We start from the raw sequence: 72,089 nt of genomic DNA, 5'->3' as shown, positions 1-72,089 counted from the left end.
GCTCTCAGAGCAAGAAGGTTCTTGAAGCAGCCTTCTCATTTAGAAAGAATGGGCAAATTCATAAACTTATTGTTAAAAGAATGCCAGAAGCTTATGAAAAGGATAGTATGGTGTGGTGCTTTCTGCAGCAGAATTCTGAAACCAGTAACACAGAAGCTCTGCCATTATTAAATTAATGTTCTTAGATGTGATAACTACACAGGATCTGGAACCACTCAAAGCAAGTGGGTGACTGGTGCAGGTTAGCTCCAGTGGGGACCTCCCAGCATGCACTGACTGTTTCCCCCAGGTCTACACTGCTCCCTGCCTTGCCAGGGCTGTCCTGTGAGACCGGGATGGGTTGAAGGTCCGTCGCAGTTTTGGGTCTGCTGGATGGATGCAACTTTGTGCTGAAACTGGAAGGTGAAGGAGCAAACTGCAGCTCATGCACAGCAGTAAGCAGGGGCTTTACTTTCTTTCTGTGTAGATAGTGGAAAAATAGAGCAATTGTCACACGCTGGCTGTGGGGTAGCTGGTGCACTATCAGACCCAGATGCAACTGTTCTGTGTGAAAAGGTTGGATCAGTCCAAAAGAAAAATGGAGATATGAAAAAAATTGTTGAAAGCAGGGCTGTTGCCTGTCTGCCAGGTGTATTTATTTCTATCTCTAATATTTGACTATTTTCAGGTTCAAATGAATATGAATTTTATAAAGCCTTGAATTATTGAATTATTTGCTACAGAACTATAACACAAGGAAAGATGTTTTTCTTTCCTTTAAATATAGTCATAGTAAAAATTCTCATTGGGTGTCTGGTAAGAGCCCAAACATGTATCTCAAAGCCAAGACTAAGGGTTATGTCCTGGGCTGTGCTGCTGCTATTTATGCACTCTGCGGTGTATTGCTTAATTTCTTATGCCTCCACTTTGCCTTGTAGAGATCAGTACTGATCCATTTCACAGTAGTGCAAGACTATGTTCACACAGACTCAAATGTGTTCCAAGATCCTCAAACATCAAGGACTATTGGATGCATTATTATTTTATTTTTATTTTTATTTTTATTTTTGCTAACAGGAATGCTTTGACTAGATGAATATTAGTGAATATGATGATTGTCAGTGTATTTCTGAGTGGTAAGAGATCCATGATCCAGTGCAGGAAATTTTGTAAATGCAGATGAGGCAAGCCATGAGGATGGGAATCCCAAGGCTGACTTGGCCATGAAAAAATGTCATTGAAAGGGAGACATGCCATTTCTGTCATTTTGTCACCTAAGAAACAAGCATATGAAGAACTGAAAGGACAGTCAGAAATGCTTATGCACCCTGTGGAGGATAAATTGGGTCTGATTCCCAGGACTAGCCTAGGAGACATTTCACCACACTAACCAAGTATAGCCTCTATGCATGAGACTATTTTTCTTGTGTGGGAGATACTTGAAGTTTAAATTCCATAGATAAGAAATCAATTCCTTCAGTACCCTGTCATGCCTTTCTGCTGAGAGCATTAGGTCAATCCACCCATAAAGGAATATGTATTTCCTTGGCTTTTCTTTCCAGGTTTTTTTTCTGAGAAACATTTGAAGCTATAGCTGTATTTTTTAATTAACATAGTCATGAATGTTCTTGAAGGCTGTCAATCAGCTACAGTTAAAGCAGTAAATTTTGCAGGCACTTGAAGGAAGTGTTTATGTATACACAGAGAGGGGTCACCCCTGTTGCTCAGTCTCAGCTTACTGCTCTCTAAATCTGCGACACATGCATGTGTTGCTGTGTTTCACAAACAAGTTGGAAGGCAACGGTGCTCAGGTTTCATGTGCTCTTGAACACTTCTGCCAAATTCCAGCTCTTTGTTTTCCCATGCATCAAGCATGCCCTGAGCGTGGCAGGTCAGTCTCAGTTGTGTAGGGTGGGCAGGTACAGGCAAACTCTGCCCGCACTGCGAGAGGTGACACACGCACCAGCACCAGCCCAGAAAGTGTATGACTGCACAGGAAGCACTCAGACAGGGCAGATATTCCTGTCTTTCGTCCCATTTTAGCATGGGTTTGGGTGTGCCACTAGCCCTTGTTACAAGACTTATGTCATCCCATGCCAGGATTATCTTCTGTCTAGCCAGTCATGAGCTAAACTTTTCAGTCTCTGCTACAGTTTAAAGTGACCAAAAACAGTTTTAGAACTGATCACTCCAAAGATACCAATAGCTGGATTTTAGGTGCAGCTGTAGGACAAATTTGCAGCTCTGGATGAGCACTGCTGTGGTCCCAGTTGCCCCTTCATGTTTGCCTGTCCATGCCTTGCCTGCCTCCTCTCTCATGCCACATCTGCATTCAGTCAGTTCAGGGAGGTAGCACCCAAAAAAGAGAAAAGAAAAAGAAAACCAACCAAAAAAAAGGGAAGATTGTTATGGTTTGCTTCCCTAGACCTCCTACTGCAGGTTTCAGAGCTGTGTTGCTGGTGCAAAGGAGATGGTGGGAACCTCTGGCCAGGAAGAGAGGGAGGACAGCATCAGACAGCATGGCTTTAGCTTAGTTTAAATTATTCTGGATTGGTACCCTAAGATCTTTGTGACAACAGAACCACAGATGTTGATATTGACAGCCCAGCACAGCTGAGCAGCCTGCAAAACCCCACCGTGCCACTGGCTCCCACTCTCAAATTCCCACTGCAAAGAATCCCACAGGTCACATGGAGAACTAAGCTCACAGCTGGGTGTCAGACAATCCTGAGCTCTAATCCTGCTCTGCCAGCTCCATGCTATGAGACATCCTGTTACCTCAAGGGCACTGAGCAAGTTTTGTCAGCTTCCTATCTCTGTAGAGCATAAAAATTAGTTATAGAAAGCTCCTCTTATTTGGTGCTCTGTCATCTTCTCCTGTGAAAAGTAAGGTCATTACTTTTTCTATCAACCATGCTGGATGCGGAGGACCACTCACGCTGGATCCTCATCATTTGGCTATGTCAGAGTGGCAATGCATGGCCTTATCTCTGGATGACTGCACACTATATCAATATTACAACATGCTGTATTTCATTCTAATGCCTAATTAAAAGCAGGGTGAGCAGACCTGTTCAATGCTGAGGGCACTGGGGCCTCTGACAGTCATCCATTGGAAAGCTAATAGGGCCCTCAGCTCCTTGTCCACGTTAGCTGGCTGTGATCCCACCAATCCCATGATTAATTCTGAAGCAGTCAACTATCCCCCCTGCAGTGTGCTGCTCTGCAGCTCCCCAGCTATATTCCCCACCAGAGGAGACACAGTGGTGAGTAACAGAGAGCATAGGATCCTTACCACATTTGGGGGTCTGCAAGATTGCCTGTTGGTTTTCTGATACCGTCTCACAGTTGACACTAGCAGTGCCAGCTGGGATAAAGTGGCAATGGGGTGATGGGTGCAGAGGTTCTGTCATCAGAGGTGGGTCAATTACTCACTTCCAGGGTGGAATTTCTGTGTCTCCAGTGCTACTGTTGTGGTGGGACTCACATGCCTGAGATGGCTCAAAGCAAAGACCCGAACTTCACTCTGTCATATTTCAATGAACATTTAAATACCTGCTTTCCAAATCAGCCTCTTTCCAAGCTGCTCCAAATGGAGCAGTGGTCTCAATAGATTTTCAATTTGACTATAGTTTTCTTTATAGGCTATTTTCTTCTTTGAAATTCAAGGTTAATGCATCTCTTGGGCAGATTCATTTGCTTTTCATTAAGAAGTCTGGAGAGTTCATTACTTCTGGGGCAAATAGTGAAACTGTTCAGTTCTTTAACAAGCCATGGGATGGAAAACCTCTGTAGGGCCATTCAGTTCTGTTGCTGGAGCTGGGAGAGCTGCAACGATCTGTGAAAAGAAAGATTCAAATGTATCCACCTTGTTCCAGTCTTTGTCAGCAAAAGTTGCTGCCTGCTGCCCTGATGTCACTGGAGGTCTCCAGGGCCATTGCTGGCATTTAAAAGCAAGCAGTGGCCTTAAGTAGTTATTTATGACACAGAATATCATACTTTAAAAGCAGCACATCTGTTTTAGTTGAAATCAGCTGGGAATGACCTGAAGGCAGATCGGGAGTTAGCTTTTAAGTGAAATCAGGGATTTAGTCTGGAAATGCTGTTGAAGCTGTAGTTCTGCTCTGATCTCCTGCCTCTTGCACCAGATATACCATAATTCTTCAAAATGCAAATGCTGAGCTAACGAGTGCAGGTACAATTTCCTTTACAGTAGCTATATGGCTGCTTTAGAGCAGGACCCACACTATGGTGCAGAGGGGAAGGATGCATTAAAATATATGGGGAATATATGGTACACCCCAGCACAGGAAGGACATCTACCTTGTAGTGAGTCCAGAGGAGGATCACCAAGTTGATTAGAGGGATGGAACACCTCTCCTACGAGAAAAGTCTAAGAGAATTGCCACGGTCCAAAGGGGGATGGGGCCGTGACACAGCACGGATGGGTCCGGAGACAAGGTAGAGGTGCAGATGGAATACTTTATTGAGGTGTCCAGAGGTTTTATGGGTTTAGGCGGGGAAAGAACACGGGGTGGAGCATGAGACAGACAAACGGGGGAACAAATTGGGGTAGGAACACAGGCAAAGGGGGAGGAACGTGGGAGGAACCGGGGAAGGAAGGGGAGAATGGTAACTGTCTCCTCTCTGCAGCTTCTGCAGTCTATCAGAGAGGGGAGCGGGGAAGCAGGGAGCAGGCAAACTCATGGCAAGCCCGAGCATGCCCAGGCTGTGCACCGTGCAGTGTGGATACAATGAAACCACATAATAACAGTAAAGTCCATATAATAACTGTAAGGTCCATATAATAAAGTCCTGTCAATTGCTGTATGTTTTTCTCCACGCCTGGAACCTCTCCCATCCTGAATCTTGTTCCTTCACAGAGAATTGTGATTATTCAGCCTGGAAAAGGCTTTGGGGTGACCTAATTGCAGCCTTCCAGTACCTGAAGGGAGCCTACAAGAAGATTGGAGAGGGACTTTTGTAGAGCATGTAGTGACACGACAAGGGAGAATTGGCTTCAAACTGAAAGAGAGGAGGTTTAGATTAGATATTAGGAAGAGATTCTCTACTGTGAGGGTAGTAAGGCACTGGAACAGGTTGTCCAGAGAAGGTGTGGACACCTCCATCCCTGGAAGTGTTTAAGGCCAGGTTGGATGGGACTCTGAGCAACCTTCTAGTGGAAGGTGTCCCTGTCCATGGTAGAAGGGCTGGGATTAGATGATTTTTAAGGTTCCTTCCAACTCAGGCCATTCTATGAGTATGTGATTCCATTTGCCTTTCCACCAAGTCGTGTGTGAGGATCACCTTGCTGTGAGATGGAGGTGAGCACCATGCTGCCAGTGAGCAGACTTCTCACTTGAAGGGCTTTTTCACCAGCTTGGCCTCCACGCTGCACAGCACCAAGAAAAGCTTAACTATGATCAGGTTTTCATTTTTCTTTCCATATCTCTTCCCATTCCTCCAATTACCACTTCTAAAATTATGGAGGAAGCATGCTCCATCACTTCCATTTTCTCTTTCCTTCATTTCAGTGTTCTGCATAGAAGAGGCTTGCTTTTTTCCATGTTTGCTTTGAGACATTTATTTGTTTAGTAACTCTCTCAGAGGAATAATCAGTATGATCCAAGTGTTATCAGCTTGGGCTCAGGGAGATTTCATCAGTGTCAATCCTTTCCTCACAGGTCTCTCTCTGCTGGGGTCCAAGTTGGTATACCAAAAGACACCCTGTAACCTTTTCTTTCTTCTTTAATCCTCATCTGGCATTGCTCAGGTAATGGGAGATGTAAGTACAGGAGGTAAGGAAAAGCCAAGCCTAATCCATGAAGACAGTCTAAATCAAAGCTTTATCAAGCTGCTTTTTCTTTTCCACTGGTTCTGAACCAAAACAAAGAATAAGACATCTTTTCATCTTATGTTTCAATACCGATGAAGAATGTACACTTCTAGAAGACATCACATAGGTTTTTAAATCCCTCAAAGTGTTTCAGGTAAAGGGTCCTGTCCTGGTGGTTGTGATATCAAGCCCCTCAGGATCTGAGCCCCTCACGATTTCAATAAACTTTGCATTTTTTTTGTTGTTAATCAGTAAGTATAGCTGGACAGTTATGATTTAGTGGTTGCATTGTGAACATTGTAGGCTTGGCTTATCTTTTGTTTTAAGGAAAAGGGAAAACAATCCCAAGATGAATGGGCAGTCTGGGTGACAGCCACCAGGAGTGAAGTCGGCAGGACTGAGCAGTAACTGGGGGAAAGGTAATTCTGACAGTGGGAGATTGTGACCACTGACTTACTGACCACCTACTCAAAACAGACCCCAGACACAGAGGGAAGAACTGCACACGTGGCCTATTTAGCAGGAGGAGCAAGAGATATAAGTAGCAAATAGGGGTTTGAATACTAGTTAATGGAAAAGTTATGTCATCTATAACCAATGAATGCTGATGCCTTTAATAAAATGTATAAATAGTGTCAAGTTTTGATGATGGAGAGCTTTTTGTGGGTTACCAGCTGGCTCCCTACTTTGCACAAACTAGAATAAAAAATAGAAGTACCTGGCCTTGGTGTGTGAATTGGTGCTGCACACTGGGTAAGGAGCCCATAGTCTGGACAGCACTTGGAAATGTGATCAACATAAAAGAGAGGGTCTTTGATACACAAAGGTAAAACTGAAACTTCCATTATGAATCTAAATAAATGTTCTTCAGCATTAATTTCTCAAAAGCAAAAAATCCAGAAAGTATTTTTAATATAGATTTGCTGCTGTTCTGTATTCTAAAAATCTTTTAAACAGATTTTATAGGAAGGAAGTTACATAATCACCTGCACCACATATAAAATATGTAATTGCAACTTGGAGGAGAAAATAGGTTTGTTCTGGTATTAAAAATTCTCTGTCAGAAGAATTTGATAAATACAGTGCAGAATACAGAATCAGCCTCTTTTTTTAAATGCCTTTATGCAGTACCACAAGGGTATGTCCTTTATGCAGATCCAGCCTCTGCTCAGCCAAACAATGACCCCCATTAAAAAAGCCAAATGTTTTGCCAGTTTGCAAGAATCACCAAAACTGTAAAATGAATCTGTAGATCTCTTGATAACCTTGTACAAACTGATATCTTTCTGTGTCATGGGGCACTGCATCAGAGAGCCTAACACATCCCTTCCGAACTCTGTAATTCCATCTTTGTTTCTGCTCTATGAATTCTGCCAAACCCTCATGTGCCCCAGAGAGAGAAGGGGGCTTTGATTGTACATACTGTGCAGATTGTTTCAGATGTTCCCATCTGCCGTGTAACCTTATATTTTGTATATCAGCTACGTGCTTCTCTGAACTAGAATACGCTTCTGAGTAAACAGTGATAAAATGCAGAGACGACCTCATGGCCCATGTCCCCAGCAGGTAGCTGTGGTACACGAGAGCTGCTCAGTGATCATTATGAAAACTAATCATACAGGGACTCACTCTCTACAAACCAATAAATCTGTTCCTGTGGATGAAGTATCATACCGATTAAGTACATACTCTTTTCTAGGACTGAGACTATTGCTAGAGAAGTACCCCTTATACTTCTGCACTTGCTGCTGCAGAGCTCCCATCCCATGTTTTCAGAACATCCCAACAGCATGGACATGCATGCAGAGAACAGCCAATATTTGACTGAAAAAAATTGGGGTTAGTACATCTATGAGCTTCTGCTCAGTAAGACCTTAAGAAGTTGCGTGGGGCAGAAACATTTTGCCAGTTTCAATCAAATTAGCAACACAAACCACAAAGGTTTTCTTTCTTTTTTCCTTTAATGCAACAAAATAGATGCTGCTAAATAAGCACCCAACTGTCTTCATAGCAATAAAACAGGAGGTCAGATTTAAAGTGCTACACTTGCCCTTGTGTTTCTTGGAAGACCTCTAAGCTGACAGTGCAGCTGTTCAATGAAAATTATGCAGAAATATTAATAAAATCTTAGTCGGATCTTAAAATATACGGCGAGTCCAACAGTTTTTTAGGTAAGCATGGATCGCATCATTCAGACGAAACAACTGACACATTTTTGGCCTGTCGCTGGAGTATTTATCAAGTTCAAATAGTAAAAAGAGAAATTTATTAGAGGTTTAAAGTAAATCAATCTGATTTCAGCCACATCCAATCACAAGTTATCCTAATGTCCCATGATGATCCAAGAAGCTGGGGAATATACTGTGACTGTCATCCAGCAGCAAAAATATTATCACACGCTTCAAAGATATTGGCTGCCTTTCCTCTGACAAAGTCAGAGCTCTAATGTGCACTCTGATGAAAACAGGATGGCCCCTTTCAAACTGAGATGATAGAGACAGATGAGGCAGTAAGACGAAACCAGCAGGAGCCAGCACACACAGAGCTGCAGTAAATCCAAGTCATAAACAGAATGCCTCCTGTACTCAAAACCTTCCAAGGCCCCTGCACTTTCTGAAAGTGTGGCAGCAGCACTGCTGTGCCTTTGGCCTTACAGACCTACAGGGCACCAGAGAAGCAGCAATTTCAGCAATTTTATAATGACTTACAACCGTGAAACAAATGTTCTTTATATATGTTCAGGGAGGACTGTGTGACTGCCAGCGGGCAGCCAGCGAGGCAGTCGGTACCTCGAACAGGCCATTCGATAGGGCTGCCCACACGCGGCTGCTGCCCCTCGTCCCAACACTGCTGCAGTGACCAGCACTCGGGCTCTGGACAGGACTCCCTGTTCAGGATCAGTTAAGCTTCTGACAACATCAAACACAGCGCAGTGCTCCTGATGGGCACTGTCGTGAGAAGCTGTGCTGCAAACCTGGCATGTAAACCAGGGGATTAGGAACTACTCAGTAGGTCCCAAAACTCATGTCTTTCACATAGTGTATTAAAACATTTTTAGTTTATTAAAGCTAAATCCATGGGGAACTAAATGCTGTGTCTGGGTTTCCAGAGTTCTGATCACACAGGAGATATTAAATCCAAAATCACAGTTTAAGGCAACACTAGAGCATGACCCAGTATTTTCACACACAGGTAATTAAATGCTCACATTAGCTCTGCTCTTCAGATAGGATTCAAGTGTTGTTTTCTTTTTTGAGAGCTTAAAAATGATTCTAAAAACCAGGCCTAGGAGAAATAAAGAAGCCTTCCCTAGTGGTTGTGTTCTGAGAACTAAGGTAACTAAATCTGAACAAGGAAAATGGCATTTAAAAGTTTTTTAAGTGTCACATGTCTAGACTGCAGTACCATGGACTAGATGTATTTATATGCATTACTTTTGATGTGCTGTTACCACCATTACAAAAATGAGCAACTGAGACACAAGGCAATACAGATTTGGTTTCAGTTAAAACACCTGCATCTAAGTGTCTGAAGTGTAGATGGCAACTGCTCTCAGTGTCTACACTCTCATTACAGCCAATGGAGATAAATAGGGGTCTGAAGAACAACTGAGTCGGACAAATGTAGGATCCTACTTTGTGCTGCATTCCTCCCTGATTGCTCAGTAACACTTCATCTGTTCCTGAGAGAGAACACAGCTAAATCTCTTGAATGCTGACCTATGGGGCCTGTTGCACAGGCCATGATCCCCACAATGTTCTCTACTGGTTTCTGTACACACTGCCGTGATACCCCCTGCTGACAATCTGCCCTGATTGTCACCTCCAAAAGAGCACCAAGAGATAATCTGCTTCAGGTTAGACAAGATGCTTCTGTCACACACAGCAGCAGTTTCATTCAGGGCTCTCTCCTCCTGCTAACAAACTGAATTCGTTTTATGGCAAAGAATGGACAAGATGGTAAATGTTCAAAGAGCTTGATTTTCTACTGTCTTTTAGAAGGCACTAGTTCTGTCAAGGCAGAGAGGGAACATCTGAAGAACGGGCCAGAGGTAAGAGGTTTAGCGCTGAAAATGGCTTGGGGAAGGACAGAAGGAAATATATAACCTAGTTTTGTTGCAAAATCAGGAACCATGAAGATCTGTAATGATTTCATATTGCATCACACTTCTGGAGGATTTCAGACCAAGAGAAAGGCTGTTCTGACAGTGAAAACACAAGGAATGCAAGTAACAACTTCAACTACCACAGTACTTGATTTCAATCAGGAGGTTGCAACTACAGCCTTTCAAGAAACAGAGACACCTTGTGTCTACAGGTAACAGAGTGTGACAATTTCTACTTGGCAGAATACACAGGTCTCACTCAACTCCCAACATGGCAGTGTAGCTGATGGTAACTCAGTTAGAAGCTAGCATCCACAGCAAAAGTACAAGGAATGCTGCTCTAAACTCATTCCAGGTATCCTCTCCAGACTGCACAGGCAGCTTGACTGAATACGCATATTCTGTATTTAAAATGTTGGGATGATGATGATCAGCCTGACTGGTCACTGCCCCTGGTGTGCATGATTTCCTGAGGTCCATAGCCATGATGAACCAGGCAATGTGCCAAGCAGCAAAGAAAGATTCCAGTCTTTTTTTGTTTCCTATGCCCACAGTGATCAATGCTGGGTTGATTCCTTGAAGAATGCATCTAGGATTACAGCTACCATTTGACCAACCAGCCCACCTCTCACATTGCTCACGAGAGCAACCAGCAGTTTTCTCTACTGGTCATTTGGTATCTCCAGGTGTTCTTCAGCTTAGTATGCAGGCAAGATCATTTTTTTCTTTAAAGAGGAATCCACATCAGGATGACTTCTGTTCCCTTTGAAATGTCTCATATGCTACACAACAGCTGCTGAAGGTTATTTGTTAGGCAATTGTGCTAATGGTATTTCTATCATGAGGTTTGGAGAGCCGTCCAGAATTGGGACATTGTTAGTGAAGACCAGAATGGCTTAGTAAGGGCTGAGATTTGGTAATGTATCTGAGAAAGTCAGTTATCTGGGCAGGATACTAGTTTAGTATGATTCAGAAGATTATCCCAGCTCCTGTAAAGCAAGCACAAAGGATGTCAAAGCTCTAAAGGGACCCTTTAAACATTACAGAACTATTTCATACTCTTTTTCTTTTACCAGTTGCAGGCCTGAGCACTGTGCTTGCTTTCCAAAATCACTACTCTTCTTACCGGTCTTGGAGGCAGCAGGTGAGTTTCAGTAACATATTCTCTAAAGATTAGGTACTGAAAGCTACTACATCTGAAAACTTGTAATTCCTGATGTCCTTGAAAAAGAATACTACTAGCTAGCAGATTTCAGCTTTAGCCACGGGCCTTTCTCATTCACACACATTACCCTCAGGAGACAAACCACAGAAAACATGTTTTACGTTAACTGGGTCTAGACTGGTTTTTCCGTTTCATTTTAAAAATAAGCCAAATTATCTGCTGACAGTTGAACAGGCATAACGCTGAAGGACTATATGCTGAGGATTTCTTCTCTTGATTATTAAATAAGCACTGTTTTGGTCCAAAAGACTATCCAAACCATAAAATTCCTGTAGTACTATCTAGAAAAAAAAACAAACGTGTAAGCTTCTCAAGTTTGTCAGTCTGTGTTCCTTATATCCTGAGCATCTGGGAAAGACCCATACACCAATAAAGCCCTCCGAATCCAGCTCAGCTGCTCCAGCAGTTGCCTCGTTTTTGGTATCAACATCCAGAAGAGCCAATTTCCAATTTTGTGTGCCTGCCCATGTCATTTAAGCAAATATTCAGTGTTGGATATATGATACAAGCATTATCAAATTTCTTAAGCTTTAAACATGAGATTTCATTGTGTTCCCCAAGTGGTACATACAAAAATATAATGCTGGTGGGATAGCTGTTTTTTAAGCTAACCTTGGACTCCCTCATCTAGTCCTCAAGCAACAAATTTAAAATTCATACTGCTCAAGTCACCACACTCATAAAAGATGATTAAGCTTCAGGGAGGAAGAAACACACACATGAAGTAATGGCTCAAGAATTTCACTCCAGAGAGACTCCAAAAACCCTTCAGAGCACAAGCAAAAAGGCCTTTAAATACATTTGTCGATACCAATAGATTAAAAAAACCACAATAGGTGTAACATATCAAGCTTCCTAATTCCAGGTGTGTATTAAGCTGCTTATAGATGGGTAAGTCTGCAGTTATTACCCAAAACTATATTAGAGAAAAAATTTGACTAACTGATAACTCATTTTAGCAGGTTACTTCTGCAAATACCGCAAAATTCAGCATGAAATAAAATTTGTCAGAAAAAAATCCCACTGATTATATTTGGACAATGATTCTACTTCTCAATGTTTATCTGAATTATTTTCAAATCTGTAATTTCAAACTTCTAATGCTTTATTTTTTCCAAACGCAAAATAGCAGACATATCAAAGCAGTTTAGCAATTAAAAAAACTAAAAAGACTCCTTCACAACTGTATAAACATCCTCAAATTTTTTGAGTATCATAAAGAGAAATGTCAGGCTAGAGTCACTGACAAACCAGTTAAAACATGGGCATTAAACCTCCCCAAGCTCACATTCTAGTTCATACTATCCCATCCATTCCATCTTCTCACTCACAAGAAAACTCCAGGCAGTAAACAAATACATAGCAACAGGAGTCCTTACTGCAGTGCTAGAGGATAACAGGGGTCTTTTGAGAGACAAAGGTTAGTATCTTCTAAGCTTCCCTAAACCATTTTCACTTTTCTATAAATAAAGCTGCTTATCACTGTAGTTAAGCTTCAGGAACTTTAATTAGACCAAGAATTCCTCTAATGATTAGATAAAGGCTATTGCAGCTAACAATCTTAAAAATGGTCTTAAAACCAAAAGGATCTTTCCTCCTTTTTCCTCTTTTCATACATCTTACTTGGGAAAATAACCACTGCCAAATGAAAAAAAAAAAAAAAAAAGGAAAAGCATCCTTTTGAAAGCATTTTTTAACATTTTGCTTACTAAGTGGAGAGGAAATAATTATACACCTCAGCTCATCCTGTAAGTAACAACTTTGCCTTGTAGTTAAGGCCTAAAAATCAGATAAGCACTAAATTTCAAAAGAAAATGTATACCAGATAACAGTTTGAAATGCTGGACTCTCCAGATGCTTTAGAGGAGAGAAGCAGACTTCTGAAGTGTCCTGAGCTCAAACTCTACCACGTGCAAGACAAAGATTTACATCTGTAATAACCTGGAAAGTTAGAGCATTCACTGACAAGAGTTAACTACTTGGTACTCCTTCTAGAATGTTTATTAATGAACTCATGTTTGTTTGACCTTGAAATGTTGGTAGTTTATTGCACTTGCCCGGAGCAGTAGCTGTTTCCAAGGAAGCTGCTCAGCAGCCACGAGATCTGCCAGGAGGACCGGGTGTCACATTCTTACTCATTGTGTTTACTCAATAGCACAGTCCAACTTTCCAGAGACACGGAACTACTGTGATTCAACAGCAACTATTTACTGCTTTGTGAACTTGGTCAGGTGACCAAAGTTACTTTTAAAGTGTGTAATCAATCTGCACATCTATTTAAAACCTGTGCCACAATTAGCACTTAAAAACCACACAGTTTTACGTTATTTGGGTCAAATTAATTTTATTATGCTCCATGATGAATTGCCACCAGTGCAACATCCTATTCACTGTACATTTCAAAAATTCACATACTAAAAATTTCATTTTGATAAATGGAAAATTGAATGATTGAGAAATTCTTACGGATTTCATACGTACAAGTGGCTAGCTGATATTGTCTATGCACACAGAGTGTTGAGATACAAAAGCCTCATGCTAGTTCATTAATTGCTAAGGCTATCTGGACAGTCATTTAACCAGAATATATAAGAGGCCTTCATTACAATGTTTAGCAACAATGCACCAGTATCATGAAATGCTATCTTCTGCTTGGAGTGCAAGTGGCAGAGTGCTGAAGCATGCAGTTATGACTAACTTAACTGCCATCGCAGTCTTTATGCCTGAAATTTATCATGAACAAACACTACTTTAAAGTAAATATTAACCTGGTCACCACAGATCGTGAGTGTACTTTTTGTATGAAGAAGCAGAAAAACCAAAAACTTTCTTTGGTCAGTATCTACAAAACAAAGTTTTATTCAATAATGTAACTTCAGAGCTCCCAAAACCTGGAATAGAAGTTTGATTAATGAATTGTGATGCTTAATTATTAACTATATTACAGAAATTCCAATTCTGGGAACATAACAGCTAAACATATCTAGTAAGTAGCATGTTAGGAAAACCTCTAGGTCTCATCTGCTTCATTTTAAAATGCCCTATATGCAATAAAAATAAGGGAGCAGTGCCAGAAGTTATATGAAAGCCATACAAATATTTTCCTTATACACAAGTTGTTAACTCCACTGCCATTAGCTATCCCAGGCTGCACTTGCACTTGATACAAAGCTCAAGCCATTACAACAGCAAAGCTAGTAGGAAGTGTTTCCAGCAGCAGAGGCCAATGAGAAAGTTACCGCAAGAAAGTGAGACCACTTGGCAATTTTTTTCCTCAAGTTATGTGCTTAAATTACTCTTCGAAGGAAGTTAGCATCCTCTGAATAATTTAACTACAACCTTACCTCTCCCACTACTTTTCAGCAACTTTCTTTTCTTCTCATACGACTAAATTAATTTGCTAAAGACTAGGATATAACTGGGTTAGAAATCCAAGCCGTATCATGCAGGTCCAGCCTGTCAAGATCAGGTCAACACTGGGTTTCAGTCAACACAATTCTGATAACTTAAATTTCCTTTGACACTCTGACTACAGTCAAAGACCCAGGACACTACGCATTAACTACGCTCCAAATATGACTGACTTAACTAAACGTTCTGTGTCAGATAACGTGGTTTTTAAAAAGATTTTCTACCTGAAAATTACAGTAAGTACAGTAATTAACTCTGTAGATATTAAATACCCATGTAGCATAGATTAGTATTTCGTAATAGGCAGATGTGCCAATGTTTACTGCACTACAAAGTACACATTATATAAATGTGCAAGCTGTGAAATGAAAATCCCATTTTCTGTCCACTTATTCAAATACTATTCTTGTGAATCAGGTTCTTGATCTTCATCACAACCCTTGGTCTTAAAGCCAACATATGAAGACAGAATACTGCCATAAAATTCAGTACTTATTCGAAGTGTATAATTCTGAGTTAATGACTTTCCAACCTAAAGAATGTAGGACTGGTGCTTCAGCATCTGTTGTGTACCATAATGCAAAGACTGCAAAGTAATACCACTTGTGTTTATTAGTACACCAATGTCCTACAAATTTTACGAAGTAATTAAACACTATTGAAGCAAGCCTTAAATGCAGCCCTTCAGTCTGAAAACCATAAAAAAACTGATTTTAAAAATATATCAAACTGTAGCGATTGCTAGCCTCCAGTACAGCCCCCAGTAATTTAGATGTCTTCATTCTGAAAGTAAGAGCTGGGAAGGAAGAAAAAAAAATAAAAACCAACCAAAAAACCCCAAAATCCCCAAACAAACAAAAAAAAACCCCAAACCAAAACCAAAACCACCCTCCCCCAAAAAAACCCAAAGAAAAGATGGAACTTCTCTGCATTCAAAGTTGTCTTTACTGCTATGACAATGTAAAGCCACCCTGTTTAACTTCAGATAGAGGTCCCTAATTGAAGAATTTAATTACTCCTGCTATTCAATAGCAGTCAGTACTGCTACAGTTAGGGCAAGGTAATTTTCACAACTAGCTGTGCATTTCTGAAGTACTTTTGTGTTATGTGAAGCATACTGCTAAGATTTGAACTGCAATGTTGTGATGTATTTGAAACCATGCAATAGTATAAACCAGCCTCAACATTCATATAGCATTGCATTTGAAATGAAGGGGCTAAATAAACTAAGAGCTGCATCACTTAAAGAACATAGTGCTATACTAGGTTTTAATAAGAAAATTTAGATACAGAAAAAGTAGGGTATGAAAATAGTGTTTTCCTTCTTGCATTATAACTAAATTACATTAAGGTTTTTGTCAGTCTCACATATTACATTTAAACTCCCTTATTGATGGAATGGAAAGTATTCACATGTACATGATCATCCAGGTGTAAACTTGCACACATTAACAGGGAGTAGCTTTGTCGAGGATTATGACAAACCTTTACAGATTAAATGAGGTATTGCACAGATTAATAAAAAAGCAAAAGGCAACAAAAATATACAGCAAATTGGTAGAACATTTACATGATAATTTTACAGAATCCATAGACAGAAAGTAGTGTTTAGTATATCATTCACCTTAAAAAATATATATATAATAATATATGATCAATCATCCCATTCATCATCATCCTCAAAGTCTTCTTCATCATCTTCATCCTCATCTTCATCTGTAAGACAAGAAAAGCGAGTCACTTGAATGCACAGAATTAACACGACAAAAGTGTTACTGACTTCTCTCACAACTTTCTGAAAACAGAACAATCAGTTCAAGGTTGTCATGACAATACATTTGGTAATACTCTATTTTAAGATTGCTAGACATGACATTCGGTTTAGATAGTTACTAGCTGGAAGTTAAATCTAATTTGTTTCTCTTCTCACTTCTTCCCCCAGGTGGGAAAAATGTATCTTGTTTTGTGCTAGGAGAAAAAGAATCAGAAACTCTCGATTAACAGTTACTACTTATTACTCTTTCTTAGAGTAATGTGGCCAGCTTGTTTCAGACTGCATTTTAAACTTCAAGGACAGATTAATTTCTGAAATGTAAGAACTGCCTCCCCAGGTTTTCTACATAATGGAATTTCTGTTTACTTTACAACAGATTTAAAAAAAAATGTTGTGAGCTAAACATCATTGTGGATACTGGAATAACTGGAATATTCTAAGCTGTGTAATACACATCAACTTCAAAATCAATGTTTAACTTTATTCACCCTTCTATTTTTTTATATACATCATACTTAAAAAACTGTAGCCTGCTAAACTAAAACTACTTATTTGTTAGGTAAAAGCATTTTCTTTCCCAGGAAAACACTGCATTTAGCTCCCTTCTGGTATTTAATTTATGTAAAGTACCAAAACTGAAGATTATTACATAGGGCAGCAAATCAACAAACTATACTGCACTTGGTCAAATGCTCTGCAGACTGCATACTCAGTTCTGGAATCAAGGCAAGCTATGGAAGAAAAATATATCAAAGCCTCAATGGAAGAGATGTACCCAAACAGCTGCATTGCAGCTACAGAACTACATTTATTACAAGCTGGTATTTGAGAAATGCAAATCCTCTTGCAGCCCTAATTTTTCCAAGCACTCAAGTTGATTCAGTACTGGTAGGAGACTAGTCAACTAACACTAGATATCCAACCCTTATCCAGTAGGTGGCAGCCAAAGCCCACTGGGAGCTACAGCACAATAGCTGAATCTTTGCCTTCAAGAAACAAAGTGTTAAAAACCTTCCTTCCAAAATATTTTGACAACTTATTTCATCAGACAGCTAGTGGATAAAAATAAGTCAGTTGTAAAAGAAAAAAGAAATCTTTCTTGTAAAAGAAAAAAGAAATATTAACCTAATATTACCTAATGGTAACTTTTAATCCAGGATTCCTGCAAATTACTACACTCCAGTAATTCAGAAGCCCCTCCCCAAGGGTATGCTGAGAGCATTCTGTACTGTACTATATGCTGAAATCCCTGCTTTTCTCCAACAGTATTTTATGATGAATAGAAATGGTAATGCTTGAAAACCTGACACCGTGAGGTCAGAAAAATGCCATCAGACGCACCTGAAGAATGAATGGCTTTGCTCCTTTTCTGCATAACTTCCATTAATGCACCCACAATTCCTGAGGTGGGTGCAGGTGTAGGTGGTGCACTCTCCTGACCATCAGATACCTTGGAAAAAAGGTTAGAATAGAAAGATGCAATTAGCAAAACGGAACTTGTGTATTTCGAGAGAAACCTCCTTATAAGGTTAATGAGAAAGTGTAAACCAGCTTGTTCCTTTAGCTCTAACTTCAAAGTCTTTATTTATAAAAAAAACCCAACTTTTTCTTTTTTACCATATAACACAACTGTAGTTAGCCATACTCAAGGTTTAATATTTCAGCTCTGACTATCACAAAGTGAGTGCTCATCTAAAGGAAAGCTTCTTAATATGGTTGTTTAGGCATGATTTGTGTGGCTGGGTAATCCTTATTTATTTTATCTTTGGTATATACCACAAAATATCTTTTCTTGTTTGGGTTTGTTTACTGAGACTGCTTCAGGCTGATAATCCCTTCTGAAAGTAATCAATACTGCATACCTCTAATAGCAAATAAATATGAACACATCCTCATGCTTTTTAAATCAGAAGTCTCAAGTGCGGAAGAATGGCAAAAAAAAGAAAGCACTAACAGGCAAATTATTTTTAAGATATTCAATGACACCGGTAAGAAATAGTAACAATAAAAGCCTATGCTGCAGCAGGAACAGCAGAGGCATCTCTCATGGGCAGCATTTTTCCAGACACAGACACCTTCTTAGAAGCTTCAACATTTGCAGAGCACAGGTCCATTTTAAGATGGAAATAAACATTATCCTAAACTCATCCCCTGCAGCTGTTTAGATGATTGTACTGAAGTATTCAGAAGAGCATCTATCGTTCATAATTCTTGCAAAAGTTCTGTACAGCTGTGATACTGTGGTATCATTGTTTTAGAATTTATGTTTGAAGCTTTACACAAAAGTGAGAAATGAGTTTGAAACAAGGATAACTTCATGTACTAATACTCATCTACAGGAACTGTGAGTTCTCTGCATTTTGTCAGTACTCCTGCTTAAGTCATCATTTCAGAAACTCTACAATGTACAATCCACCTCAAAGCAGAACCACAATTTACTGTTTACACTGCAGTACTGCAGCCATTTGCAAGTCCCAAAGGGACCTGGATGATAAACAGTTTTTACTCACAGATTTCAGCTGTATACCCTGTCGTATCTGGTCTAGCAGTGCATCTCTTCCTGAGCAGGACACTGGTCGACTGTTCTGTTCTACCTTCTTTAACTGAGCTCCTTCTCTGATTTGATCCAAGAGTGCTGCTTTGTTTCCCGCAGGAACTGGAAGCTGGTGATCAACCTCTGAAGGAAGGCCTGGTGGTGGTGGAGGGCCGGGAGGGGGAGGAGGAGGTGGAGGGGGTGGAGGAACAGATGACCCACTTGCTGGTGGCGGTGGTGGAGGAGGAGGGCCAGACGGTGCAGATGATGAATGCACTGGCGGTGGTGGAGGATACATCCGGTTTGGAGGAGGTGGGGGCACTGTTGCACCAGGTCTCGATGGAGGCGGAGGTGGAGGTGCTGCTGTGGGAGCTCTTGAAGGAGGTGGAGGTGGTGCCCCTCTGCCCCTGGCAGGGGGAGGAGGAGGGCCGGAGCTATGGGGAGGTGGTGGTGGAGGTGGAGGGGGTCCTCCTCTGCATGGTGGTGGCGGAGGTGGAGCTGAAATGAAACAAAGCAACTTCAAATTACCTGCTACTCAAGACCCATGAGTCTTTCAGAGACTAGCAGAAAAAGAAAACAGGCTGTGCCTTGCCTTTTGCAAGGATCTCTGTGCCTGTGCAAATTTCACCAATTCTGGACTAAACTGAATACAGCTGAATAAAAGATATGCCTCTACGGCAAACCAAGCTGTATATGTTTCTAGGTCTGCTGTGAATTTTGTAAGAGTCAAACACTGCAGGAAGCAAGTCTAATACATAAAAAGACTGATTAAAATTCAAAAGAAACCTGTAAAGTTTTGTTTAGCTAGAAGAGAATGAAAAAGGTTTTAGACAATAAAGTAAAAGATACAATCTCCACTTTATAATCTATCCATTATTTTATTAGGTAGCTACAAAAGCAAATATTTTTTGAAGCAGTATCTTCTAGTAACAAAAAAACCCCCTACTAATGTATTTCAATGCAGCATAAGCTGACTCTTAGTCCCTTTTACTGAAAATTACTTCCAACAATATCTTTATGGCAGGGACCATGGAAAGGAAACAACTTCAGAGCTACACACAGGATCATTTCTCTGTGAAGTGGCCTTGAAATGTACTTGTTTTGATAATGGCATTTTAAATAGCACTGTTTCATTTCCTCTTTCATTAGGCATCTAATGACTTATGGTACTTTAGATCATGTGGTTGTTACATGTAACTAATTAATAATCCAGGTGCTGTCATATAACTAAGAGAATTCATATTTTATATCATATGCTTTTATAACAGAAAGGGTGTTACACTGAAGAAGATACTTTTTTTACTCTTCTGTTATCCCCTTCATTTTACTTGCAGAGAAAGCAGGCTGGCTACACTGGAATAGAGAGGGAACATCCCTAAAAATGGGATTTTGAGGAAGCAGGAGACACTAGTATCTCAGTGCCTCCATCCCTGATCATCTTTAAATATTGCTTCTAAAATCACGTGCTATGTTCTTAAGTTCCACAAACTGCTCTGGTTTTTTCTATCCCTTCAAAAGAACAACACAGGGAGAATCATCTCAAACTTCATCTATTTTCCAAGAGACATACTGCCAACATTCTTGATTTTAAAAACTCCCACCACTTTTTGGCTGGCATGGCTGTAGTTTCCTTTCCGGCCACTGGAGGCCGGTATTATCAAATGTAACAACTCGGCAAGCACTACAGACAGCTGGGTTTTTTGCATTACTTAGAAGATATTCAATACTGTCGTGCCCCAAAGTCTGTACTGTCTGTAGATTTTAAAAACAAAGCTTAAGTTTTCCTGCGGGGAAGGGGTTTATTTGCATCATATCTAGAGAGATATTCCACGTCCAATCTATGGAAACAGAGTTCAGCCTGTCTGCACTCAACTGAAGTGCAATGAAGGAGGAGCAGCAGGAAGGGAGTATCATTACCTCATCCTCTCTCCCTTCCCCCTCAAACAGATGGTACAAGCAAAGCAAGCAAATAATTTGGTTTTTTATAAATGCACATTAATCTGTGCAGTATATTAACAAAAAAGTTTGTACAATCTTTTATTGATAGTACTGTCACCAAAAAAAACCAACCACCAGTACCAGAACTAGGGAAAGGGTAGGGGAAACAGGATCTCAGAAGAATGACTTGCCTGCAACTCTCTAGTCAGCAGCCTAGTAGAAATGAAAGCACAGAAATTCTTGCAATAAACACAAAAATATGTTTCAGTTGAGAAAGAACACTTCAAACAGCAGTCAAGCCTACACATTAAATAACATAATTGTGGATAAGTGCACCGAAATACTGCAGTATTTTATCTACCTCTATCAAAAAGCGCAGAGGTAGATTATCATCATGCATGTCAAAGAAGAGGCAGTTTTCCTTTTAATTGCATACATGCAAGTGGCCATAATGTGAAGTTAACACATATGAAATAGAAAAATAGGCATTTTTTAAAGATTTTAAGCTAGTCATAAGACTCCAAGGGAAGTATTCTCAATCCAATTTTATGGTTAGCAGTCTGGGATCAACAACTCTGTAAACATTTACACAGAGTTAATATTATATAAAGAAGCTGAGAGATTTACTATGGAGAAAAAATCAAAATTGAAGTTTTGTTTGCAATTCAACTAAGAAGTTTGACTGCAATACTAAAAATTATAGTCAAACAGATGCAGACTAAGGTTTCTCATCTAGGAAAGAAATCACACAACAGCATGAATACTTTGAAGCATATGCTTAGATGCCAGCTCAAATACATACCGCTCCACCGTGGGGGACCTAAGGAATAAATGTAACAAGTCATTGTATCCTGAATCTGTATCTCTTCAGTCTATTGAGCTATTTACTCAGTGGTTTCAAACTGCTATAATTTCAATGGCATCTACATTAGATTTCTCTTGAGAAGTGTTCTAAGCAAATTTTTGAAAGTTTGACACTAGCAGTGTAACGTAACACTGACTTGCTGTGTTCCACTAGATAATGCACTGGCTGAGATCATATTTAAAGGTTAGGCAGGCAACAGCTTATTTGAGAATTTTCCTGCAGCAAAAGCATGCTCAAAACTATTATTTTTAACTTTAAATTAGGAAAAAAAAAAACCTTTAAAAATAATACAGAATTTTCAAGTCTGAACTGTTGCAAGGCCCACTACATAGTCCTGCCAGGGTAAATGGGCACCACACATACAACCTGCCAGCCAAGGTACTACCGCTATAGCTGACAACAGCATTATGGTGTCCAAGATTTTAATTTATTTGTAAGATTGAAATTACAAATAAATACGTAACATATACATTCTGAAAAATCTATATCAAACATACTGTGTAGCTTTGCAGTCAGACTAAGTGCTACCAGAAATTACTTAACTGACATAAATACCCTTATTCCTGAGGGACAGGTACTCTCATGGGTGATGCATGAACATTTTTACATAGTGTATAGTGTAAGGAAACGTGAAATCCAGTGCAACTGCAGCGACATGAAGTCCAGAGAAGAGGATCAAAAACTGCTCACCATCAACAGTTTCTACTTTAATCCATAAGGCAAAAAATGCCCTGCTAATTTTTATGTGGAAATAAGAGGAATCCCACCTTGTCTGCGCAGTTCATTTTTAACAGCTTCCACACCTCCTGTTTTTTCAATGAAATCATATATGACCTTTGAAGTTTCTTTGTCTTTTAGTTGAGCCTCTGAAATTCCACATAGATCAAACAGATTTTTCAGTTCTGGGTCTAAGTTGTTCACCTGCAAGTCAGATACATTAGTTTTAAGTAACTTGAAATGTGAGGATATTTTTAAAATATCATTTGTATTGGGGGGGAAAAAACCCCACAAACCACAGAGCTGAATAGCAAAGCCAAGTACATGCCTCTGGGTTGACTTTTCAAGTCAAAAAGTACTATTGTAGGAGATGTAAGTACCCTGCACAAAACCCAAAGTTTTGCATCTTTTCCCTCTTAGTCCCAGATCCCTCCTACTCCCTTCTACTTGAACATCTGTTTACATCACATTATAAATCACAATTTATAACTACTTTGATGTACAGTTAACTGTTGATTTAATGCCAATCTTTATAATTTACATTAAAAAGTCTCTAAAGTTTTAATCACTCAGTGTCTTGAATAACTTATTCAATTACTTACATCAAAACCTGTGTTTGGATCCCAACCAACATGTCCAATGTGTCTAAAAAAGCAGAAAAGCCCATTTAATCAGCATAAAAAGGACCTTGTTAGCCAAAATAACAGGAAACCAAGATAACTGGAGATTACGACCAGCTTCTACCTCCAGTCTCATTGAGACATTAAGCAATTCTTACTCCTCAATGCCTCACTTGAGAATGGAATAGTAAAACATCCTTTACTCCTGCTTTTTGTCTTGTGTCCAGAAGACCAGGGGGAGAATTCATTTCTCCCCTTAGGTTATGGTCTGTAGCAAAACATGAAGGCTCCATGCACCCTGTGATGCATACAGACAATGATGGAAGAACTGCAAAGAGATCAATGATAAGTTTAGCCTTTATACAGCAACTGGACTTTGAGCTACTGCCAGTCTTCACTGCTATGTAGCTGGGAAATCTCCTCCTCCCTGTCATCACTGTATGTTCTCTTATCACCTTTCTCCCACTCACTTCTTTCAAAGAGAAGTCTGGACTGTTTTCAATTGCCATTTTGTGTGGCAAATAAGGTATTACTTTATGTGATGCTATAATCAACTAAAAAGGCAGACCAGTTTTGTGCCCCTCCAAGCTACTTCATGCTACTGCTACTGGAAGACAGAACCATAATGTTACCAGAACTCCACATTTTGTGTTTCTTTTTGTCTACGGTTCTGTGTAAGCGAAGGCATTTAAAAATTTTATCGACTGATATTTATCTATTGATAAACAGTGACTGTGTTGGTCTTCACCAGCATCACAGCCCAAGTTATATACAAGTTATAAGTTATCCTACTGGCATATTTGCCTAACAATAGCAAATGCCAGTTTCTGTATGTCTGTACAAACCCAGCAATTACAGTATCTTACATAGTAAGATGACACAGTCGCACTCGTCAGGAAAATTAAGTAGACCTTTAACCAAACAAAACAAAGTTTTAATAGACTTCTTTTGGAAAGATTCACTATTTCCACCTTAACGTTACATTTAATGATATTGGAACCTATCTTTTGTTTGAACTTCATTAAATATTTTATCACCTTACTCTCAGCTTTTCTACATCAGAACCTGATAGACATCATAAACAAAGCCTCAAAGTCATTTTATATCTATGCTGCTGCACAACTCCCTCCACAAATTCCTAACAGAGGTATGACACACCAATGCAAATTTTGGCCACGAATGCTGAAGTCGGCATCAGTAGAGCCACAAGAGTGACCAGCTACCAAGTACTCCTCACTCTTCATTTCTCTTTTCCTTCTTTTTCTGTATTTTTAAGTGACACTAACAGATGCAGCACTTCACTGATACTCAGATCAGTAGCAACAAGGTTGATGCCTGAATTGTCCAAGCACAGTCTGGATAGAGAAGTGTTTTAGCCTGCCTCCTGTTCCATTCTTCTGTCCACTATCCCATTCTACAGAGCACTCTCTCAAAACACTGTGCAGTAACATTACTGTAACTGGTAATGTCAGCATTACAAAGTTTTATTCTGGGAAAGCACATCAGTGCAAGTGATGCAATATAATGGTTCAAAAGAACAAGACAGAGACTTGGCATGTAAACCTCACACCGGTTTTCTAATGCTTCACAGAAACCAATCTTTTCCTGTAACTAACTCAAGCTCTTTAAATTGCTGTTGCTTTAGCAAATAAAGTACACTTACTTTAAAAGGCAGAAGATTATGACATCAATTATTTTTCAGGAATACAACAATTAGTTCAGCAAAGTGACCAAAACCAAGTTTCATGAAAGTGAAGTTTAAAATTATATATCATTACTCCAAAAGATTAAAGATACATATGAAATGACATTAGGAAAAATCCAACCCATTCCTCAAAGATGTATACATGCATGCTGTACTTCCATCACAAGATACGGGTCCTAGACCACACATCAGAATAAGTTTGTAAACCGAAAGCCAAAGATAAAAATATGGCAAGTTATTTCTGCTGTTATGACAAGTCAGGATCTGCATGTGAATTCTGCATGACAAAACACAGCTAAGCAAGCACAGCTGTAAGAATAACAGTGTTAGAGTTGACCATTGAGGTTCAATATGAGTCTCCATTGAGCTGACAACTTCAATATGGCATCTCTATGCAGCTAAATTGTTTCCTAAATTAATTTTGGATAGCAAGTTACTTTTTGTTTACAGTTGCAGTAAACTCCTCACCTGTGTATAAGCCAACCTGCTTTTAAACACCATTCCAGCTAGCATTCGCTGCAGTTCAGGTTACACAGAACAGTCACGCATTCAAGCCTTGAGCATTTGCAATGTAATTGACACAAAAAAAAAACAAGACCAAAAGCCAAAACTCCCCTAAAGAAGAAAAAAATCCATCAATCAAAAACCCAACTCAAACTCAGAGAAGTACTTACTGAAAATTAGATGGTGTTCCAATATCTGCCTTTGTCAATCTTCTCTTTTTAGTTTTTCCTTTCTTCTTTTCTTTGGTATATGAAATATTGTTGACTTGTGGAGTATAAAATCTGTTAGTTGTAATTTCTGGGTTTTTGATATCAACAGTTGCCATTGGTAGATTTGGGCCTGTGAAGGTAAAGTACAGAATTTTTACTATTGTGTTTCAACAAAGCCATATTTAATCTACAAACTTTGGGAGGTTTTTCTGAGCTGTAGAGTACTTGTAATGGAGCCATAGATCTACAAACATGCATCCAGCTGTTTTCCAGATGTCAGATGCAGAAACTAAGTTATCTGATGAAGAAAAGTGTTGCTAGAATAAAGCAACAGAAAAATTTTCTAAACTAGAATTTTTTTTTTTTGCCATCTGCACAGAATACATGAAATGAGACACACTAAGATACAACACAGCTACAATCCTAGACAAGATCAAAGAAGTGACTTGGATAAACAGTAACACTGAAACACCCAGGCAGCCATTACCTGGGCAGCACACTAACCTGACCCAAAAGGAGACAGAACCTTTGCTTAATAAGCCCCAAGTGAAAATGCCTTCACATACAGAAACTGAACATCACAACAACTTCAGAATGCTGCTCTGGACACAGTACTGCCTTCAAATATAGGACAATATCTACAGAACTATTTAGGATTTCTTATGTCTTACTCCTTGACAGGTTTTCAAAATAATGAAGTCCCAGATAAGAAACAGCTTGAAGAGATAGTAAAAAAAGCACCAGAAATACAATTCATAATCAGCATGCTTAATTTATGTTCTCAAACCTTGTTCATTATAAACAATTCTGAATTATTACTCTAGTTATTTAATATGCATATGAATTATACTCCTGCCAATTTCAGCATTTTAATATTACGTTATTTATGCAGTACTAGCAAATAAACATACCTAGCACATGTTCCACTCAGGTTTTTTAGCTTTGACAGAAGATAACTCTTAACATAAGCAACTAATAGCAGTATTTAAATACTAAGAGATAATTATGCATTTACAATATACATTGAGGGCAGAGCAGAATCACAGAATATTCAGAGTTGGAAGGAACCCACAAGGATCATTGAGTCCAACTCTTAAATATGTATACGTACACATAGGCATATTTTTAAAGAAATCTGCAAAAAGGGTAAGTAATTTCAGTTTTGGAAGAATGAGATTAAACAGTTAATTTAAGACTAGTTTGGCCAGAAATAGTTTGAAAATGTTCTCTACTATCCTGTAAGTTAAGACCCAGTGGTTTGAAAATTAACTAAATTAAGACTCATGCACCCAGTCTTATTGGGAAGATGATAAAAAAAGTCTAATTAGACTTCAATAAATCTGAACCTTATTTTGACACTATTTTTTCATAACTGCATTTTGTATGGATAATTCAAAAGCTCTCTAAGCATTTTGAAAGGACCAACAAGCCTTATGTTCACAGTCTAAAGTAAAAAATCAGAAAGGAGAAGTAAACAATACAATGGATAACATATTTGTAGTTAAATACCTCAGTGGAAAGCATCTACTACTAGCCAGGACAAGAAACAGAAACACGACACTGGGCTAGACAAAACTCATCTAAAACATGACAACTCCTTCATTCCTGTAGGAGTCCTAAGGGACAAGATTTAAAACTGCATTGAAACTGCAGAAAAAAGAATTTCTAAAATGTTTTCTGCTAAGCACAAATACTTTGGTCTAGAAATATTATGATATAGACAACTGTCCTTTGAGAATACCACAATATAAACTGACCCCATATCATTACGCAAAACAATTTGCATTGTTAAAATTAGTACTGAATTGACTAATCATCAAATATTATTAAATCAACAAATGAAGTTCAGTAAAATCTTCAGGATGAGTTGAAAACTATAGTTGTAATTTCATTAGGTACAAAACTAAAAACAGTAGGAGTTAATTTTCACTTTAATCACCTATTATATTTTCTCTGTTATATGTTCTGTTTTCACCTATTATATTGATATTTACAGTTTCAATAGCTGTACTTACATTCAAAAAGAAACTGGTACCTTTACAATGCTAGTAAATTTGTCATATTCTTACATGCAAAAAGGTGTATTTTTAAAATCCTGAACTAACCACACATGGTTTTAACCATGTAAAGCAGCAGCCATCTGCAAACTGATGTTTTAATCAGTTGAGCTCAAATCAAGGATTAATAGCCTGATTCCTTGATACTGATAATATTCATACAAGAGGTCACAGTAAACTTAAGGATGAAAATTTTTCTTACCGTCAGGTTTAGACCTTAGATGTCCACGAGGGATAAAAGTATCTTGGAAAGAATTGCACTCTTCTAGAACTGCCATATTTATATCCAGTAAAATTTTTCCCATCATAAGACATGCACCTTCCCCATCAGGTGCAGAAAGCTCAATAAGTGAAGATGAGAGAGGCATATAGAGCTCATCATTAGGAAGCACCTGACAGTACAGTGGCGTTAAGCATCCACTGTTATCAATATCTGTGACATCTTCAGAAGGGGCTCCAGAAAATGTTGTACAGAACATTATGAAATGTTAACTCTAGGAAATTCTCTGTATTTTATGTAGAACCTCTCTAGGCATCTGTCCCAGACTACAGACAGCCCTACAAAATATGCAAACTGTTCTAGTTAACAGCTGAAACAAAATTCTGCCACACGGTTCTTCAATATTCTCTCAAAACCTAATACTCTGACAAATCCTTATTTCATCCAGAATTTCACCGAGGTCAGTTCAATCACAATAACTCTTCTTTATTTGCATAAAGAGACCTAGCTGTTACACATGAGTAGAACATAAATCCCAGGAAATTACAGACTAATACATTTTACATAACTGTTAATGCCAATTTGAGTTTAATCCTGCAATTCTACAAAAAAAATCTTAAATCCGTATCATTGAAAACGTCACACAAAAAGACAGCAAGCTTTTTCCATGCAGCTTCAATGTATGCAGAAAATCCAGACTAACAAGCCCCACTAAAACAAAATTCCCCACAGTATTTCAAGCAAGAATCATGTGAGTACAGAAATGTGACTGTTCTCGTTTTTCGTTTTAGAGGTAATCATGCATTAATACCCAGCACAAAAAAAAAACAGGTGTTACATCTTTTTTTCCCCAATAGGATTTCACTGCATGTAGAGTAAAACAAAATCTAACTGATACTACAACAGGTATGAGAGTTTTTTTTCCAGTTACATGCTGATAGTACATATCTGTTCTAGTATTAATTCCAAATACTGAAATGCAAAGTCTGTATAGAATATAACCATCTGAGGCCTGTGACTACTGAGGCCATGGTCACACAACTCCTTGCCAGCAGAGAAGTCAGGCACTACAGAATTTGACAGAATCAGAAAAGGCAAATGGACAGATTGTGAAAGACTATGTGGATGTCCCAGGGGAAGTTTATTAAAAAGCAGATATACTGAAATCTTTGAAGTGACTGAGCATAAACCCTATGCCTTCCACAGAATGTTCAGGATAAAGGCATAGGGACAATGACTTCAAGTTTTGACAAACAAATTGTTTGTGTTACAATAGAGACAAAGGCTTAATTTTTTGTGGTAGGTAGTACTACACGGTCACCACTGCTGTTTTAATTCTCATCTGCTCTGCAGACGCTGCTATCAGGGATGAGCAAAACACTAGTTAAAACTTTCTGAAAGCTCAGAAAAGCTGGCAAGGCAATCACAGATTGTATTATTACAAGTGTTTCAAAACTTACCAACCCAGTCACAGTTGAAGGAATCTACACTAAACTGCCTGGTCTAAACTGATGATTGCCGGAACATTGTCAAAACTTAATGTTTATGAAAAAGAAAAAGCAATTTTTTGAGATGTATGAGGGAGGCTTTATTTGGGTATATAAAAGGTAATCAGTAGTTCCCATAATGCAGGATTAGTTTAGCACTATGTATTTTGGTGACCTACAGGGATGCTTGAATGACTTGGTTAGTACAAATGTTAAGACTACTACTTCAGGCCTTAAGGGGACCTCAGAAGATCAGCTGACTGCACCCTTGCTCAAGCAGCAAACTCACAGTGATATGACCTGTGATCTGGATCACAAACAGAAATGACAGGAGAAATCACTTTTTAACTTCAGTGTGAATTCAGAAATCAAAGACACCAAACTTATTCACTGATGTGCATTTTTCACTTGATTTTAGAACAGACGGTAAAAAAATTCTGGATGAAACTGATACATAATTTGACTCCTTCCATTAATTTAATGACAGGATCTCCTGAGGAACCTTTATCTTTATGCTAGGGAGACATATGCCTGAAGGCAAATAGATTCGAATAATTCTTCATTCAAAAAAAAGTTTAATATTGACAAGCATGTGACATACAACTAAATTACTGTGTTACATGGTTAGCCAGATCCACTGAAATTGAAATTTTATGTATGTTCTACGAAATCCATTATCATTATGCCTGCCTTTAAGACAAAAAGACTAACTTTGTGTATAGTGATCCTATACATATATATTCTGGAGACCAAGCAGCAAATGCAAGGTACAAAGATTTCTTCTCGGTTTAAGATGAAGGGCCCTCTATCCTATTTGCAACAAAACATGTTCCTCCAAAAACATTCCTTACAAATGCCAGCTAAGCCACAAATCTTTCAAGCCACAACTAAATACCAAAGAACAGAAACAAAAGAAATAAAGTAACGTGCAGAACAAGAGTTTACTGCTTTTCCCACTACATGACTGTCCTAATCAAGCCTGAAACAAATCTATACATAACAGTAAATGACAGCAGTAAGAAAAAATAAAATGCAGTGATTCATGCAAAAAGCTTACCATTTGGTGGGTCTCGTCTTTTTTCTGTTGAAAAAGAAAAAGAGCTATTTAATCATAGGTATCACAGAAAAAATTAATTCTAAATTTTACTTTCTAGTGAAGCTTTCAATGACCTTAACCACAAACTTAGGAATCTATTAATATCCCTAAAGTCTACTTTTGCAGTTGAAAAAAAAGCATTACAGAAGAATAAAACCCCAATTTTAGATAATAAACACTGATTTCAAGTGTGTAAACTGAGCAGAACCATAAGGTAATAGCTACGGAGCTATTTCAGGCATTCCAACTATGAACTAAAGCGAAATATTCAAAGAGCATCTGTTTTAGTACAACCTATTGAAGTAAGTTTTTTTAAGCATTATTCTTTCCAATGTCCACTGAATGAAACTGTTCTTTCATTTTTGCTTGAAATATAATTAGCACTTTATATTACAGAGTACTGTTCTCCCACAGAAACTAAAATTTAATTACTTTTTGCTGTATGCAAAGAAAACAGGATACAGAGGGGCAAGACACTTCACCTATGTTATCCAACAGGTATAACAATAGGAACAATATGGAAAAGAACTAGAATCTCCTTAGTCCTAATATGATATTCTATTCACAGCACCACACTGTTTCACAGACCACGAATAATCTGGCTTGATGATTTAAAATGTAAACATTTCACACCTCAATATTCTCAGCGTATAATGGTAAATTTGCCTTTAAAGGAGATTTCTTTCACTTACTATTAATTCCTACACCCCCAGTACACATTTACACCATTTTTGTATCTAGACCACACTCTTAAGAATTTTGGATTTAGCAGTGCCCATAAAGGCAATCAGTTTATCATGTCACCACATCAAAAACCACATGTACATCCCTCCCTTTCAGACCTAGAGTATCCATAAACTAACAGGGGCTCCCAAAAGTTCTGTAATAAGAACTTGTAACAGGCATTTCACTTTTCAGCAAGGCCCAGAAAAACTGTTAACTTCTATTTTTCCAGACTCATAAACATAATAAAAGAGAGAAGATGCCTCCACAGATGGTGCTGACCTTGTCCTAGGAATACTTAAAAAACTCAAAAAATATACAATCCTAAGTGTGCAAGGCAAGTCAGCCTCATATGAATCTGATCTTCAGGGAATAAAAGAATCTGTCAGGATCATGAAACTTTCATGGGAAGGAGACCAAAACCCACAGGGAATCAGCTTTTGATGAACAAGCCCTTCTAAAGACAGACAGTTTACTCTTAGGTCACAGCAGGTAAGTTTCAGACATAGATAGGGAGAACCTCTGTAAGGATGTCTCAGCATAAGGTATCAGGTCTGAGGGGAAGAAAAGAAAAAAGAAAAAAAAAGAGAAGAAAAAAAAGGAAAGAGAAAAAAAGGCCTTTTGGACAAATAATGTGCTTTCTCTTCCTAGAATATTCAGTTTAAGAAACCACATCTCATACTGTCTCAAAAACAAGCAAAGAACAAACCACCCAAACTCAACCTTTAGACCATAATTAGAGTTTTATTTAACAATTCAGAGACAACAAAGAAGAGTGCAGAACTCATTGCAAGTCATCTGGCACAGGATGGGAAGCTGGCAAAAGCAGGAGATATTCCTAGGAAGCACTAAGTGTCTTGTGTCAAATCATGGGAATCCACTGCAATTTTCATTAGAAGAAATAGTTCAAGAGAAAAAACAGTGGGAAACAGAGCAAGACATTTTAAAGACTTCTGTAATTTTTGCTGGATAGATTAATTTGTGGCCCCAGAGAGACCAGATCTCTTATGTGGTTCCTACCGCTGACAAGAAACTACGAACTCTTGTTCCTGAAGTGCAGATGACCACCCTGTTGAGTGGTGGATTTCTCTGTTTTGAAAAACGAAGATGCCTACTGATTGAAAATAGATCAACATCAGCAGATGCTTATGGCCAAAAAACACAGCTCCCTTCCACAAGCATTCCTGGAAATGAGAATAATCTCTGCTGAGACTTCAATCCAATGCAAGCTGAGCACTTTAGAGATGCCCTTGTCACCCAGGCAGCAAAACCAAAAGTTGTAGACAAAGATGAAAGAAAAAAACTGAACCCAAACCAATAAATCCCTGTCCATATTAAGTATGCAGCCTGAAACTTATGAAGTGTCTTATGAAGGGACTCAGGAGTTAAAGCTTGTGGAGGAAAAAGGCAGTTTCAGAGAGGGTTAACAGAACTTCCACACATGAGCTACAAGCAGTCCATAAAAATTAGTTAAGAAGTCCCCCTACTTTAGAAAGTACTTGCAGTTAAGAACAAGTGTCTTTTAGGGCTGAGTGCTCAGCATGCAGAGAAGGCACTTGTGTGTGTGTCCACATATTAACATTTCTTAGGCAAGATAATAAAAAGACAAACTAATGGTATCTATGTGCAAGAATACCCAAAGTAAGACTGTACTACAGTGATATGCACTGAGAAGAGAAACATTGTTCACCCTGCTTACTGGGGGAACTGTTTGGGATTGGTTTAATAAGTAAATGGAGAGACTATTTAGGTAAATCTACCAAGAAATTAACAAATTATAGTAATTTTTTCCTAACTTAAGGCTAAGAATTTGACTAAAAAAAACCCCAAAACCAGAAAAAAAACCACTACCACCAAAACCCCCAAAACAAAAACCCCAATCCACACCAGAATTTAGCTAGATGAAAACCAGCATAATATTACAAAGATTAGGAAAACAGATCAAGAATTCTTTCTCTGCCTTTCTCCCTCATTCTGTTCTCTACTCGATATTTTGTACTTTTGCAAGCTTTTGTAAATTGTCTACTTGAAGCCAAACTTTCACCTCTCTGGAACTCCAGACACACTTACTCGGGGGTTGTCTGTATACTGGAGTGCATTTCATGCAGAGTGTGGAAGAGCAGAACCCTGTTGCCTTGTCTCTCAGCTGTTAGTATTTTTGTCTACTAGCCTCAGCACCAAGTCATAGCTCTGTGAGTGAGAACTGCTGTTCCTGCTACCTTCCAACAACATAATCTTTCCATAAGACTCCTGGAAAAGTCTCTTAGCAAGCCCTGAATGGTATAACAGGCAGCTAAATGATCACGTGGAGTATTCATCTGAGCTGAAAGCATCTCAGGTGCACTGCTATGAAATGAAACATATTTTGGAAGGCATGGGACTAAAAATCCCATTAAAATAGAAAAGCAGCAAAACTACCACACTATTACCTTGGTGATTGAGAAGGTAAGATGCATTAGAATATATATACAATGTATATATACCCATTATAAATAATATACAACTTTTATACCATTTGTGTTATATATAAATCTATATAAAAATGTTTTATATAAGCATGTATATATAAACAAATAAAAACATAAACACCGAGAACAAAACAGCTTTGATGTGAGCAAGTGCAAAGCCTGTTATTTTAAAAGCACAATTAAACAGTCACAATGACAAATACAGAACTCCATCTGGTGGTTTGACTAAGGAATCTCATGAGTATTTTAAATTCTTGAAGTGTTTTGTTTCGAGAGTTTTTTGTTTGTTTTTGTTTTTAAATAAAGTTGTCTTGAAATTGTAAGTATTTGGGGAGGGGGAGTTGTTTGTTTGTTATGACAATAGATGGAGTAAACTCATCCTGTAACGTGAGCTTGAGCACAGAAACCAAGATATTAGTTCAAAGAGTAAATGAGAAAAATGTATGTGGTCCTATGGAAAAAAAATCTCTATGTGGAAGGAAAACTGTGAACAGGAGGTTTGACCGAACCACTATTTTCAGAAAAAGTTTGCTGTGGCCAATAATATAAACATTCTTCCTCCCAAATCATGTCTGTGCACTGTAGCACTGTGTTTCAGACATATAACAAAACTTCGGGAACAGTAGATGCAAAATTACTTTTACACCATGAATATGAGAAATATTATTAATGATCCCACCTCTCCTCATGAAACCTTATGAACTTATTCTGAGCAGAGGGAATCTTAAAGAAGTCATTTAAGCTCCTGGAACAAGTGCTCTGCTACTGAGTCACCATACCTTAATGAAAGCCAAGTGAATACATACAGATGATGCATGTTCCCAAGAACACTTTGCAAGGATGGCTCTCCACGACGAGGGCTTCCTCCTTTTACAGTACACTGCATTGCTAGTGCAATTGAATTCCAGAATGGACTAAAAAAACACATCCTGTAGCTCGAACACAAGTCCACACTACAGCTTACAGAAAGCCTGAACACATCCATGTGTTCCCAGCCTATGTTTTGTACCACTTTATCCTTCATGGACATATGGCTGTCAGACAGATAAGTTGTTTATGGGTTCCCTGGAAAATGACCAAGACAAGATCTGTAGGAAGCCTGAGCTCCCTTTAAAAGCACTGACCACATTCCCAAGGCATCTTACAGCTGGCAAAAAGCATGCTGTGCTTCACCGTCCTGAGCTGCTAAGGACAGTATAGGCATATTATGTCTTCCGTTCGTGGCCTGAGCCAAGATCACTAGTTCTGAATAAAAGATATTTCTCTACTAACTGCTGGATCAGTGCCAAACATTCATTCACATGAACTACTGAACATACCAGATGGTAAAATCTTTGTTACAACCCACTCTGGCTGAATTTAAACAAATCAGTTATAAACAGCCCAGAGCTAAAAGAGGGTTTAGTTGAATGTGAAAACAGCTTAGAGAGATATTCTAGTTTTCCCATTGTCATTTTTGTTTCCCCTTGATCTATATTTTCAGTCACCACAACCTTGGGGTCTCAGTTTACATGGAAACTCATAGCACAGAACACCAAGTTAAGTTATTTCAGCAAAATACTAATTTTCGCACAATAGAGAAAGCAGTACGGTTTAATAGCACAATCAGTTCAAAATATAAATATGGGAGTACTGCCTCCAGTAGCTTTCAGACATAGCAGTAGCTTTCTGCCTCCCCCCAAGATCAACATAAACAAGCCTAAATTTAAGATTAATTTGAATATTTACCAGATTTTCTCTGCCGTCGTCCAAGTAAATCTGTTACTGTTTTGCGGAATAGTTTAGCTTCTTCTTCATTAGCAAAATTAAGACCAACTTGACAAGTCTGAAAAACATTAATATTCCCCCACCCATCACTAAGAAAATGTTTCAAAGGCTTTCTTAAATGTTGTCTTACACCTTCTAAAGGTGTAACAAGAAAACAGCATCACTGCAAATTTGGAACCAAGTCTTGGTGAAACATTCCATCTTGGGAACATCTATCTACTACTCAAGTTTCTAGAAATCATGGCTAACAGATTTGAACAAAATTTTGTAGCTTGAAATCAAAGGGGGGGAGAGGAAAATTTGTGTTCTAAGAATATACGATACTTCACAAACATCATCTGCAAGTCAAAATGTAATTTCATTAAAGAGAGTTGAAAATAAAGAACCATATTTTATGCTTCTGTACTATGAATTGAATTTTCTAGTCGAGGTACCAAAAAAAATTCCTTTTATAAATAATCTTAAAAAGCTTCAAGGAGCACAGGTAATATTGTACTTTTATAAACAATTTACGGAATGAATTAATAACCTCAGTTACATTAAAAAAAGGTACTGTTAAAACCAAAGGCATTTTAAAGTAGGTATTCAAAGACATTCAGACTCACATCTCCAGCAAAGGTATGAAAATATCCTCTAGGACTATTATATACAAAGTTATTGTACAGCTCCTGCTCCCACAATAATTTCCCATCCTGAAAAGAAGAAGAAGAAAAAAAAACTGAAAACCTTCAGATGAAATTGCAGAGTTTAACTTCTTTCACAACAGAACCTATTATGAATTGGATGCAGCACGGTGTTAATCATCTTCCTTGATATTAACTCAAAGAATGAGCTCAATCAAAATCAAAATGCAATAGAGTTTGTGGAAAAGTTGTGAAAGCTTATTCCATTGGGTCACTGTATTCTGTTGAAATTCCTGGGTGTTTTCAAAAACATCCTTCAGATTCTATAATCCTGCAATAGTGATACTGGGAGCAGTAAAAGCAACCAGTCATAGGAAGCTCAGTTGGTTAGAGAATGGTGCTAGTAACACCAAGGTCATGGTTTTGATCCCCATATGGGCCATTCACTTAAGAGTTGTGGGTCTCTCTCAACTGAGAATATTCTGCAATTCTGTGAACACAGGGACAAAACAGCAGCAGCAATAAAGGAGGCTTCCAGTTTCCTGTTCTTATCTGAGGCTTGACTTGAAGACAGTTAACTTAAAAATCTCACCTTTCTAAGAAGTTTCATGTATTTAAATGACATCATAGTTCAGCACCCAAGGAAGAGGCTTCTCACTAAGTCTTAACAGTCAAGTGACCAAATCACAAAGTCAAATGCAAGTAGCAACTGGCAATCCTGAACAAATCTGAGACTTCAAGCACTGAAGGTTGACAGTTAATGAGCTGTTCCTGGCTGTAGAGATAATGGGAATCTTTCCAAAGTCTCAATACTGTCACTAGGACTTATGTTTCTCAGCACCATTTTTATGATGAAAACACTTTTTGGACACTTCATCTCTCAGTTCCCACTGCCTTGCGTGAAATATTATAATGGGACAATGACCTTTGAGTGTATGACTGTATATATCATGAAAGGGGGAACAAAAAAAAAAGCCACCAAAAAACCCCAAAAAAGTCAAAACATGTAACTTGTTTGTACTGCAGTTTTCACATGCACCAGCACACTGATCAAAAAGATTGTTTCCACCCATACAGAAGACAGCATATCCTTTGTTAAACCATTTAAAGTAGTGACACCTGCTAGAATTGTGACAGTTATCCATCAGTGACACTATACAAACTTTCACTAATTTGACTAATCAGATCTGTAGAGGACAGCTTCTGAGAGCTGTAAGAAAACTGAATCTGATATTTATTTCATCCATAGAAGATGACACCTAGGAAATTGCTTGAATTTCGAATACCTGAACGTTGCACTTCCCTATTAATAAGCACTGTAATTGCACTGCTTAAAGCACAACTATTTACTTGAGAATTTCTATGAGTTTGTAGCTACGACAACCTACACTCATTGAATTCAAAACAGAGAATGAATACAACCAAGTTTAAGGAGTCTGGGGAAAAAAAAGGATGCTTACCTTAATGTCAAATATTCTGATAAAATACGACCTCTGCGGATTGTCCTTTACAAGGCAAGCTACGCCACAGCACTTCTTTGACCACATGGCATTGCGATCTGCTGCATATATTTGAACAACTGCTGAAGACATCGTCTAGAAGAAAAAGGTAGCTATTACTTTTAAGGTAAAAATCATAAATTTTACAATTGATCCTTTACCAAAACATCTCTTAATTTTGTTCCTTGTTCTAGGCAGCAACTTTGCTGACTTCCCATGTGGTAAGACAGTAAAGTTCAAATGACTCCCATGCTTTAGATTTTCACTTCTATGAAAGAACCTAATTGAACTTTTTGTTCTTGTTTTTGAAATCAGCAAAGGGATTTTGCCTATAAGAAGCAAATCAGTAACTATGGCGGTCACACAGAGAATGCAAGGAAATTTCTTTCTATTCAGTACTTCAAACTGGATAGAAACACAATACTCAAGCTGGAACTGTAAATGACACGGTGCCTGGAGACACTCCTGGGTACTGGAATGCAACTGCCTACATTGCTTAATTGTTCAAATGGTCTCTGGCACAATTTTAACCTATGACAACTAGCAAACTCCTAAAATTCTTGGGCATGGTTTGAGAATTCACAGGAGCTAGGATCATTCCCAGCTGGCAACTTGAAATTGTCCTGTTTTCAAACTGAGAGATTTTAATAAGAGAGGAAGATTATTCCACACCAGATTGCTGCACTCACTGGGAATATTCCTCAGCATATTTTCTATGTGTCCTACCTTGAGTCCTATGAGAGAAGGAAAAGTGAAGTCCTTGAAGAATATTTACTTAGCAGCCAAGTCACATAGACAAAGCTTAGATACTCTGTAGTATCTAAGAAGATACTACAGACAGAGCAGAAGCTATATAGCCCAGGATCTACTCTCCAGCAGCACAAGATGCCCAGGTAGGAATAAAAGAGTAGATCATTACAACTATGGAAGCATATCCCTAGCAACTGCCAGGTTGGAGCTCAAAGTTCCCTGAGCCAGCATGTGTTTTACAGCACATTCCTTTGTGAATTTGTCTAATCACTCTTTGAACTCATGAGAACTTCTGAGCATCACAACACTGGACAGGATTATATTTCACAGTTCACTTATACACTATATGAATAGTTAGCCACTTTTATCTAGACATTTGCCACCTGCTAATTCCAGCTGACTGTCCCTTTGTATTCTTGCACTAGGAGACGGTGTTCATGGCTTCACAGTTCCTTCTCCATGTTGCACATGCTTTTACAGATGTTTGCCACACATCTTTGCCCTGTTCTCTACTGTTTAGGAAGTGACACTAGTTTTAAGTCATTCTTGTAGCAAGAAAAAAAAATCTACACTTTAATTACCCTTGTCACTCTTACATGGATCTTAACTAGTCCTACTACATCTTCTTTTGATTGGGGATGAGACTTATCCTATATGAATGCAGTTTGTTAGCCTTTTGAACATAGGGTCACAATAACAGTTTTCTGTTTTGTTCTTTATCTATTTCACTGTCAGTCAAAGAGTTTTATTTCCTTTTTCACTATGAAATATTAAACAGATGTTTTCATAGATCTGCTATAGTTCCATGACCTTTTCGGATGAATCATACCTAATCTGAGTAATGGTCTCCACATTAGGTTTTCCCCACCTGCTCAACAAGGATTACTTTACCTTCATGAATTCGACTACTTGCCAAAACAGTAGACATCTAGAACACAGGCATGCCTAGTTGCATTATAAGATTATCTACTAAATATCATTATCACCATGGTCACACTTTTCTTGGTTTAAGAAACCAAAAGAATAATCTAAGTTTCATTGGATTCTTTTACTTTAACAGAACTGGAAGTTTTTTGATAAGAGTCAAAGTAATGTAGGCAGACTGTAGCTACCCTTGGGAAAGCTCTATAAACTTTGCCCAAGAACTGTGATGTTAACTTTCACAAGTCAAGATATAATTCTGTTCCTCTTTGCAGCCTCCTCTTCAGAAGCTGTCAGACTGACTACTAATCTTTCTGGTAACCTACAGAAAAAGTTAAAGCATGTTTGTCTGACAAAAAGAGTGCTTTGTAGTTGTAGAGGACTTGATGAGGCAACTAAGGGTAGAGTAAAATTTCTCTCCCTATAACCTACAGAGTAATATGAACAATTTAATCATAACTGCACTTGTCAGATGAGTAAAAAGGGACTTGGGAATTAGCCATGCTACCACCACAAAACAGGTATACTTGCAACTTTATATCAGCTAAGAGACGCCATTTTCCTCTCTATGTTGCAACAGGAAATTAAGTAATTTTGGGCACAGCTGGCCAGATTTTGATGAAAATTTCTGCTTCTCTAACACTTTTTTCCCCCCACTCATTTCTCCAATATCATCTTCATTGCTAAAGCAATAATGTTGTAGACACAAGACAACACAAAGGAGCAAAGATGGGCCATTCTACAGTTCACATTCAATTACGGCAACTATCTCGCCACCCACGCAAGAAACCTTCTCAACCCTCCAAAACAAATCCAGCTCCACTAACCTCCACCCAACAGGACTACCCACAGAAATGGGTGGTCTTGGCAGGAATCATGCAACTTAAATATAAGGCACAGGAGACAGTGATTTGTGTTGATACAGGGCTCCCTATGCCTTGCTTCCTATCATATCTAACAGCAAAAGCACCAACTGGATTACCTGGGTAAACCAGTAACTGTTGTAACTCAATGATGACTGCATATAAAATCTTGGGCCAACACCTATCCCAGGAGTAGAAAGAAGAATATTAAACAAAAAGAGTGTGTCCTCCTTCTGCATAATCATAATACTTGTTTAATGTACACTTGGTTACCCTATGAGCAGAGCTTGATTTAAAGTTAGAGACAATTTCACTGAATCTAAAGTAGGTGTCGTTTTGAGGTCTTCTGAGTTTAGAGTTCAATTACATTTTAACTTACTCATTAGCATTGTACAAATTCCTAGTGTTGACAAACTGCAATGCAGCTTTCGCATGTTAGAACATATAATTCACAAATTCTGCTGTTACATGACTCATGGTTTTTTAATAAAAGGACAATACAGAAAAAAATACAAGGTGTATTTTTGTCAGGAGGGGAGGACAATTAAATCCAACTCCTTTTACTTCATCCACTGTTCATTTTCGTTATGTAGAGCAGTGGTGCCATGCTTTCTGCTATTCAGCTTCTGGAAGACAGGTGGCAAAAATAATTAATCATCCACACCCTTTGGAAATTTACAGACCTATAAGCAAAATTTAAAACTTGAGAAAATATATGAACCATAAACTTCATCTACTGCTATTCATTATGAATCCAAGCCACACAAATTTCAATAAAAAAATTCAACTTCATTGCACAATTGCAGTGTCTGAGAACATTTACACAAATATCATAATTTGAGTATTCTACTGCATTTTCTGAGTGAGCATTCACTGTCAGCTCAGTTTCTCATAGCATTCTTAGAAGAGCACACTGCATTTTAAAGTATGGGTTCTTTAAAACTATATGTAAATACTTCTTCAGAGTAGGTCACACCACTGATTCAATATCCTGAGCGCATTTTTTCTGAGATAAAGTTTTTTTGTTACTTAATACCTAAAGTTATTACTGTATTTTCAGGAGGATTTTGAAGTTGTCACTACTGCTTTCTTAACAGTTTAGTGAGGACCTTGTCCTTTTTATATAGCTGTATATTTGAAAAAGATGCATAGAAGAAAGAAATAAGGTAGCCCACCAAAAATGGATGGGCCATGGTGACGAAAACCAACCTCCCTTTAGTTCCCTTTACTTTTTCCACACCAGCCTCCAGCTGGAGGACATGCCATTGATTCCAAGGACTTGTCACACCTCTCAAGCTGATGAGCTATGAAGCAGTAAGTATGGTGTTGTCAGCTGTACACTGGCTGTTTCACTGGCAGATCTAGTCCTACCCTTCAACACACATACTGCAGGAAATGTGGTATCAACAAAAGGTTCATGAAAACACCTACTGCCTGCAAAACTTAGGCACACCTAGTCATCACACATTTGCAGAATGTGATCACAGCAGCCACGGACAGTTTCCAACTGGGCAGCAGATAGCTGTGTACTTTGATCAGCTTCTGGTGTGAACATTTGCTGTGGTGGCCTCTCAATAACTTGCTGTAACTCAGTGTTTCTCAAAAAAACAGTGAAGCAAGCCAACACAGATAGTTGCACAAGAAAGAGTCATCATAACAGATGACTTACGGTTGACAGACATTAAAACATAGGGGGCCAAAAGTCACAATAGAGAGTGGCAGCAAGATTAAGGCTGTAAGATGATGTTCAGTCACCTCAATATACACCAGAACAGAAAGATCCATTGGGATGGTTTTTGTAGTACAGCTGACAACAAGCTTGTGGTGCAAAGATCAAAGAATTATAAAATTACTTTGGTTGGATGTGACCTCTGTATGTCTTCCAGGCCAACCTCCTACTCACAGTAAGGGTAATTAAAAGCCTACAGTTCAAGTTGCTCAAGGTCCTGTCCAGTTAAGTTTAAAGGCTGCAAAATCACTTCTAGGGAATCTGTTCTAGTGCTTAATCACTCCCATTTTAAAGCTTGTAAAAATGCAACTCAGTTTCATGTATTCCTCTAATGGTTCAGTATTGCTATGTGTTAGATGTTGACAGTACTACTACTACAAGTACACACTAGTGGTAAATTTCAATTCTTTTCCAATTTTAAGAGTAATGGGTTTTTTCCCCATACAGGTGCAGAACCCTGCATACATACATAAGTTAATCGCACATGACATCTTGCTTTTCTTAAGTTATCCTTCCCAGCCCTTGGAAGTGTCTCACAAACAAAACTGTGGAAAAAAGATGACTTCACCTGGTAATGCAAGAACACAAGTAGAATCAGTTGTTTCTAACAAGTTACTCTGTTCTAAACAGAGTAACCTCTTGAAAAAAAAACTTACACGATGCCCGTAGCTTTTCACAAAGCCAGTTTGAGGACTTTGCGCCAGAAAGTCATGGTGAACACAATAGCTACTTTAACATTTTGGGGGGAGGAGGGGGGAAGCTACGGTGAGCAGTTGTGTGCAATTCAAACCCTGTAAGAATAGAAATCAATACTTCTATTGTTTTTTTTATAAAGCAGGTATCTGGAAATGTTGTCCTAATCAATATGAGAACTGATGAGAAGGTACCCATGGCAGGTCTTTTTAAGACATGGCTTTATTATGGCTAAGGCAATATGTTGAAGCCTGACCAGGTGATGCTGGGTGCTCCTGGGTCACACATTCTTTGGTACAAGACTGGCAAGAGAGCCCACAGTTTGCTTCTAGGGTGACTGTTCAAGAATAAAGGGCTGTTGCCCCTTTCTTGACATTAAAACAGCGGTAATAGTTTTCATCAGAGAGCAGGGTTCAGGAACACAGGCATACTGACATCAAGTACCACGTCACTGTGGAAAATGCTTAGTGAGGTTCTAACTCTAATCTTGACCACAAGAAGGACAGGAAGGTTCAGTACCAAGGCAATCCCTAATAGCCTAGCATTATCTGAGTCATGGAAGAAGATATGGAAACTCATTAAGATTCATGAATGAGAAAGACAAAAACCAGAAATGAGAATGAGCTCTACAGAAAATAAAGCCTACTTCACAGAAAATCAGGCAAGTAGATAGAAATCAGTGGCTCACATTTCTTTCTCTGATTACAAAAATTCTGAAGAAAACAAAAACAACTAAAATGTAGCACTGACCAATCAGAGACATTAATTGAATCTTGCTTTTCTCAAAAAAAGCTTATGTTTAAGCAATTATACTTTTAAATGTCAGTACATTAATAAATTCGTATTATTCAAAGCAAACAAAATTGGACTTAGACCTAGTGATAAGACCTCCCTCTTGTTCTGGAATTGACTTATCTTCAGGCATTAATGTCTTACGTCAGAAATATATCGAGTTTCCAAAAATGTTTCTGCAGTGCTCAACACAGTTATGCATTTTATCTCATCACTCAACACAGAAACACAAAACCTGCTGCAGGGACCAGGTACTGGAACTTTCTCAAGGGAAGGCTTTGGCATCCTACACAATCAAGCTCTACTTGCTTTTTCAGGCAGTTTAATTTCCCTTCTGCACAGTGGTCCTGTTTTAAGAGAAAATGTAGCTTTTTTCTTGGCATTGAGGAGTCTCCTACCATGTGGGAACAGTGTGTTCCCTTCCTGCTAGGAAGGGCTGATAACCCACTTCCAGGGTGAATGTTCTCTCCACCACGCAATCCTACAGAAGGCATGCAATGCAATCTCCTCCAATGGTGATTTTAAATGAACTGACTAAGCCTGCCACTACTGAAATGATCCCTAACTAATTAGGCCACATAAACAACATGCAAATATGCTTCCCTAACAATTTCAACATTATAAGTAGCAGAGGCATTTGCTAGAGTAGACAAAAAAATTTCCTAGCACTTTCACAGAACTTAGAAGAGTTAGTTTAATTAGGTTCAGAATCCTACAATATTTATTAGCCCTGGATACTAGGTAATTCAACCTTCTTAAGCATGGATGTCTAGTATGATGGTTTGGATGCCATTCAGGCCTAACAACAAGATATATGAACACAAATCAACACTTCCACCAAATTTTAAAGGTCTCAATAAGTATCTACAAGTGCCTAATTACTTACTTTCCAGTTATAGACAGGAAGGGATTGAGATAGGAAGAAAGAGCACCAGGAGAGAGAGAAGACTGGTGATGCTGAAGGCAGACTGCTTTTGCTTACTGCTGACACCATCTGAAGGCCCACAAAGAGTATGGCCCCAGACGACAGAGTAAGTACAACAGATTCACCTAACCTGCCTTTTTTGGCTTCCCCCCCCTTAAGAACAGTGTATCAGGCTTTTTATGGTTACTGAATCTTGTACAAAGGAAGTGTGATGATACTGTGTGATAGCATACATGCACATACTTTTCTGTTGCTAAAAATACTCTACAAGGACTCCACAATATTGTGACTATGAAATTAGATTTTCATCAGTTAGATTTTGCAACTCTCGGATTCGTTTATGTTTTCACACCAGGTTGCCTCCAGAATCTTCACAAATTAGTAACATGTGACAGCATTCATCCACTGGGGACTTGGATACTACTTTATTTGCAATTAGGATAAACTGTGATTACTTCAATTTTTAAAACTATTACAGCTTCTGAAGATTTATTTAACAAATTACTAATAATCTTATCTTTAAAGACAATTGTGTTTTGCAAAAAAGCTATCTTCAAATGTTACCAACATGACTTTAAACTAGATTCCCATAGAAAGAAGACATACAGAACTTAAGTTTACTGGCAGATTTCATCAAGTTAAGCAGCTGGAAACAATCTTCTAATTTTAATGCTATTTACAGGACATTATTTTCAAAGACAGACTGATTGTTCCACAGACAGGAAAACTAAAGCAAGATTTCACATTATTTGACAGAACTGACATAAGGGAGCCTCTTGTAAATACTCAAACACATCAGTAAAGCTTTATTTGGTGTAAGCTGAAAAATCACTCAGCTTAAGACACTGAGGCCTCGCCACTTCTACTGCTTATGAAATTATTTGCTACAGTTGCCAACAGTGTCCAAGTTTAAGATTAAAGCTTCTGTTTCATTTCTTAATTTCTCATGATTTAAAAATGCAGTATGTACAGATGTTAAAGAGTTAGAGGGTTTTTCCCACCTCTACACAAAGTTAGGCTGTTAAGAATAAAGCCACTGTATAAGAGACGCTGCCTGTTCTTATTTGAAGGGAGAAGGAAGAAAGGAGGTTTTTCAGAAATAGCAAAAAGCCATATCAGGTATTTCCTATCATTTCTGAAACATTAAGTTAAAAGACAGTTCCACACAACACAGCTCAAAACATTTAAGGAATCAAGAGAACAAACCAATTAAAAAAAACCCCATGGTTAATATCCAAGAACAGACTCCCTGCCTTGCATGTGCCCTGATGAGCACACAAGTCAGCTGCAACATCCTCACTGAAGATCTTCCACTGATGTGGAGAAAGTACCAGTGGATCATTAAGTGATGTTACAACAAAGAAGGGACTGCTGTTTAACAAACCTAAGCCATAAAAGTGCTTGTCTGGACTTAAGTCTGTAGTTGTCCAATAAAAAGATCCTTCATTCCTAATCAACAGTCATTCACTTGCAGATAGCTCACATTTTTTTGAATATCTTCAGATACTAGTTCATTTACATTTCCAGTACCTCCCAGAACCCCCCACTTCAGTTAGAGCTGGCCAACTCCTATTCAAAACACTCATTGCTCAACAGTGGATCACAGAAGACCAACAATTAAAATGTGGGTAAACAGCATAGCATATAAACCCAAATCAAACAGCACATGATTAAGAGAGACATGCTTTTATCAGACACAGCATAAAGATATTTTCAAATCCTACAACCTCGGTTCAGGACAACACATGGAAGACTTCAGCCTTCCTGAGATATGACATAACCATAACCACAAGCACGCTGCAGATTACAACATTCCAAGCTATCTCAGCTTATCAGATCATTTACGAGCTGACATACACAACCTGGGGTTTCCACTGATGAGCAAGCTGAACATCGTCACTTCCCGTTTACCTGCACAGCATCACTGCACCTCACTGTGCTGCACCTCACAGCTCAATGCTGCTGAAGTCCTAGCTGGCCAGAAGGCAGCAGACACACGGCAAGGCAGTTATTTGTGTTCTGCAGTTGAAGTTGTACACATATTTACTTTCAGAACAGAGAGTGTGCTGCACACAGGCTGTCCATAAATTTGTCACTGTCCTACTGCCATGGAGCAAAAATTCTCACTACAGAAGAAAGACATTTTGTCTTGCAGTTCTACTCCCATCGGCAGCCTCCCAGGAGACACTCAGATTCAAGGCATATATGACTGTTCCTTTCCAAAGCTCAGAGAATTTTCAGATGAAATGTTCAGGTCTACTTTTTTTTTAATCCATTTTAAATTTATCAAGACTCCTAAGCCTAGGATGATCCTTACACAACTAGAGCATTGTACAGATATGTAGATTAAACAGTTCTCAAAACTGTGTTTCATGGTCATACACAGAAACTGCAGACTGGGATTTCAAACCATACAGATTCAAGTCAAGAATCAGTTTCATGCAACACATGGGATAAAACTGGAGCTTGCATCTGTTTTCTCCTGTTCCACTGCCTATTCAGCTATAAGGAAAACCACCTCCCTTCCCTCAACATCTCTTCTACCAGCAACACACTGTCTTCTGGTACTAAGGTCCTCTCTCTTCAGCCTTCATCAATCATTCCATTCTCTACACAGTAACACTTTTCTAGACGTTCCATATTTAATGCAAGTCCTTATGAGCAGATCCTCATACCCACTTTGAACATATGAGTGAGCTTTTAGAAAAAAAACCACATTAGAATTCAGAGTCATTTTTTAAGAGTTAGATCAACTGTAGTTCCCTATCAACCCACTTAATAGTATACGTATCATGAAGTTCACAAGTAAAAATCTTTAGAACAATGGTTAAATTGATTAAAGAAAGGATGTGAAGCATAAACCTCAGGAATTCATGAATTATCCTAGCTCTGGAACACTCATTAATGAGCCCCTGAAAATGCTATTCAGCATCTACTAGTACTCCCAGGTCCAGATTTTAAAAAAAATTTAACAAATGAGTATTTGCTTTGCAGAGATGATGTTTAGGTGAATTTTACTTATGATCTTTACACTTAAAGACAGAAAATAATAAGGAATTTTGACTTCTGATACTTAGAGAGCACTGAAGTAAAACAGTTAAATTGTTTTAAAAGAACTCTTTTATAAGAACACATTAATTTCATGCCAACATAAAACAAAGAACTCCCTTCAAAATATTAACAAATATGAGTAAAGGCTATTAAAAGTAAAACCTCTTTGAATAATAGCCAGTAACTGGTCTCGCAATGGTGTATACAACTTGTGTCCTGTCCTGTAAAGCAGACTCAATCCACTTACATAAAGGTACTTAGAGATGCAAGCCCCCCTCACACTTTCACTGTGCCACAATTCAACGTGTATTAATTCCTCCTTCAGCAGTTCGCATTTGAACAGAACAGTTATGGGAATTCAAGTCAGATACAAAGAAACGTAACTGTACATAAGATTATTTTTTTTTTATATACCAGCAACTGAGTCTGCTATGAATAAAGTTACTCCTAGTGACAAGTCATAAAAAGTAGATAACATATGGGAAAAAAAAGAAGGCACGAAGACGTGTCAGTTCTATGATCCCTGGCCATATTCAAAGCTTACTACAGGGGTAAAACACTAGACATTAGTTGAATGCCTGGGAGACTGTTGCTTTTTATTTAGTTCTGGCAATAGGCAATTGCATGATGTTTGCATTTATTTCTCTCCCATGCCTCAGCTTCTTCATCTGCAGCATGTTGATATAGACCTCTACCTCTATAAAGTGCTTTGAGAACTACTGATGAAGAAAAAAATATTATGCTGCCACAGACAGAAATAAATTATTTTGGGGGGGGGTGGGATGTGTGTGTCTACATTATCTTCTCCGCTAATAGCAAAGGTTAAGACAGGTTAATTTCCACATCACTAGGCTTATTTTTCTCCCCAGTGAATGAACATTAATTACTACCTGATAACCTGGTCACTGTTCGCTGTTTTAGACAAGGAAATGGAGATATTCTTTTACCACGGGGTATGTATGCCCCTTGAGTAAAGTGACATTTATTACAGCTAAAAGAGTTTCAAAGGTCTCTGCCTGTTGGCAGCTCCGTCTTTGCAAGTACCTGCACTGCATTTACCAATGTGCTGTGGAGGCCAAAAGCCACTTAAATTCACCCACGTGCAAACAAACTTTAGCAGTTTGGAAGCAGTGGCAAAGAATGGTGGTCTTATACGGCCAATTCTAATCAGATCTCAGGCTTAAGAGTTATCATACATTTCCATTTTAGACAAACCATGGCTTCAAATTCTTTGTACCAAACTTACTAATGCTTTTGTAAGTCACCATCACACTTAATTTTTACACACTATATTTAACACTTGATTCTTAAGATGGAAGAATAAAGAGTACAAAGCACATGACTCAAAACGTCCCACCTACCTGGCATTTCTCAGTGGTCTATTCCATGATAATCCTTGAGCAACAACAACCCCTGAAGTCTCAGTATGTAAAGATTGAAAAAACCATGAGATTACACCTTCCTCCCCTTCCCTCCCCCCCAAAAAAGTAGTTTTGAAAACTAGGCACACTACTGTAGTTCTGACAGAGCCCTTCAATAAGGGCAATCTCATCATCCCATACATTGCTTTACAAAGGACTCCTTCTGAATTTACTACCCACTATCTGCATATAAATGCACAGAGGGCTGCTGAATGGGAAAGCTCCTTCCTCAGAGCCAAAATTCTTCTTCTGTAACTCCTTAAGGTACCAGAATGTTACTTATCATGAGGTTGCCTGCTCTGCTGGACACAACCAGAAAAGCAAAAACTGTAAAGAATCTACTTATCTACAGTTAAAGTGTGTGCTTATACAACAAAAACGTTGTAGAAAGAGGGCAGCAGGATGTATTTTTCCACTGCACTCAACACTTTGGTGTCTATGTCCAGTCACCAGTTTCCAGTTAAAGAAAAAAAAATAAAAATCACACAATACTTCCTTTTTCCTTCAGTGCAGATCTGGCAGTTCTAATGAGCAACCATAGGCAGAAGTAAGGAACAAAGGGGCAGTGATATTGTTCTCAATCTTTTATTCTTTAAAATTCGTATGTTTGGATGGATCAGAACAAAAGCATCCTCATTTGAAGATAATTACCTCTCCATAACTGCTGTGTTCCTGTTTGTAACTTGTTAACATTGCTCAGCAGCAATAACGAAGGTACCCACCTGAATTTACAGGTAATATAAAAATTATTTCACTCTACTTACAACAGAACCAAAGTAATACTATATCTCACGTGAGAAAAAGTTTACACTAAGGAAAATCAATATTTATTAGATCAATATAAGAGCTTAGAACCATGGAGTCACACCAATATTATTAACATGAACACAGTATTTTAAGATATTTTTAAAACTCTTGGGACAAAAAATACTTGTTTCAAAAAACATTTAAAAGAAACATTAGGTCTGAAACTGACCTTTACTCTTTTTGTCTAAAGTAATTAAATACAACAAGTTGATCCAAAATATAAACTTTTAATGAAAAACATTTTAAGATAGCTTTGTGAAACACTGACAACAATCAATCAATCTATATTGCACTGGCAGTCCAATTAGCCAATATCATTGCCCTAATCAAGCACCAGATTTGAAAAATTACATGCTTCAGTTTCTGAACTACTGCTCTGCAAGTCTCCAAGTCTATTCAGGAGCTGACAGCAGCTAACATGCTCAGTGTGAATGGTTCTTGGTGCTTGGGAGAACTGGCAACAGCTTTCCTGTCAGGTCAAGTGTGTGTCAGTGTTCTGAAAACCTCCACTGCTACGATAAGTTACAGTGCTTTATGACAGTAAAATCAGCAGGTATATTGTTACACCATACCAACATAATAAAAATGTGCATTAATACTACTTATAACCATTAAAATGGGGGAAAAAGTTATTAATGACATACTGATTTTTTTTTTCAGATGTATAACACCTTTGGAAACAAGATATTTCTTCTAAGGGCACTGATGCAACTTAAATCCCAATGACTCAAAGCAGACATTGGGTTTCTAGTTTTCGTATGGATATTTGCTTCCTTTGTGATCAACTAACTATACCAGCTGCTCTGAGCACCTGAACAGCCTCAACCTGTTAGCATAGAAACAGAAAGCTCTAAATGTTGAGTGTATAAAAGATAACACCAGTCCCAGGAGTATATAGTTTAGAAAAAACAAGCTGATTATCCAATTTAGACAGAGTTCAAGAAAAATCACATCCTACTCAAAAGACTTTGCATGAATATAGAAATACCACCAATCTTGGAAGAAATTATCACAGGAGTGGGACCTACATAATAGCAATACATTAATGAATGGCTTGCTAGAAGTCTAGTATGGTGGTTTTTATGAACATCAGATTAAAGGCTGTATAACTGGGTCCTTGAAAGACCTAGAAGTTAAATTGCCAGAAGCTTCAACACTGTGGTACAAACGCTTCCTATAGGAAAATGGTGATGGAGTGTGTCTGTAACTCACCCGGACCTTGAGGAAGCCTGGGCGGGAGGGGTGGGTGTGGATCTTGATTTCCTGTTAGTCCAGTATCCACTCCTGGGCATATGGACTATTTACAGAAGATGAAGCAGATTTATGGGATAAATTGAAGGCTAGCCAACCTCCCTGATGGAAGTATCCCACTGAACATTTGTTATTCAAAAGTGCATCCTTAGAAGGCCACTGCCATCCACTATGCGGTGTGCAATATGACACACAACTTAAGAGTTTTATACTAGCTGATGTGGAACTAAGAGCTCTAAATCTGCCAATCCCTATGTAAAAGCTTCAGTTCTGCAACAAACACTACAGTCCTCTGAAGAATTCCAAAGTCAAGGAAGTGACATGTCTGTCAGTCCACTTCAGGACTACGTTACTCTGACAAATGAGGGCACCATGCTGCACTGAAGTGAAAAAACAACCTTGATGATGCATGGCAGACTTCCGTATTGACGGCTAGTTTGTTTATTTGGAGCAAGCCAACTATGTAACATCCTTTGCTAATTCAAACTTGCGTCATAGTGACACTGTTTGCATGTGGTGACCTTGAAGAAATTATTTCCAGCCATATGGATATTGGTACTGCATCATTTCATTGCTGGAACCATTACTGCAGCCAGAACTGGCTTTATTTCAGGCCGCCATCCTGAAATAAAGACTAAAAGCACTCAGCTTCTAAATCCATGATGGATCGTTATCTCCCTTCTGCTCTGAAGCAAATGCTACCTGCTGTGGGAGAGAACTTCTTGTACAGCACTAAGCATCACCAGGGGACCAGTTCCTGCTAGTGCTGACTTATAAAAGTGACACTGGGGAAAAAAATATGGCTTGAGGGGAAAAAGGGAATCACCAGACACTAGAGGGAACAAAAATAACAAAATAAAAACTTCAGGGAAGTGTCTACAGAACTGAGGCATGCAAACACTGTCTAACAGATCTAGCGGGCATAGAAGACAGAACTGAAAAGGTTCCTGAGCTCGTACCTCTACATCCCAGACAGAACCAATGATCAAGGTGAGATATCAGAACAGAGTATGTGATGATTAAACTATTATTAATTACACTACACACCTTAAAACTGTCTCTAGAGCTCAAATGGGAAACAAATTGTTGCATTTGAACTGACAAAAAACTGCTAAAATGCTACAAAATGCAGCTTCAAGTAAGATTCCTAGAGAACTCAGGACATCCCTGGAGTCTCTGAAAATGGACAGAACTTTGCTTAAATTATTTACAAACTACTCATCAGAAAAGAAAGCTCTAGACAGGAATACATTTTCTTGGTAGGCCAGTGGTCTGAAACCAAGAAGTGAAGTAAAGGAAATGCAGCAGCCTTTAAGGTTGTCCTTGCTGTACCTAATGCAGTCTGTAGAAGCACAGCTACAAGTTAGCTACATCTTCTCAAAAATTTTTTTCCTCTGAAATCGGAGGAGATCAGAAACATGATGATATCCTTATCAGTAACAGATACACTTAATAATTTGTCCACTGCAGCAGGTTGTTACATGCAGAGGAACACTTTCATTTGCTGGAAAATTCTAGACACCTGCATTTTCTCAAGTTTCCAAGAGCAACTTCTAGGAGCAGAAAGACAATACTGAATTTTGTTGCTGTCAGGAAAGCTATGCTGTCAGGAAAGACAGTTATGAGCACAGCAGCAGGGCTGACCCTTGATCTGTGATGTATATGCTACTAACAACACTAGAACAGACAGCTCACATCTCCCCATCCCCAGCACCACAGTTGCTTTTGTCTCCCGGCAGCTTCCACTGGTTGTGCAAATATCAGTTACTAAGAGCAGGGCCACTTTCTGGATATGGTGGCAAGTGGTACAGCAGAAAACACATCTGCACAGAAGAACAAACTCTCTTACTAATACAACACAAATCAGGTAACAATGGCCCTATCCATACCATGTATCAGGAACTGTGTTTACACCAAACCCCCGCTCATTATTACTTTGGGTGACTACTTGTTAGCACTCAGACCTGTGCCAGGAAGTGTGCCAACCAACTGAACACCATGGACAGTCACGGGACTGTGCCTGAGTTCACACTACTGCTCACACTACTGAGTTCACACTACTGCTAACAAACTTCAGTTTGTTAGCATCAATGTGTTAGCACAGCTGGCTCACAGATCAGAGGTGAGAAAGAGGACAAGGTGCATCCTTCTGCCACCAAACTTAAATGTGTGCTGTGTACCTCCCATTTTCAGCCTGTTGGTTCTGGTTATCTGGGACACAAAGGGATGATCCAGACAGGTATGGCTACTGTGAGGGATGAACTCCTCCATTATACAGTGTGAAGCACAGAGCAGCAGCATGAATACTTTTTCAACAAACAAATTTCATCTAAACGATATGAAGAGGGCAAACAAACAGACAGGAGTTGTTGTGTACAGGTAGAAAAGCCCAGAAATGTTCAAAGAGGCTATTAAGGAAAAGTCTCAAGGAAGAACTGAAGCATTCAAAGAATGACACAAAAAGATGAAGTGAAAACCATGACATGGAGATCTACATGTCCCAGCACAATATTCAGCACCAAATCCATCTCCATGCATCCTAGCAAACAAAACTGTAACACAATTACAGGTTTATTGCATCTAGATGCTTGAACTAAGGCAAGGAAGGGCATGCTCTGTGCAGAGATACAGATTTATGATTAGTCTCTCGAGTACAGAAATACTGGCACCTGAAACAGATATGGACAAACCTCTTAAAGGCAAAACTAAAATATTTTTAAAGAGATAAATGGTTTGTTGAATCGCTACTGAGTTCTAGAGATCAAGTGCAACCAGCACTTTCTGCTGCAATCACACTTTAAAACCTTGCATAGTTTTAAATTTAAATTTCAAGCTACACAAACTGAGCACAGTGCTAACAGTACAGTGTAACACAAAGAGGCAAACACTGTTTAAGAAAGGTCAAAATGACAATACCTATTGTAGGGCTAAAAAATACTGGCTGATATAACATTGCAAAAAATTAAGCCCAAAACCTGTATTTTTTTTTAACTGTTAATTTTCAGGTTACTAAAAATACAAACACCAATAAATGCACGCTCAGGTATAAAATGAATTTCATATCTGAAATACTCTCAACTACAAACTAAAGCAAATAAAGAAAAAGCAGTACTGAGTTTTACTTATTAGAAAATACTGCTTCCTTCTTTGCAAATGCAAGGGGAAGCTTTTGCCTGTGGTATTACACAGAACATACACCACTACAGGATGTTCATAGTTTTCTTCCTCTTTCCAGTTAACCACAAAAATCAAGCACAGTTTTACAGAATGCAGGCTATTTGGATGCCTTTGTGTATATTTAGTGTCATAAGCCAAGTGATGTTTCTGTTTGCTTTGGCTGACTGAGGGGGAGTAAAGGGAAAAATGTCTACTTACAAAGAATGACCACATCTTAGCTGAGCTCAGAGAGAGCTGTCACATGGTTAGAGGAGCAGGAAATAACTTACAGTTCACTCAAAGCAGGACTAAGCAATTCTGTGGTTTCAGATCTGAGCCTGTAGAGTTGATGAAGCTGTATCTTCCAGTATACAGCTTCCTAACAGAGCAGCTTATGAAGTGGAGAGTCTGGTCCTCCCTGGAGAAGTAGCAGTGGAGGTGGAGCAGTGCAAGAAGCCTGAGGAATACCATACTCTGGGTTTTGCTCCCCCTTCTCATATCCACCAAAAGTTCTCTCGCCTATAGTAATATTAGCAATGACTTTGGGCAGTGAAGATGAAATAAGTGAGAAATGTGTAATGGCCAGGCCTTGGGCTAGAGCACAGTAGGTCCGCAAGCAGCAAACAGCTGGCTGGCAGAGACTCCGCTCCTGTCTCTTTCCTAGTGCAGCACACACTGCTGAGTAGAAGAGTGCATGTCCTGTCTATCCCAGCACTGGGTATGGGTAGGACTACATGTCTGATGAGACACAAAGTTCATCAGCAAGAACAAAGCAGTTGTGGGACTGTTAAGTAGAGGGAGTAAAGGAGTGGAGGGAAGAACAGTGAGGAGGAAAGTCAGTCCTACCTGGAGATCTTTGTGCAGATTATGGATGCAGGGGCTGAAAGAAGAAAGCAAGATCCTGGAAGCACTTGAGGTATAAGGGGGAAAGAGGAAGTAAACAGAGGAAACCCTTTTGCTGGGACAGGACAGGAAACTTGCCAAAAAAAAAGAAAAAAGAGAATGTGTGATAAGAGAGGGCAAGGAGACCCTGATGAAAATGGAGACGAGATTTGGAGGACAGAGGTCACTACACAGGACTTCAAAGCACATCAGCACGACAGGACTTACAAAAGAAGTAGTGGTTAAATGGATTCCTAAAACATAATTGCCAACTTTACAGTAATTGGCTGCATAAAAATATTAAAGATATTAAAGCATTATTTTCTACATAGAAACTAAAATTCTTTTTAAGTCGATAAATTACTGCTTGTTAGAAAATGCACTAAGGAGATTGTAAAATACCTCTTACTTTTCTTTATCCCTAACACAGAAAAGTATTAATACAACAAATTAATACTAATTTCTTTTCTTATCCACAAATCACATACAGATAGATAAATCTCTAGGGTATCACCTTGAGAGGGGAGAAAGCATTTACAATTTACTGCTAAAGTCCCATTTTCAAATATTCTTGTTCTCCAACAAGAAACAGCAAGACAAGTATTAGACCTTATTAATTAACCTCAGCAAGTACTGGCTAAGTTTTGGGAAAGCCATCATCAAAAACACTTGAAGTAAACACAAAGGGTTGGCAAAAGGGTTTGCAACCTCAGAGGCGAGACTTATCTTTGCATAATTAAAAGTTCAAATAATTAAATACAGTTTTCTTAGCTGTTCAAAAAGGCAAAAGTCACATTTTCTTTAGTTAGGTTGGTGTTTCTCAAACTGCAGGCACACAGTACCTTCACATACAAAATATGCTCATACAGGACCGTATCTGCACTCACTAAATACACTAATGCTGCAGTGGCTAATTAACAAGGGAGATAAAGGCAAAATAATGCATTTGCATTGAAGGAAAAGGAGATGAATGCAGGGGAATTCTGAATTACACATAAGATCCTGAAGGGAAAAATGGTGTGTGAAACCATCTCACAGAAACGGAAACACAACCTTGATTAGCAAGCCTTAGGGTGATCTTTAAGCTAGACACACTGGAGAACTGGAAAACATAGTAACACAGTTTCTCAGAAAACGTAAAAAGAAAAAAAGCTGCCTTAAGAGTGAGGATTTAAAGAACAGCCAAATAGTAGAGGGAAATCTGCCTCACCAAGGTGGCGATGCATGTATGAAAGCAAGTGCCTAAGGTGAGCTGCAATCTGCAGATCTGTCAGTATGTCGTGAAGCTTTGCAGCAACAGTTTCCTTGCCAGCAATGATTATCTCCACAGAACATTATGTCTACAGGAACTGAGTAATTCATTTAATGAACTAATTCCAGAACCATATACTCTTAACACAAGCATTCCAATTTGAGATGCCTGAAGTGTCATTCTCTGCACAAAGAGGTATCAGCAAAATTGTCTACCTTTAACTCATGGCTATCTGAGAAAACACTACCGAATTCAAAGAATTAATCAAGTGAGCAGCTTTCTAAGAAAGTGTACCCATGATTGTTTGCATTGCATCTTTTCTTTTTCCATTTGGCCCTTCTAGAACACTGCTCCTGTCATGTGATGATCACAGCACACTTCAGGATCTTCAAATTGAACTGCAACTGTCCCTGAATGTAACGGTGCACCTACTGTTCCCATTTTATTGTTTATCCAACCATAAACAACACATCTGGAAGCCACAGAAGTTAGTGTGCCAACATACCCAAGCAAATACCTTGAGAAACTAAACTGTCTTCTACAGTAACCGAGTCATGTCCCGATATACATGCTGTTTAAAACCTCCCGTGAAGATACACTTCTAGTTCCACTAAATCCACTTTGTATGATTTACTGTTACAAGGAAAACAAACCATCCAATAAAAAAAAAAAAAAACAACCCTCTGGGCCCAAGTAAGACTTAACGTCAGCTTTTCTTCAGGAAATTGTACCCTAAGCTACGATAAGTAACTCTCTCTAGTGCCTATGACACATTTTCGTTACTTCCTGTATTTTATTATCTAGGTATTAGGTCATGAAACCATAAGTCTCCTGCACTATACTAAGTTTTATTTCTGTACTACAAAGATTCCTCAAGAGACAAGCCTACAAAACACGCTCAGTGGAGGACACCATAAATCTTACCACACAGCTTTAAGTCAAGAGCCAACTTTCTCAGCAAACTGAGCATTCCACAAACCCCATCTACTCTGCAGACAGTTCTGTCTACAAAAGGTCGATGACAGAATCAGGCCTTTTGTCACGCTGGTTAATGAACTACCGCCAAGTTCCTAGGTGGCACTCACTCATCATATACAAATGACTTCAATGCTTCACTCCACCCATTCCAGCACTAAGCAATTGCTGCCATTCCTGTCACCTGTAGCCACTACTAATGACGGCAGCAGATGAATTCTTAATGCTGGCGCTACTAGAGACACTAACAGTGGAACAATAAGCATCATAAGAAGTCCCAAAGAAAAAATGGGTGAGTTTTTTCAGGGGGTAGTACCAGAACTCCTTCAAAAGAAGAAATTTGAGATCTAAAATTAGAACACTCTCCATTATCATGTTTTTACCCTGAAATTGCATGGTCTAAGATGGATCTTACACATTTTACTTGCTACAAATTTGGCTTATACTACATCTTTGAGAACCCCAGAAGAAATAATCACAGAGAAAAACGTTCTAATGATAACAAATTCAAAACAGTATTTACAAGCAGATAATGCCAAGAAATCACATCAATCTTCCATTAAAGGAAGAACAAAGTAGTCTTTATATTGACATATTTGCATGAAATAGCAAAGTCTTTATCTTCTAACAAGAAACCTTTTCCTTGCATGTTCTTTTAAGCAAGGGGTATCTGGACACCTTGGTGGAAATCTTGCATTCAAAACATGACTGTTCATCTGAATCCTACATTAAACCTTTGCCCTCCACTAAATTTCTCAATATGATTCTTAGCTGTGAAGAATAAGTAAGTTACAATATAACAGCTTGTGACTATAAATTGGTTTCGTACTGTTGTGTATGTACACCATAGGATTCCAGAGCATTTATCAGGAGCATGAGCGGTACGCTCGACCAGCTGATTAACCACAGAGATGCTGAGAGACTTTTGGCACTTGATTACCTCAAAACCAGAGAAAAGATCTACAAAGATGCTCAGAAAAGAATGTAAGAGCACTGAAGACTTAATAGCGTGAGACACTTGTTTCAGGTCTATCTCAATAAGATCACCTCCTGTTTAGCAATACATAATGCTTCACAACAGAGATACAAACTGACTGTAAAAGGACTTATCCTGCATGTCAAGATACAAATTTATGTGTCTAGCACATGAGGTACAAGCACGGTCAGGAGAGATGGTACCACTACAGCCACTAAAGCAAAGATAGAAATTCAGCTGATGATCTGAAGTTTTTATCTTAAAATAAATTGAATAGGAGATTTAGACAACTGACAGGGAGGTTTACTGACAACGTTGGGATTTTAACATCTAAATTTCTGTCTCTTACTCCTGAACCAAATCTCTTTGTGAATTGTTGCTTTGTCTCAAATACATACAGCTATGAGATGCAACAGTATTCACAAGTGGTCTCAAAACATTTCTCATTCATGGGTAAATAATGTGTTTACAGCATAGTTCACTGCCTTAGCTTAATAGCAAGCTGTGAGGAAAACAAGCACGAGAAACACTTATTGATAAGGATGGTGGTTGAGTCACTTGCTGAAGGGTCTGATAGGACCCGTTACTGTGAAAATCAGTTTTGTAAGCACAAGGGTGCTTACAAAGGTGTAAGGTTTGGTTCAAAGAAACTGTCAAAACCCAGTGTCATTCCCTCTAGAATGGAAGATTATTGTTGACAAGTTGTTTAGGGAACTGACTAGTGGATACCAGTGAGGCATCTGAAGACGTTACACGTCTTTTGTAGAACAGGACAGACCTCAAAAGAATCCAGGCATAACTCTCAATGCTCTTCTGTTCCACAAGACTCTGTCCATTACACTTTGTCTTCTTACTCCAAATTTCATTTAAAAATAAATGCAAAGATGAGAGAATCACCACTGAACTGATGACTCAGTTCTCCGTATCTATATAGGAGATAACTCTTTTTTAAACTGCAATGTGAACTTTCTCTGGATGTACAGACTGCAGCTTAAACTCAAACTGAGAAGTCCCAACACTTCTCAGGGACATAAAGTTGCCCATTATCTGTAGTTGCCCAAACCTGCAGTCCACTTTCAAGTCTTAGTTCATGCTGTTTTCATGCGCACAAGTAATCTTACAAGTCCTTTCCTGATAAAACCTTTAAATCTTATCAATTAAGAACTATAACTGCCATTCAGGTTTTTATTTTGTTTTATCTCAGCTATTACTGTAATTTGTCCTTTGGCTCCGATACACAAACTTATTCTGGTCACATGCACTTTAAAAGCAGCCAAAACAGTTTTCTTAGTTTACTGCTGTGTCACTTCTCTTTTTGCATTCTTCACCAGTTCCTGTTTACCATATCGACCATAGCAAGATCTTAGAAATAACAACATATTACCAGCCTTACTCACTACACCTTATCCAAGTGTTGAGACCCACTTCTAAGTGGTATAAAGTATCCATACTCCATATGACCTAATTTTAATGCTACTTCTAATGCAATCAAGTACATACTTCTCTTGTTTTCTTTCCTAAGGCTTCTCAAAAAATTAATTCTGCAGAATAAACTAGTTTTTCATCAGTGACATTTCTCAACAATATTAATCATGTAAATTATAGAAGTTACTTCCCTATTACAAATTAATGGGACATCTAGCACTTGTTTTTTCTTACAAAACTCATTCCTCAGAACAAATTTAAAGTAACTGATTTGTAACTAACCAGATTTAAGCAAAAACTTCCAAGTCTGGCATAATCACAAAAATATTTCATTAAAATGCATAAAAGTAATCTCATAGCTCACCTTACTATAACTTTACATAAAATTTTATTTCCACATTATGATAAAAAAATAGTTACTGTAAACTTTCTACAGATAGCAAATTTTACACCTGACCTAGATAACAAATGTCACAAACCTGAATGAAAATTAGTGACTTGCCTAAACAACAATGGAAGTCCTAAAGGGCTACATTACACTGGATACCTGCTGCAAGTAGGTTTGGATGCTGCTACATTTGGATTCATATTTCAGCCAAATTAACTATAGCTGCAGCTTTGACTATCAGTGAGTGGCTTGATTTTAGAAGCCTGATCTGTCATGGGCAAAGGTATTTTAATTACTTATAGATTCAGATAAACATTTTACAGCTCAGCAAGGTGGGGGGGGGCAGAGAGTAAAAAGGCAAAAAAAAAAAATCAATTACCCTCTGTATGTACACTGGTCTACTAGTCAATGAGATTCCCAAAGTATCAGTCATAGTCTGGAAAATGGTATCAACCTCAGCAAGACACAGAGTAATGGCTCTTCACCACTTCACCCACTCCCAGGTAATTTTTGTATTTATCAGTCATCATTACCTAAGATGCCATTGAAACTATGTCAGTTTTGGAGTTCATCCATTCTAAGTGCTCAATCAAAATTATACTACTTGATAAATTCCTTTGCTTTTCTATAGAACAAAAAACAGGTAGCTGAATCCTTAATGTTATTTCAAAGTAGCTGCCTTGTTATCAGTCAGAAACAGAGTCAAAAGAAAGACTGAAATAAATCAGGTCCAGAGCGCCACTTTCTTAACCAAGCCCTTCAGAGCAGCACTATGCCCTCCATAAGAGCTCTATAAATTATTACTATAAAGAGCATCTAGGATCACAGTTTAGTGTCTCAACTGTTCGTCTGGTGTCATTACAGCAGTGATCTAAACATGAGGTGTAGTCAAACAAAACCTAAAATTACGTTGATGGGGCAGATGCACATCCCATCCAGCAGCCTCTCCATGCCCCACAGTGACAGAAACACCACCTGTGGCAGCCAGGCAGCCCAGACATTTCAGCTGATGTGAAAGTAAGCATGTAGCATCCTACAAAACTCACAAAATCTTCCTTCCTTAAAAAGCAGCATTTACAGTCTGAAGCTTAACTAATGAGTAATTCAAACACGGATATTAAGAGATCAAATATCCTGTACATTACGGCAAAAAGATATTTATCAGCATAGCATGTTACCCTTGAGTCAGGCTAGAAGGTCAAGAATACCAAGCTGGGTTCTGACAGACACTGGATTCAAGTTAGACAGCCGAAGCTGTTACCATCTCCAGGTGTTCATCCCACTTCTCTGACAGACACTGCCCTCCAAGGGACAGAGATATTCAATCTGTTCATGAATTTCTTTCTGAATTTCTGTCTCATGCCACACAGGAAGCCAAAAAGCCTGTTAAACATTTCTAGAGCTTCAATGCTCAAGTCCTCACGATTGAGCAGAGATCCTCAACTGTAGTAAGATGAGCCTATGCTTCACTTAGAGAGCACATAGGGCTGGGGAAAAGAACAGACCACTATTAGAAGAACCTCACTGGAAAGTCATCCAACATTCAGAGTAAACCATAAGAATGTGTAGTTTCAAGCAAGCCACATCTAGAAAGCTGCAACCTGTCACAAATCACACGACTACCAGATCGCGTGAAGCTATTTACCTCCAGTCTGCTTTCAACATAGTATTCGTGCAGAAAAGTTGAGAACTTGAGTAGGTGAGTGTTACAGCTCAGTATAACAAAAATTCAAAGTGTGTTCACTTGATGTGGAAATCCAAGTTGTAGAAAAACAAACTGGAAATCAATTTACACATACAAATTCATGCACTATTTTTTATATTTAGAGAAAAATTGGTGCTTTTTTTCTTTTTTAGCAAAAAGCTGAGGATATAAAATGTGTGCCAGTTCAATTAACTGAAGGTGTCTTTTGGGAATCTATACTTTTCAAAACATATGCTTTACAGTCGCACCTTCTGACATATTTAACTTACAGCATCTTATTTAACCCACCCCAATGTAAATATTCTCTACTTCCTGTTCAGTTACACTTTCCTGCATCTTACACTTTCCTTGCAACAGTCAGTTTGATCAAGAATACCATTTCAAAGTCCAAAGAGTTATGTGGAATCATTACGACTACACAGATATCCTGCTTTAAGTCACAGTTTTAAGTTCATGAAACACTCTTCATGGCTTTACAGCAAGCGCCTAACAGTATTTTAGGTACTGGACACAGAACATCAGAAGACATAATTTTCAATGGATTCCAAAAAGCAGCATTTTTTTCAAAAATATTATTTTTTTAAAAGCCGATTCTTTTCTAATTTAAGTGGTTAACTTTTGAAGCCTTCAAGTACTTCTTTAATACAGATATATACAGCTTTGGTACAGTTTTATATTAACATGCAAGAAGGTATTCTGAATACAATCTTACTGATATAGAAACAAGAAAAAAATGCAGTATTTGAGTCGCATCTGAATACACGAACCTGTTGTTTAGGCTAAGAAAAGTACAGACTAAACCCAAGGCAGGCCTAGCTCTGATACGAGCCTTCCTACAACTTCGTCAACACTGCTTTGTTGTACGGCTGGTGCACCTGGGGCCCGTCCCAGCCTCGTCGAGCAATGGGACTTATGGGAACCCCGAGGCCCGCGGCTGCTCCCTCGCCAGTTCCCCCCGGCAGCGCCCGGCTCGGCTGCAGGGCGCGGGGAGCTCCATGTCCGAGGGACAGCGAGGCGCGGAAGGACGGTGCCCGCAGCGGCATCCGAGGCGGTCCCGGAGCCGCCCGGCCGGGGCGAGGCCGGGCCCGGCGCTCAGGGCCGGCCGAGGGGCCGCCGCCGCCCATCGCCCCCCAGCCCGCGCGGGCCGGGCGGGCAGCGGGGCCTGGGACGGGGCAGCGGAGCGGGACGAAACTTCCGCAGTCCCAACTTCCCGGCGCCCGGCCGGGCTGTCCTCACACGCCCCCGCCCGCCCCGGGCCCCGGCCCGCCGCGCCCGGCTGGGTACGGCCCGGCGCGCCCCCCGCCCCTCGGGCCGGGACTCACCACGCATTTCTTGCCGAGGAAGCCGAAGAGGCTCTCGTTCTCCTGCGGGGTGAGCAGCAGCGAGCCCACGTTGGTGACCCGCCGCGGGGGCTGCTGCTGCGGGGCGCCGCTCATGGCCGGGGCCGGCCCGGCGCTGCCCTCGCCACCCTGCGACCGATGGCGCCCGCGGTCCCTTCCTCCTCCTCCGCCGCCGCCGCCGCCGCCGCCGCGGCCTCACAGCAGCCGCATCGCGGAGCCTCCCTCGCGGAGTCGGGGAAGGAGGGAGGCGGAGAGGGGCGGCGGGGCCTCGGCCGGCTGCCGGCCTGCGGGGAGGGCGCCGGGAAGAGTGTTCCGGGGAGCCAGGAGCGGTGCAGCCGCGCCAGAGCCGCTCCGCGCCGAGCCCGATCCCGATCGCTCCCGCCCCTAAACTTCCAACTCCGGCCCGGCCCCGGCGGCCGCGCGATCCAACATGGCAGCGGGGGCGGGCGAGACCACAGCGCGCCGCAGCCGGGGGGGGAGCGCGGCGAGCGCGCGACTGCCGCGACCATGCGCCGCGCGGGGGAAGAGAGGGGCGTCGCTTTCAGTTCCCGCCCCCGCGGTACCTGCCGGGCCGGGATAGGGACGGGGCGGGGAGGAGGGACAAGGGGAGGGGGAGGATGAAGAAGAAGTTGACGAAGAGGAGGAGGAAGAAGAGGAGCGGTCCCCGCCCCCTGTCCCGGGTGGGACCCGCCGGGATGCTGGAGCTGTGCCGGGGGCCGTGGGAGCGGCCGGGGCACCCTGAGGGGCAGCGCGGCCCGGACGCCGCCGCGGGCGGGGGGCGTGGGGAGCCCGGGCCCGTGCGGGGATCACCCGGAGCGCGAAGGGTCCCGGCAGGGGTTAAATGTCCTCTGAGCGTGGGGGTCCGGGCCTCCCGCGGGTGCGGGAATCGGCGTGTGCTGGAAGCCTTTCCATTGTCAGTGGAACCCCACATAATTTGTAACTAAAAAAATCTTTCCTCCTCTTGCGGCGAAAAGGAAGCTGTTTCCCCGTGATTGGCGGCGCGATTGCCCAGCCGGGGGTGTCACCCGCCCCCCGCCTCACGCTGCCTGCCACAGTCTGAGGTGAAACACCTCAAAATAGGGGTAGGCACTTGAGGCTCTCCGGGAGTCAGCTACTGAGGACAAATCACGTACACAATCAGCAGCCTTTGTCAGACGGATTTCCCCCTGCTTTGCTTCACAGCAAGTAGCTGCGATGGCGATTGAAGACCTTTCAAAACCCAAAGATCCAGAGTACAGCTGTCTTATGCCCAATGTTGCTTTCAGCTGCACAAAAGGAATGTTCACGAAGGTGAAAACCGGATACCAGAGTGATCACCATGCTAGTTTTCTGTGGTTTTAGGTGAATGTGTTGGCTTCTCATCCTCTGGTAAATTAATTGTCCATCTGGCAGGTGCTAAAGCAATCCCCCCATTGCAATTTACTTTGTACTGTAGGAAAGAACTGAAGAAGCACAGGAGGAAAACCTGGGGACGCAAGTCTTTATACAAAGCTGTCCTGGCTTCTCTTCATATCTTCCAAAAGATCAGGCTGGAACAGATGGCAGCCCCTTCTGCTCTACTTATAGGCCCTTTTACCTGTACTTAAGTGCCTGTAACTGTGTCCAAAAAGTGTAAGGAAGGGAAAATATGGCAGAAAATCCTGATATTGCATCATTAAAATAATTTGAAATGCATGCATATACATGTACCTCCTCAGTTTGGAGGTGTCACAGAAGGGAGTTGGGTGTTATTGTAAAGCAAAAATAATAGGAACCAATGCTTCCAAAGTACTTCTCAGCAATTCTAAATTCTTCAGTTTTACACATGTCTTTGTATAAGTATTCCATATTTTAGTGGAATGGGAAATATTTTAGCTATAGAATATTGGCTGCATTTTGTTCATTGCAAATGTACATAATGAGATAAAACAGATGGAAGTACTTTACAAGATACTTGATATTTTGTGGGATTTTGGGGAGGGTTGTTTGGTTTTGGTTTGGGTTTTTGGCCGGTTTTTTTGGGGGTGTGTGTGTGTGCATGTTTTGTTTCATAAAACAAACAATTATTGTATAGCCAAAGCCATTTTGAGGAAATTTACACACCTCTCTTGTGTGGTCACAGTGTAAATATCTAAAAATATAGTATACTTTTGATGGATACCTGCTGGTACTGTCTTCACCTTCTAAGCACTTGTGTTTCTTGATTATTCTTTTTTCTCATTTCTGTTAGCTTTTGCTGTTCTTGTGTAGATCTTGCCATTCAAAGAGAGTTCTGGGTGTTACGGGTGATACATTTTGCTTCATACTGTTCTTTTCAGACCAGCTGGCTGGTAGCTGTTCCTAAGGGCCTTGTAACCAGGCTCTTTTGTTAGGATTTTATTTGCTTTTTAATAGGGGTATGCAGGAAAGGGAAGGAAAAAGGTCTATTTTCAGACCCTGTGTTTCATTAAATATGCAAAAGCTGTTTCTGTTTTTATATCATGGCTAAGCATCGAGTCCTGAAGGGAAGTGGAAATATCCATATCTGGTGGTACATCCAAGCATCCACTGAAAAATAGATTTTTGTCTTTGATATTTCTGTTTACAGCAATATCAGTGAAGAACAGCTATTTCTGCATAAAAATTAAAATTTAAGCAAAGTTCTCTCAAAGAAAGCCACCAGGTAGAATTGCCTATCTGTATTTTGAAGAAATCACAGTTGTTTATTCGAGACTGTCCTCTGAATTTCTCACTGTAATCCTTAGGGTTCAAGCTGTGTTACCCATTGCTGATGTCTGTGAGCTCTTCTTTCATATTTTTCCATTTCAGGATACCAGCTCATAGCACCAAGGTACTGAAATACATTGGAAATTGCATAATGTGTATCAATATAAGCAAGTGTCATGACTTTAAAGATCTGTATTATAAATATCTATTTAATAAACAGATTTTATTATCCTTGTCAGACTTACCTTTGACAGAAAATTGAATTTTGTCTTTAAATGTGAATCTCTACAGCAATTGAGTTTCACAGTTTAAATATTCGCACAATTTCAGAACTAACATTCTACAATCAAAAATGAAGTAAAAAGGTGAGGAAAACTTTCTACTTAATTTTTCTAATGCTGTGAATCATACATTAAAGGTTTTATTAAAGACTGAACTATATAAAAGAAAGAAAAAGTTAGTTCTCCAAGGATTATTTTTTTTTTAATAGTGTTTCCCAAATCTTCATCTTGTCCCAGTCCTGAATTAGGTCACAATTTAGTTTTCTTATTTTCCATAAGATGAAGAGAAAGTTGATTACACCAAAAAACAAGCAGGTGTAATGGAGAATGCATCTCTCCACAGGAAAAAAAATTCCCACTGTCTCTTCCATCTTGTGTTATTCTCAGTGAGAAGTAGAACTGTCTGGGACAAGTGCAGACCTCGCTGTAGCGACCACATCAGCATGGCTGGGGGAGATCAGGAGTGGGAGCTATGATTACTGTCACCACACGGGAGGGACATGTCAACAGGGCAGCCCGGGAGTGAACAAAACGGAGGAAGATCTTCTTTCCCTCAATACCCTTCTTGGTTGGCCCTGAAAAAAACATCAGCCCACTCACTGCATAACCACTTGGTAATTGAAAAAGAGGAACTGTCTTTGTGGTTGGAAGTGGGTTTGGAGCTGTGAAGACACAAGTTCTCTTTTTTTGAGTAAACCACATTATTTTTCTCTGCAGGGAGCTCACCGAAGAGGACTGGGTTTGCATTGTTACTGGATCGACGTCAAATAATGTATTAGTTATTTTACTGATAAAAGGCTCATTCACTTCTTCTCTCTGTGTACTGAACCTCTAAAAGTTTAGGAATCCTAGCTCACTCTGGAGGTAACTGAATCATCTATTAAGTTACAGCTCATTTCAGATTCAGTCACTGCATTTCCTTTCTCAGAGATTTTACATTATCTGTTTCAGACGAGTAATAGTCTGGAAGAAAGAGGATCTGAAGCCTATAGTGTTTTTTTTTTTCTCTATATTGAATTTGTATGCTGTAGATTTCAATTACAGAAGGACACGAATTAGCAACAAAAGTTGCAAAAGATGACAAGTTTTAATTTAATTGGTCAGTAAGGCCTCTGCTGATTCCATATGGATGTGGAAGTGTAGTGTCAGTAGGAAGAATCCTCTCCTTTGGTGGGCAGGCGGTGCAGCAGAGCGTCGTTGCTGTGAGAGTGAGCGGGCTAGAGCCTGAGAACCAATGCCGTGGGACAATAAGTTCTTTCATTTCTTGCACGAATGCTGTCTTGGGTGCCAGCTAGAACTTTTTCTTTCCCTGTAGTGCCCATTATACATATCATTTTGTTTGCCGTATCTTTTCTAGCCCTCATTTTTTACATCAGATTGTTTACTTCAAGAAAAGTAATTTGTGCCCTTCCATTTTGCTCATCGAAGGATAATATTGATTTTACTTTGGATGTACAATCCTACTTTCAAGTTATGGGAAAATCTAGCTTTTTCAAGAGCTCCTCAGCAGTTCCTTTGAGGTCTGAAGAATAAGACTACATCACTCTCCTTTTAAAGACTGTGGGGAAGACGGACCAAGCAACATAGTGGGATTTGAGATCTCTCTCATTTATTGATCGTTGCCTACAGCAACTGTGGAACAGTTCTGTAACTGCTCTGCAAATTAGAGGAAAACATTTTTCTTTCCCCAGCCCAACTGGCATCTAACCTTGCATCAGAGTTTGTCTTCAAAATTGTATGGTGCAGGTTTTGTTGAAACACATTTTATTCTTTGCTTGGTTTATACCTCAGCAGATGTATGACTTCTTCAGTTTTACACTCAACAGTAGCCATGAATGGAGTAAATAATTTAATCTTGATTTATTCACCGGTATTAAAAGGAAGAGTTATTCCTTCCTGTAAGTTTCCTGACAGTTTTTGAATTCAATGTAGTGAAATTCCCCCTTCAGGCATTAGTCAGCCACCATGGAGCTCAAGAATCTCACTAGTAAAAAAAAGCAAAAGAAAAACATGTTCTTTCCTTACTGCAATCTGCAGATCCGTTGTTAGAGCACATTTCCTTAACAACAGAAATCTTGCTCTGGCTTTGAAACGTCAGTTCTTGTTTGCAGCGTGACTGACCCCCCACCCTGCTCAGCATGGTTCTGACCAGGAAGCCTCGTCATTACTGAGTAGAGGAGAGCACAGGCAGGTGCATTCAAAATCTACCCTTTTCGCTGTAAGTGCTAAGCACAAAGTTCATACTTGCCCTCTAAAATCTGGCTTGAGGTTGATAGTTTACTCCCAATAGGTCAAATATGTAATGCAACTCAGCAACGACTCCCATTTGGATCCTGACGGATGACTTAATAACTGTAATGTAGTTTTTATTTCTTTTTTATTTTCTTTTTTTTCTTTTAATTCTCTATCTGGCATATAACCACCCTAAGTAATAGGCATGAACCACACCTTGGGTGTGCTGGGGCTCACACTACCAGATCCTTACTGCAGCCACATGGTGTGTCAGGGCTGGCCCTGTCCTGCCAGTCCTGCTCTGCTGCTGCTGCTGCCCTACAGGAGGCCAAAGGCTAAGATCCATGCCATCAAAGGTCAGACTTGGGTCTAGACCTGAGGCTTCTCTGTTGCATCAGATTGTCTCTGGTACTTTAATTGTCCTGCTTCTGTGTGGATTTTGCCAGTTGATGCAAATATTGAGGGGGGGGGGGGAGAAAGAGAGTAGTCTTTATGCGTCAATGTTCTTACAGTGTACGGCTCCACCTCATAAAGCAAGACTGAGAACATGCATATCTTGATCAGCCTGATTTTTATGTTCAGGGAGTTCACTTATATCAGCTCCAGGCCAACTAGAGCCGCTGGTGCAGTGAAGTATATTGTTTTTATAGTAAAAAGAGAATATGCTTAACAAATCTAAAAGCTTAGCAAATGTATGCTGTAGGATTTTAACATATAACATGTATGTTATATATATATATATTTTAACATATAACTAAATGAAATTGAACAGGCTGCAAACTGGTTTGAGAAGATGGATGAAAACTATCAGTTTTTTTTTTTCATAACTATTATGTGCAGTCAATGACTGTTGCTTAATGCTTATGATCCATCAATAAGAAAACCTCCAGTCAGTCCACTTGTTTCACCTCGGAGGGAATTATCTAAAAGTGCATCTTTGTTTCTGATTGTATTCTACTAAGTAAAGACACTCAAATTTCCTTAAGACCTTAGGAATATCTGGAATTTAGCACAGACAACCAAGTTATTTTAATTGGTACATTCCTGGCTATCCTATTATTACTTTCAATTAAGGACTCTTCCCATGGTATGTTAGGATGGCACATACAAATTATGTCAGTGCTTTATGTGGATATCTACTTTGCTCATGCTCATCAGCTCAACCTGAAGAAGTTGCCCAGTAAGAACTAACCTAGCTGATTTTTTCTTTTTATAACTAAAATACTGCTGTATGTGTAGCACAGCAGTGCCTGAAGCTCTGTACAGATTTAGTGCCCAACTGCCTTTTAACACGTGAGAACGCAGTGGCTAATCTGGAGAGAGGAATTGTTAAACTCAGAAAACACCCACAGCAGTTCATCTCATAAAACTAACCATCCTTTAATAAATATTGATTCTGTGTGCTACAGCCTGAAGTAGTGAAATTTAGTTCAGTTTCTTTAATCAATTTTCTTTCTGTATTTCTTTGTGATAAATACATTTGGGAAGATGTGTAACTTTTTTTTTGTCGATGTCATGGTTCTTCAACCCCGTCATTCCATGCATTAAAATTACATATAATTATATGTATACATATAATATATATATCTCCATATATCTATCACAGCTTCAGACCTACCATTTTTTTGTGGATTTTAAGAGGGCCAGATCTGGTTTTATTTGAAATGTGGACTTGGTTTTGCAGTGTTTGCAACAGTGTAACATGTAATGCTGACTTGTTTGCTCCAGTTAGGTTTCTTGACCTTGAATTTTCTCATATCTATTCAAAAGCTGAAACCAAGCATTTTGATTTAAAATACTCTCAGAGTAATTACAGTAGGACAAGTTGCTGTTCAATAACTAGAAACCTGCAGCACAGCTAATAAGGCTTTCTGAGCTTTACTTGCTGCTGCTATAGCTGCTCTTTCACAGAGGTCATGGCGGGGAGCCAGAGGAGGTTGGTAGACAGCTAGGCAACCAGAAAAGAACAAGTTTGTCAGCATGTACAGCTGATTACCGTGAGAATAATTTTCCATAAGCATTGCCTGCAGTGTTTGCTTAAGGGGGGGGAGTAATTTTTCACTGTAAACTTCCTAAAAGCTTAGCCATTTTTAACTGTGGTAGAAAGTAATTTGTTCAATTCAAATGGAATAAGGCTCAGTAAGATATTTATATATTATTTTAACTCTACCTACACGCATAGACTGAGGTATAATATTTCAGCATATACAGGCAATACATGATGATACATGACAATTATTTTTGGTAGGTATTTTTATTTCTACTAGTTACAATGATCGATTCAGAACAAGAAAACATGAGAAACATTTAGTGGCAGAAGAGACAGCCTTTGGTTATTGTGTTCTTCTGCTTGTGAATGTCATCTAGACTACCATCAGGAAACAAATTAACTTGCTTTTCTAGGTTGCTCATAGTTATAACTGTAGCATAACTCTGTGGGAATATGGATGGTCTTGTAAGTTTTGCGATGCTCTGTAACCCAAATCTCTCTTCAAGTATAGTTCCAATTGCCAAAGCAGGTTTATGCATGTTCAAGTACTGCACTGTATCTATGCTTCTTTCTCTGGCTCTCTCTGTGTGCAAGCTCGAGGCTGAAAGGAGAATATTGTGTAATACAGAGGCTTCCTTCACACTGAAATAACCTTGTGTTTGGTGATTGCCTGAGGACTGGTGTAAAGCAGATGGACTGAAATAAATGCATGAACTCTAAACGTTCAAAAGAGAAGACAAAATTCATATTTACAATGGGTTTTTTTTATAAAATAATAATTCTTACAATTGTTCTTGAATATACTGAACGTTTGCCAAAGTCCATGTGTGGTTTATTTCAAATTCAATGCTATCCATAACCTGCAGTCTGCTTAATTTTGCAATATGAGCTGTCTTTATCCATTATTTATTGTGTTCAAATATGAGGAGGATCAGAATATCAGACAGAAAGAGCACAGTGGCTTTGAGGATGAGCCATAGGAATGAGAAGAAATTAAGTAGTAAAAAGAACTGTGCTTAAGTGACTGGGTTGAGAATGACTGAGGGGGAGACCCAAGAGTTGTTGGAAGCTGCCCTGGCAATGGGGCCTTGGAAAGGTAAATGCAAGACCCAGTGGCTTCTGGGGGGGAGATTCCCACTAAAGCCAGGGAGGTATTAGTGCCATAGTGCAAAGCCTTAAGGCACCTTACCAGAAATAATGTGTATGATTCTCTCTGCCCATGTTCTAGAAGATGAGTTTTGCTTGGAACAGGTTCAGAGGAAAGATAGCATGTCTGGGAGAACAGGAAAGGGGAGGTGATTTATCATGGCAAAACAGAATGACAGAATATTTAAGAAAATATTAAACTGTGTAAATACAGTATACTTACTGATCACTGAACAGATACAATTTCTGTTGACTGGACATAATTTCTGTGCATACATGGAATTTCTTAACAGTTAGCAGTGACTGCATCCTCAGTTATCAAGTGATGAGGGACTTCATGATGAGCACATCGGGGAGAAAATTTATTTTTTTAAAGGAAAGGGTGATGTTGGTTCAAGAAAAATGTTTAGAAATTAATAATGGATACATTTATACAGAAATTTACAGACTCCTAATTATGAGGATAGTCTGTAACATGTCTCCAGCAGGATTAAGTGGGGACAAAACAATTACACTGTTTTAAAGCTGGAGCTCAAGACATTTATCAAAGTGATTCTGTAAAGTGTTGCTTTTAACACCAAAGGACAGGGCTAAATGATTCAGAAAACTCTCTTTAGTTTTTCTGCTTGTCTTTGCCTTTTAGATATCTTACCATCTAAAAAGTCTAATAAACCCAGTCATTGGTATGGAAGGAATTCAGAATCCTTCTGTCTGAAGCTGTGTAAAACTAATAAAGGATTTGGGGTCTGTTGAAGAACAGTAGCTTCTAAACAAGTCTTTCAAATTTTAATGTAAATCTCTGTTTAGTCTACAGCAGTGAAATTGCTCTGAATAGAAAATACATGATAAAAGATGTGTAACAGGTCTTGTCAAAAAGCTTTTTCATTTTATTTAGCATTTTCCAATAATAGACAATCTACACTGCATTTAACAAAAAGTACTGAAACTGCTGAAGCCAGAACTGATTGTTCGTTGATTTAAAACAAAGAAAAGTTTGTAACCTCTCTTTGCAGTGTACTGCTCACTCTCTGTATCTAGAATTCAGTGGTTAAATAAAGTCTCTCTGGGAGGAATTTTCCATTATGAGTCATA

At 39.2% G+C, this 72,089-nt stretch overlaps 1 protein-coding gene across 1 annotated transcript; it reads right to left on the bottom strand.

The window, feature by feature from the left end:
* Positions 1-13,472: 13,472 nt before the first annotated feature.
* Positions 13,473-63,161, bottom strand: WASL (WASP like actin nucleation promoting factor). The gene is made up of 11 exons (XM_027720881.2): positions 62,646-63,161; positions 37,323-37,457; positions 35,845-35,931; positions 35,201-35,297; positions 30,243-30,266; positions 25,383-25,551; positions 22,986-23,028; positions 22,434-22,587; positions 18,841-19,361; positions 17,672-17,780; positions 13,473-16,272 (listed from the first exon to the last, which is right to left on the bottom strand). Exons 1-11 carry the CDS (start codon positions 62,757-62,759, stop codon positions 16,211-16,213), a joined length of 1,515 nt encoding a protein of 504 aa, XP_027576682.1. The 5' UTR covers positions 62,760-63,161; the 3' UTR covers positions 13,473-16,210.
* Positions 63,162-72,089: the final 8,928 nt, after the last annotated feature.

Source organism: Pipra filicauda, unplaced genomic scaffold (assembly GCF_003945595.2).
Source record: "Pipra filicauda isolate LSUMZ 115617 unplaced genomic scaffold, ASM394559v2 scaffold113_size4260070_pilon, whole genome shotgun sequence".
In the NCBI taxonomy this organism is placed as follows: domain Eukaryota; kingdom Metazoa; phylum Chordata; class Aves; order Passeriformes; family Pipridae; genus Pipra; species Pipra filicauda.
Note: the sequence above shows the minus strand (reverse complement) of the source record. Positions and strands in the feature narration are given on the sequence as shown.

Bases quoted from the DNA above. Each gene is read 5' to 3' on its own strand.
- WASL (XM_027720881.2), bottom strand. From the start codon at position 62,759: ATGAGCGGCGCCCCGCAGCAGCAGCCCCCGCGGCGGGTCACCAACGTG. The intron at 17,781-18,840 runs GTGAGTAAAAAC...CTTTTTTCCAAG, and splicing joins AGGGTATACAGCTGAAATCT to GTATCTGATGGTCAGGAGAG. The intron at 16,273-17,671 runs GTGCGTCTGATG...CTTGTCTTACAG, and splicing joins CAAAGCCATTCATTCTTCAG to ATGAAGATGAGGATGAAGAT.